The 54,082-nt window shown below is 33.7% G+C and overlaps 1 protein-coding gene across 1 annotated transcript; it reads left to right on the top strand.

Moving 5' to 3' along the window:
- The first annotated feature begins 12,864 nt into the window (after nucleotides 1–12,864).
- Nucleotides 12,865–48,094, top strand: LOC132737045 (uncharacterized). The gene is made up of 14 exons (XM_060724278.1): nucleotides 12,865–14,287; nucleotides 14,646–14,710; nucleotides 18,973–19,032; nucleotides 24,996–25,124; nucleotides 30,075–30,259; nucleotides 36,102–36,172; nucleotides 36,589–36,692; nucleotides 36,895–36,983; nucleotides 38,999–39,197; nucleotides 41,962–42,074; nucleotides 42,807–42,958; nucleotides 43,294–43,342; nucleotides 43,595–43,632; nucleotides 44,413–48,094. The coding sequence occupies exons 1-14, from the start codon at nucleotides 12,881–12,883 to the stop codon at nucleotides 46,930–46,932; spliced, it is 5,181 nt and encodes a 1,726-aa protein (XP_060580261.1). The 5' UTR covers nucleotides 12,865–12,880; the 3' UTR covers nucleotides 46,933–48,094.
- Nucleotides 48,095–54,082: the final 5,988 nt, after the last annotated feature.

The raw sequence follows: 54,082 nt of genomic DNA, 5'->3' as shown, positions 1-54,082 counted from the left end.
AAATGTTTTAATTTTTTCCAAAAATTTTTTAATTTTTTATCATATTTTATTTTAAATTTCCCATTTATTCTTAAGGGTTTCCCTTTAATCCCGCAAAAAATCTGGTTTCAAATTTTTCAAGTTAGCCCCTGTTTTATTCTTAAATTAACCTATGTTATGATTTTGAAGGGCCAAAATTTTAAGGGATTTTTAGGATTTTCGGGATTCGTTGAAGTCCGTCCCCCTTTCCAAAAAAGTTTTGTTAACATTCAAAGTGGAAAAACTTTTTTTGCCTCAAACCCATTCAATCAACCCTTTGCCCGTATGTTTTTCCCTTAGGTAAATTACTGGAATAAACCCCAAAACATTTGTCACCCTCGAATGAAAAAACTAAAAAAAATTTCTAAGGGGTTTCATAATTTTCCCCCACTCAGGTCCCCTCGAAGGTTTTTTAAAATGTCAAAATGATTTCGAATATTAATATTGGGAATAAAAAAAAAACCTTTTTGTAAAAAGCAAAAAATAGAGAAAAATTTTGTTTATTTTTCCAAAGTGGCCTTATGTTTTAAAATCCATTGAATTGAAACGGGAAAAATTAAATTTCAAGGTTTCTCTTCTATAAAAAAGGAAACTCTAAATAAAAAAGGTCTTTAAATCCGGGAAAACAGCTAAACCCCCAAAAATTTAAAGAATGGCCCCCGGAAAACCAAAAAACCCCGAGAAATTGTACAAAAGAAATAGTTTAAAACCCAAAACCCAAAAACAAAAAATTTTTCAGGGTAACAGCCGCAAAATACATTTTCGGAAAAAACCCCGTATCGCGACCCAAGAACCCCCTGGCCAGCAAAAACCTTGGATAATCCACATTTGGTAAATTAAAAAACCCCAATTTTTGGGCCCCCCTTTTGGGAATTTTAATTTCCTTTCCTTTTTTTGGCCAAAAAAAAAAATTCCCTGAAAACCAAAAACAGAAAAGTAAAAAGCCCCATATAAACCCCACCCATCAAAAAAAACCCTTTCTCTGACAAAAGGAAAAAGATAAAGTACATACAATTTCCCCTTTTTAAAGATAAAATACATTTAAAAAAAGGGAAATTTTATTTTTAAACATTTAAAGCTGCACGCTTCCAGATGAACAAAAACCAAATTTCAAGAAAAAAAATTTGAAAAAAAAGAAACTAAATTTTTAAAAAATTTTAAAAAAGTTTTAAAAGAAAAAAAGGTTTTTATTAGGGCAACATATTACATGTATATGATTATACCCCTGACCTTTTGGTTTTTTCCAATTTTGTAAATTTTTCAAATTTTTAAAACCATAAAAAAATTTTTTCCCTTAGAACGTTTTTAAAACTGTTTTTGGAAAAACTAAATGCTTTAATTTAGATAGAAATTCTTGGGAATTTAATTTTTATTTTTTGAAGTTGCTAGTTTATAAAAACTGTATTTAAATGGAACTTTTCTAAAAACCCTTTTATTTTAAAAATATAAAAAGGAGACTTTTTTCCCAATTACTTTTATCTTTAAGTAAATAAAGTTACCTTTTTATCATCTTTGATTTTTTAAGATCAAAATTTTTGGAGTTTTATTACAATTTGGGAAATTAAGTGATTTATTAAAGTTGGAATTTTTTAATTATTCTTGGGGTTTTTTATTGTGGAATTTATTCAAAATTTGTTTTTTGGTTTTTATTTGGGATTTTAAATGTGCTTTTAAAAAAAAGGATCTTTCCAGGATCAGATAAAAATTTGTATTTTTTTTTGGGATTTAGTTTTTTAAAAGATAATTTTTAATTTTCTTTTTTTTTTTAATAATTTTTCTTAAAAAATTTTGTTAGGGAAAGTTTGTTGTTTGGCCCCCCCTTTTTTCCTCTTACGCCCTGGCTCGTAACAAAAATTAAAAAACCCAAAAATGTTGAACATTAGGCCCCCTAATTTTCCCCATTTTCCCTTTCATATTTTTTTAATTTTGGGTTCAAACCTCCAGTAAAGGTTTATTTTTTTTTTTTTAATTTTTCCCCCTCCTTTTGGTAAAATTTACAAAATTTGTTTTTCCTGTTTTGGCAAGGGTGAAAATCCCCCTTTCTTTTTACTTCAAAAATATAATTTCCCTTTTTTAAAACATTTTAATTGTTAAAAAAAATTTAAACAGATTTTTGGACTGTTTCTTTAAAAAAATATCAAAAATTCCCAATTAATTTTTAATCCCCAACATATAGTTTTTAGTTTAAAAAACCCAACTTTTGGTAAGACAAATATAAAAGTATAACTTTCTAAAGAAACTTTTTTTTTGTTGCGTTTTTTGTTTCCCCAAAATATTTTAAAGGGAAAAAAAAAAAAACTGGGTTTAAAATTTTTGATAGGTTTCCAAATGCTTGAAAAAAATTTAAACCCCAAAAAACAATACAAATTTGAATAAAGAACCCCCCTGACCCCTTAGACGGAAGATTATTATTCCTTATGGTTAACAACAAAACCAAATTTAGTTTAAAGTTTCCCCACCTTTTTCCCACCCATTGGCAAAAAAAAAAATTCCCTTAAATTAACCCCCCCTTTGGGAACCCTTAAACAACAGTTAAAATAAAATTTTCTTTTGAGCATAACATTTTAAAAAAATATTAACCATAAAAGAAAATTTAAAAAGTTTACGGTTTTTAAAATTTGTGGAAAGGGTAAAACCGGGAAAGAGGGTGTTTCCCCATTAAGTTTAGGTTTATTTTAAAATTGTTCCTCAAATGCGAAATTAATATATCCCCCCTTCCCCCTTTTATACCCTTTTTAATACCAACCCCAATTTTTATATTTTGGACGCTAAATGTTGTACAAATTGGTTGGCCCCCGGCCCCCAATTATCCTAACCCATGGAAAACGTTTAAAACTTTTTAAAAAGAAATTTGGGACAAATTTTAAGAAAAAAACACGTTCGTCTTTAATTTTGGTATTTTAAAAACCTTGGTTTTAAATTTTAAATTAAGAAAATTTGTATGTTTTTATTTTTATTATTTTACAGATTTTTTTAAAATTTTATTTCCTGAATTTGAACTTTTTCTGAAATAAGGGTCCGTTTAAAATAAAAATGGTATACAATTAGGGTTTGTGTGGATAAAACCCTTTTTTTGATTATTTTTGAACATGATAGTATCTTGATAAAAAAATTTTATCAAAATAAAAAAATAATAATAAAAAAATTACTGAGTCACATTTATTAAAAAAAAACAAAAAAAAAAAAAAAAAACCACAGGGAAATTTTTTAATTCTTTTCAAAAAGCTTTGGGTTTCCCCATTTAAAAATTGAATAGATGGAGTAAACCCAAAAACCATTGAAGAAAAAAATCCAATTATAAAGAAAACCCAAATTAGATATAAAACAATTTTGTACAAAAAAGGGGTTTTTTAAAATTTTGAGTATCAATTTTTTGACAGAATATAAAAATTTCATTTTTTTTTTACTAACCCCCCTTCCTTATTTTTTAAAAGATTTTTTTTCAAAAATTTTAGCTAGATACGCCAAATTTTAATAAATAAAATTTAAATGTTGAGGGAAATGAATATTTTTCAAACCCTTACACATAAAAACCCCCCTTGTAATAAATAAATTTTTCGTTAAAAAAACCCAATATTTTTATTTTCTTTTGGGAAAATGAAAATGGGTTTTTAAAACCCAAAATGTTTTTTTCTTTCCTCTAAAATCCATGGTTCAAAACATATACAATTTATTTAAAACTACGTGCAACCCTTTTGCCCTTTCCCGCCTGTCGGGACTTTTGGGTGTTGGCTTTTTTTGTGTGAAATTATCTTTATTTTTTGTGATGAAAAATTTAAAAAATAAAAATTACTAAATAGTCGCGTTTTAAAAAATTTTTCCCTTTAAACATTTTTAAAACATGTAAAACAGAACTATTTGCTACGGACAGGCCCAACGTTTTTTTATATAATCATTGAAAAATTCCCTTTGTTTAAATAGTTTTGTCATTTTGTTTTCAAAAAAAATTTCCCAGATAAACCTTTATTTATAAAAGGGCCTTTTCCCTTAAGATTAAACCCCCCAGTTTTTTTTAACCCTTTAAAAAACAATCACCATAAACTTAATTCAATTTTTTCCCGGTAAAAAAATTTATATATACATATTAGTATAAAATGGATAACCGAAATTTTAAACCTTTATAAACCTTAATTTCCTTTTTAAACCATTTGGAAATTTTTTTAACCCGGATTTTTTTCCCAATATTTTTTGGGATTCAGTTAAAACACATATTTTCAAAAAACATACGTTTAAAATTTGGGCCCCTACATAAAAAAAATGCTTAAAAAAATAATTCTGTTTTTTTAAAACCTTTTTTACACATATGGGGGCCCGATAGCGGACCATTCAAAACCCGTGAAAATTTTTTTTACTGAAATTTTAAAATAAAATGTGGGGGGCAACTTTTAAATCCCCCGGAGATTTTTAATGTCGAAAATTGAAAAATATCGGGGCCCTTTAAAAAACTCTCGAGTCAATTTCCTCCCCAAAAAAAAGGGTAAAATTTTAAAAAGGGAAAACCCCGGGGGAAAATTTTTTTCCACACAGGAGACAAATGGGAAAAAATAAGAACCCTAAAGAAACCCCCAAACACGGCAAAATTAAAAAAGGGTTCGGGCCCTCGAATTTTTTGGGCCTGTACATGGACGGTACTGTAAAGTGAAAAATTTACCGCCCACGCCCCTGACAAGTTTAAGCAGAATTAAAATTTTAAAACATGAACGGGTTAAGTTTTTAAATTTTGGAAACACCCGAAAGATGGTTCATTAGGGCGGTTATCAGGGGAACCCTTAAAATGGTTCACGTAAGTCCCTTTCCCAAGAAAACCCGGCATAATTTCCCCAAAAAAAAAGCGTGTCCCAAAAACGAGAAAACAAGGGGCAAAATTTTAAAATTTAAAAGGGAAATTTTTTCAAAAGGGGGATTTTGAGGTTATGAAGCCTGCATATAAAGATAAGACTTCAATAGAAAAGTTTTAAAAAAAAGCGCCACATTCCAAAAGGGTTATTCAACAATATTCAAGTGAGGAATTTTGGGAACCCATCCAACAAGAAAAAAGCCGAATAAAAAGAACAAATTCCCAAACAAGAAACAAAAATAATCTCCCTAAACGATTTTTAAAGGGAAATGGGAAAAATAAAAACCCATTTTTGTTTAAAAATGTACAGGCGTTTTTTAACAGCCAAAAACCGGCACAAACAACGCGGGTTTAAAAAGAGAAAAATACAGAAAATAAAAACCCCTAAAAGAAACCCCCCAACAGGGCAAAATTGAAAATGTTGCAGGTCCGTTTGATTTGGCCTGTTCAGGACGGGTACTGTCAAGTGCAAACTAACGCCCACTGCCCTCTTAAGCGCCGGCTTAAGCAGATTCAAACATTTAATATGAAATGGACTAAGCCACACAAACATACGCTTACTTTAGGTAGCCGATTGCAGCAATTATAATTCGCGATACTTTGTTTTGATGCATACCACATAAGACATCGACTTTGAGCACACAGCTGGGGAATGTGCCTGGAAATGTCCCTGCGCAAAAGAGTCGCGGATTTCATACAAAAAGTCGCGGGAAAAAAATCTTCGACTTTTTCGAGTTTTTATGTGCGAAAAAATAAGGGTCCCCCCCCCCCGGGTTTTGTGAAGGAACAAATAACGCCGGCATATAATTTTCCGGTGGACTTTTTTTGTAGAATTACTATAAAACTTGTCGCGGATTTCTTTCTGTTCCTCGACTTTTATAGACAAACGAGGAATAAAATGTAAAGACGCTACCGGCCACCGAAGTCAAAATGTTCCCTGCTGTTTCAAACTGTTATCAAATATCCAGGTTTATACGTTCCCTGCGACTTTTTGTACGATTTCGGCAGAAACTCTCGCGGATTTGTTAGACGTTCGCAACATTTAAAGAAAAAAAAAAGATAAAATTTCTCGCGGGTTTGAAATGGCCACAACCGGTCACCATATACACCTTCTCTTCCTTTTGTAACAGGTCTATATTCTTGAAAAATAGAAAATCCACTCTAAAAATTGCACATTCAACTTATGTAGTTATTCTTTAAAAAGGGGAAGCAGTGTTTCGAGGGGTTTCCTTATTGGTTATGTTTTATCGAAAGCAAATCACATTTTTACTTTAATTCTTTTGATTTGAGAATTATATGACAAGAGCATAGTTACTTGACATGTATTATAATTATAAATCTATGTTCACTTACTATTCTCCCCTTTACTACAAATAACATGAAACACTCACATATATTTCGCCTGAAAGCGAAGAATGTAATTAGGTAATTATTATGATAAATTATGTAATCATTAAAATATATGCAATCATTTCTTACTGGAAAAATTGACTTAGACTTATAGTAATTGAATTTCTAATAACCTCCCTTTATTTACATGAAATGTTGAATTCGGTAATATCTTTATAAACAATGCTTTTGGAACTTACACTATTGATAAATCTTAATTTAAGCATCATATTTATGATATAAAAGCATAAAAAATGTGTTATAGGATCTTTAAATTCCAAAGAAGACAAGTCTGTTGCTAGGCATCTTTTTCATAAAGATGATTGTAAGTTGTTTTTTTCTGCACCACGGTGTAATTATTGAGTAGTTTCATCGAACTTTTTTTTCTTCGGCAGAAAATGAGGGTTACCTTACCTGAGCACAACGTGCTCAATGTGAGCTTTTGTGATCACAATATTCCCGGCGTGCATTGTCTGTCAGTGCGCCCGCAGTCAACTTTTTATACAAACGTCCTCTTCTCAGTTCTAAACCACTGGACCAAATTTTATGAAATTCCCTAAGATATTTCCAGCATGAAGATTTACTAAAATTGTTCAAATGCTTTTGCTCCATTGAACATCTGGGTCAGAAGGGCTAAAGATAGATTTGTATAATGAAATCTTTAAAAATCTTCTTCCCTTAAGGTACAAGACCCAGAGCTTATATATTTTGTTTGTAGCATCATCTAATGAATCTCTACAATTTTTGCCCAAGTGTCAAAATTTACTCCGACCAAGAGGGTCATTGATTTTCCTTATATGTATAAAGTAAAAACTTGAAAAATTATCTTCTCTGGATTGACTAAGGTAAGAGGTTAAATTTTTGGCATACAACATTGTGTAGTGGACCTCTAACAAGATTTTTCAAATTATAGCCAATGGGTCAATATTATCCCCACAACGGGGGTCATTGATTTTAATTATGTAAATACAGTAAACATTAAAAAATCTGCCCCTCTGAAAGTGTAAGATTTATAGCTTAGATATTTTGTGTGTCGCATCATCTGCGGATGTTTAAAAATTTTACCAGTTTATGTTTAATGTTGGATTCTGCTTAAGCCGGTGCTAGGATACGTGGACGGTTACTGGCATTTTACAGTACCGTCCATAAACAGGTTGGATCAAACAGAGCCTACAACATTTACAGTTTTGTCGTTTTAGGCGTTCTTTAGGGATTCAGTTTTTCTTTATTTTCTTCTCTGTTTTGACAAAGGCATGAGGTTAGATATTTGGCATGAAACATTGTTTAGTGGACCTCGACCAAAAGTGTTCAAATTATAGCCCTTTAGTTAAAATTCGCCTCGCCCCAAAGGGTCATTGACTTTTCTCATTTTCTTATTTAAAATCATTATATCTGTTTTGACAAAGGCTAGAGGTTCAAGCTTGTTCACAATATAGCCCTGGTGTCAAAATTGTCCCAGGGGTCATTTATTTCCGTTATGTACATAAAGTAAATCTTAAAAATAATCTTCTCTGTTTTGACAAAGGCAAGAGGTTAGATATTTGGCATGAGTCATTTTGTAGTAGACCTCTACAAGGATTGTTCAAATTATAGCCCTGGGAACAAAATTGATTTTCATATACATATAGTAAAATACTTCTTTTCTGAAAGTGCACGGCCAAGAGCTTAGATATTTTGTTTGTAGCATCATCTAATGAAACTCTATAAAAATGTTCATATTATAGCCCTTTGGTCAAAATTGGTCCCGCCCGCCCGGGGTCATTGATTTACTTAATGTACATATAGTAACAATTTAACATAGCTTCTTCTCTGAAAGTGCAAGCCTAAAGCTTAGATATTTTTGTGTGTAGCACCATCTAATTAAAATAGAGAAAAATAAGAATCCCTAAAGAAAGCCAAACACGGCAAAATTGAAAATGTTGCAGGCTCGGTTTGATTAACCCTGTTCATGGACGGTACTGTCAAGTACAAACTACCGTCCACGCCCCCTAGCACCGACTTAAGCAGAATTCAACATTTAACATGAACTGGTAAAATTTAGATTTTACAACATCCGCAAATGTGTTCAAATAGCGGTTATCATGGAACCTTCAATGTGACACGTTAGTGCCATTCCATGAAAAGCGGCATATGGTCCCCAAGTAAAAAAAATGCATGTGTCCTAAACGAGAAAACAATTGGTGGAACTAAATAAAATGGAATTTCGAAAGGGGATCTGAGGTTATGAAGCCTGAATATCACATAAACTTTACAATAATTGTCAAAATAATAGCACTGGGGTCAAAATATGCCCCGCCCCGTTGTTCATCGATTTTCTTTATGTCAAAATAAGTCAAAAATGTTGTTTAGATACATGAAGTTTCTAGGTCATGTTTAAATATGGGTAATCTTGCATAAAAAATACTTGGCCACACGACCCTAATTATGGAAAAATATTTTTTTTATTCTAGAGGCAATATTTTCATCCAAAATATCTTGAAAGGCAGGGTCCAATGGCCCTATATTAAACAAAGGAAAATAACAATAGAAATTGCCCTTTACCCCAATTCGATCGCACGTCCGTCCGTCCGGCAATCCGTCCGATAATATTGTCAGAACTTCTTCTCCAAAACCGCTGGGGGGAATTTCAGAGACACCTTACAGGATTTATGTCACCATGCATAGTTGTGCATACTATCTTGACTTTTTGCTTGCATTTTTTTGCACAGTTTTGTGACCTTGATTGTCATTTTGTTTAGTAAAAATAAGCTCGTCATTGCTTCATCTCCAAAACCGCAACGACGAGAGGGGGAGGGGGTGGGGGGGGGGGGTGGGTGAGAAATTAAGTGAAACTTTTCAGGATTGTTTGTTTACCATGCCTTTTTGTGCATAGTATTTTTCTCCGCTTTGTATTTATTGGCACAGTTATGACCCTTCATGTTTGAATTTAGTAAAATAAGCTTGTTCGCGCTTCATCTTTAAAACCGCTGGGGGATTTCTGTGAAATTTAACAGGATTGTTCGTCAACATGCCTAGTTGTGCACAGCATCTTGATTTCCGCTTAATTATTTTGGCACAGTTATGGCCCTTAATGATCATTGTTTGAGTAAAATAAGCTTGTCCGCACTTCATCTCTGAATCTGCTTAGGAAATTTTAGTGAAACTTCACACGATTAGTATCTTTATTTACCACTTGAATTGTTTCACAGTTATGTCCACTTAATGGTCAATTTTTGAGATAGTTTTGTCACCATGCCTCATTGTGCATAGTATCTTAATTTCCACTTGAATCTTTTTTGACACAGTAATGTACCCTTAATTGTCAATTTATGAGTTTGTCCGCGCTACATCTCCAATACCACTGGAGGGATTTCATGAAAATTCACAGGATTGTTTGTAACTATGTCTTACTGTGCATAGTATCTTGATTCTCCGATTTAATTTTTATTGGCATGATTTCTTTTGTAAAATTTGTTAAGACTTTTTCTCCTACAATTTTAAGGGAATGTCAGTTAAATTTTAGGAATGATATTGATCAAAGGCTCCCGGGGTATATTATTTTGGCATATATTTTGGATTTCATGTCAAAGCTTCCTTTCGGGGGCATAAGTTACTTTTCAGTGACAGTTCTTGTTTAACATGGTAAAGTTACCTTTGGGACATAGTGCAGGATGTTATGAGAGTAACGGAGAATAGATAAGATAGATCAGTTATTGTCTATGCAATGGGTATTTGACCCAGTGGCGCGTTTAAGGTGATATTTTCAACTGTTCATTGGAACAAAAACAATCTTCAGGATCATTTTGTAAATATTTTTGGGGAAGTGCTAATTCTTTATCTAGAATGTGAAAAGAAAAAACCAGAATTTAAAATTAAAATTGTGTTTTAAAACAAAGCAAAAAGCTTTGTATAATTAGCCCCCTTTCGAAGAATTTTGAGAAAATCGCCTTGCTTTAAAATGGGCCGGTCGGTTTCGGCCCCGTGGTCTTTTTTGAATACTTAATCGTTTGGGATAAAAAATTTAAGAATGTTGCATGGGTGTAGAGATTGCCCATCCCCAGTAGATGCCCTATATTTTGAGGTATAATAAAAGGAAAGATATTTGCCCTTTTTTAAAAAACGGTTTTCGAACAAAGACGGCTATGCTGCCTAGAAGGTTAACAGTCGCAAGAAGGTTTGGTTTATAATGTCTGTCATTCAGGTTGTTCTTTCGACATATGAGTCGTTATTGATCTACATGTAGATTGTTCATGCTAATATGGTGTTTGATGATTTTTACTACAGGAAATATTCGAAAAATTATAAAAAAAATCATTCAGGTCGAGTTGTTGACAAGACAATATAAGGCGTTGATCTCGACTTTGCAAAAAATATCATCTAATTTAAAATGAAAGTATTCATTCTCATACAAGTAAATCTTCAACAACAACACTATTCAACTTAAAATAAAATAAACTCTGTTTCATTAAAATACCTAGAATTTGAAATCTAATGGTATAAAATAAAAATTAAAACTAGCAAATAAGGGTTGTCCGTGTTATTTGTGCCGTGTGGCGGCTGTAAAAAGTCTCCCCGTACATTTAATCAATGATGTTATATTTTCGATCCTTGAAGATCGTTCAGCACGACATTATTGTTGTGCTTGTGGTATTTTTAGTTTCAAGTTTTCGGCATTTTCTAGTTGGATGGTTCCAATATTCCTACTTGAATAATGTTGAATCACCCCTTGGATTTTTGGCCCGTTTTTAAAAATTTTTCTTTTGACGTTTATCTGTGATCGCAGGGTTATAACCTCCAATCCCCCCTTTCAAAAAATTTCCATTTTTTATTTAGTTCCGCCCTTTTTTTCGTTAGGGCCACGCTTTTATTACTTGGGGAAACGCCGCTTTTTTATGGTGGGAACGGAAGGTCACATTGAAGGGGTTTTCCCTGATAAACCCCCCGTATGAAACACTCGGTGTTTCTAAATTCAAAATTTTACCATTTTTATGTTTTTAAATGTTGATTTTGCTTAAGCGGTGCTAGGGGGGTGGGGGGTAATTGCCTTTCCAGAGTATGAACAGGCTCAATCAAAAAGGCCCGCAACATTTTCAATTTTGCCGTGTTGGGGTTTTTTTTAGGGGTTTTATTCATCATTTACTAATTCAAAGGAAAAAAAAAAGTTTTAATGAGGGCTTTGTGATTAATGTTAAAAGGCTTGTGAGAAAAAGACAGGTGTACATAGGAAAAAAATCATCTTAAAAAAAAACCTAAGAGCTAGAGCTTATATATTTAGTGTGTGTCTACCAATTTTATTCAAAAAGAAGCCCAGGGGTCAAATTGTCCCCACCCGGGGGGGGGATTGATTTTCCTCATATGTACATGTATAGGTGGTGCGATAGCTCAGTTGGTTAGACCACTGACTTTCACTCCTTAGGTTCCGGGTTCGATCCTGGGTAACACCCTTTGGATTTTTCAGAGAGACTTTCAGTGTTTCCCACCTACTTAGAGGTTTACTGGTATGAAATCCAGGTAATCCTCGCATGTATCAGTACTTTTAACTTGGCAGGTAAAAGAACCAAGGGATCTATTCAATAAGAGCTATGGACTTGTTCCCGGACTCCCTTGTATCTCAAAGCTGTCTCTAGAGTCTGTTGAGGTAAGGACCCTACTTGAAATAAGTGCTTGCACTTTCGTAGGTTATCATTGACCGCCAGGTCCAAAGAAAAGTAATCAATCAATCAATCAATCAATCAATCAATCAATCAATCAATCAATCAATGAAGTAAAAACTGAAAAAAACTTCTTTTAAGAAAACCCAAAAAGCTAGAGCTTAGATACTAAGCATGAAACATCTTCTTGTGAGTGTCTACCAAGTTGTTCTCTTAAAAGTCCTGGGGTCATTGCTTTTCATTTAACATGTATGTATATAGTAAATACTAAAAGTCATCTTTTAAAAAACTCAAAGAGCTATCTAAAGCTTAGATATTTTGCATGAAACATCTTCTTGTGAGTGTCTACCAAGTTTTTTTTTTCGAATTAAAGACCTGGGATCAAAATTTGCCCAGCCTAAGGGTGACATTAATTTTTCTCATATATATGTAGTAAAAACTTTTAAGAAAACCCCAAAAGCTAGAGCTTAGATGTTTAGCATGAAACATCTTCTAGTGTATGTGTACCAAGTGTGTTCAAATGAAACCCGCCCGGGCTGTCATTGATTTTCCTTACATGTACGTATATAATAAAAACTTAAAAATCTTCTTTTAAAAAACCCATATAGGTAGAGCTGAAACATCTTTTTGTGAGTGTCTATCAAGTTTGTCCAAATAAAAACCTTGGGGTCAAAATTGGCCCTGCCCCCAGGGTCATTGATTTTCCTTATCTGTACACTTCTTTTGGAACTTACTAATAGCAACCAGTAATGTTTTTACACATGCACTTACATATGCACTATTCAGATACAAATATGAACTTTGTGATATCAGTTTAAGATTTAGAATTTATATCTGTTTTTTATAGTTCACAATATTTCTTGTTAACCGCACGAAAAGCTTTTATTTACAGCTGAGCGATTTCATGGCCAGCATGTACCTCTGGTTCTTTTTTAATACAAATGAAAAAAAATAATACCATCAATGATCTATGATTTGTTTGCAGAATATTTTCAAATCAAAAATCATGTCGAAAAGTGTACACAGATCCAAACCAGTAATTCCACCAAAGCCTAAAGAAATATTAAACAAGGCTACAAAGTTTATACAAGAAAACTCTTTAATGAAACAAAATGTCGACAGTAATATACTGAAAACACGTCCAAAAGTACCTCCAAAACCAGTATTGAAATGTACATTGAATAAAACGACTGCCGTCACTGACTCCAAATGTTTACACTCACCAGCAAAAGATGAAAGTGTTAAAAAACGCCCATCAGTACCACCAAAACCAACACTTAAGCCTAAAACTGATAGTAAAGATGATGAAGCAAACTTCGTCAATTTACAGGAAAATGCTAAGGAAAACGAAAGTGTACCAGGACCTTCAAAACCGGTGCTTGGATCAATTGTGTCAGAAAAGAATGATATCAAAGATTTCATTCCTTTACAACACGATTTGATTGATGATTATAATAGTCATGATGCACAAGTGCAAACTGCTCATCAGATAAGCACCTCAAACAATGAATATAAGCAAAATGCGTTTTTATCAAATAACGAAAAGGAAAAAACGTTATTTTATAACGTAACTGGAAACTTTATGGAAGGAGATGGCAACGCAAATAAGACACACGAAACGCAAATTTTCACTTCAGCCAGTGATTTTAGTATTCAAAGTTTTTCAAAGCTAAACACAAACAATGATAAAAACGATAAAGGTGACAAAACTGAGGAAAGTCAAGAAGCTATAAGCGATAAAGTAGACATTCTTTTAAATGTAAATCCCTTGTGCTCAAAAGAACTAAGTGCCGATTCAAATCAAGAGAAAACGTGTATTCGTGGGTATGTAGATTCACTTATTTTGCCTCCCTCTCCTTTAATTTTGAAGGGAAGTGAATCTTTTGAAGACGCACGTATAACAAATATCGATGAAAGTAGCAGTAAACATAAGGAAGAATTAAATAACAAAATGATAACCAAAGACTGCGTAAATATCATCCAAACAAACGATCATGCACGATCTGAGATCGAGATTATGGATATCACTGATGAAGAAATGTTAAAACAAGCCATTAAAACTGAACATGATTCAAAAACTGATCACGATGATTTTAGCATTTCAAGTCAATCAGAATATGAAAATGTTAACAAGACATTTTTGCCTGAAGACACATTGAGTAAAGAACATTCCGAAACATATGCAACTCGTAAAAGAAGTGATAAAGAGTATTTTGTCCCGTTTTCACTACGACCAAATATTACAAAAGATGAAGGAAAGATACTAAATATCAAAGATTTACAACAAACAGATATGAAACGCACTGCTGATGAGCTGACGTTGATACCCCCACGACCGAAACTTGAAAAAGTTTACTATGTGTCAGAAAGTAATACCATAAGTTCGTTCAGTCCATATCTAGAATTGCGTCATGTAAGTTTAATTATGTTTGAGACAAACAATTTGTATTTGTATGCTTTTGGCTTAAACAATGTGTGCTATCTGCACAAATCGTTGATTTTAAATGGATTCAAACAGTATGTATATGTATAGCTAACAGGTACAATATCAAGCATGAAAACTGTTAATACAGACGGGATTGTAATTTCAAGTCTTGTTAATATACTGATATTTCCTATTGCTCATATTACTAGAACGCGAGTAACATTTCTATAATTTGATAATTGTTCCACCATGATTAAGTTAAAAATTGCTGCTTGTAATGGATCTAGGAAGATTTGTATTTCATGAAATTCATAGAAATGTAAATATCTAAAGTATATATTCACAGGGTGAAATTTGTGAAATTTTAGACGACAGCAACAAGGAATTTTGGATTGCGAGAAAAGGTGATGGGTAGGCATTTATTCACATTCTAACTTAGTTTTTCAAAATCAAGATCAATGTGTCCTTCAATTTGTATGAAAAATGGCGTAAATTGTTATGCACATGGAAGTCTGTTCGTCTGTATCTAATGTACCGATTAAAAGAATATAAATCTACTTAACAGAAATTTTAATCATAATCTGACGTTGTAAAGGGGGCAGGTTCTACCTTTTTTCAGGTAAATGTCTCATTTATTTAGTAATTATGTATGAAATCAAAGTTTTGTGTTCGCTCTATCATGGAATGTTATTGTTGTAAAGATTAAATAATACACGATGGTTGTGACATACAACTCAATGACGCTTCTATTGTGCTCCTGTTTTAGTATAGTGCCTGTATCATATTTTCATTGAGATTGAGGTGATTGACAGTACAGTGTAGTACGTGTATTAGATCGTATGATAATGTCAAGTCACGTTTTGACAACAGGGGAAGCTTTATTTAGGAGTCGTATTTTTCCGTAATTTGAATAATTTATTGTCAAAAGAATAGCGAGTAAAAGAACCGCAACTTTGTGGCCCTTTCTGTTAATCTGTTACCGTGAACCATTATTGGATCAAATGAAATTATGGTATAAGCATCATGGCTAACCGAGTCTGCAGTCTTTTTTCTCTATTTTTTATATAATTTCGCTGATTTTAATGCATACGAGGGATCACTTTTCTCCTGACATTTAAACGTCACAACATCAGGTGTCAAATGCCGTGTGTCAGTCGTAAAAATCACTTCGGGGTTTTTTTAAATTTTTTTGGTTTTTCTTGTTTCTTGAGTCGAAATTGAGTACCCTCAAATCGGGCTAGGAAAACCTGAGGAGTTGATTTTTCAGTCCTCATTTTATATGTCATAAGCCGGAGTCTTGAATTTTTATGTAATTTGCTGATTTTATTGCTGCTTTTATGCTTCCATGGGATCACTTTTTACAGATGTTTAAACAGCATGTAAACTACATGTGTCAAATTCTATCAAGTATACAAGTGCAGCGAAGAATGATTATACCAATAAGTACGATAGGAGTATCATTTAGTAAATGTAATAGCCATTAGGTATTGTGTACTTTTTACCTAAAAAAAAAGTCTAAACTCTGCATCTTTTGGACCGATTAAAGGATTGTTTTTGAAGAATGTTACTTATAATAAGACAATGTAAAAACAAATGGCGCTTATGTGTCACATTGAAGGTTCTATGATAACCGCCATATGAACACATCTGCGGATGTTTCAAAATTAATGAGTTCATGTTAAATGTTGAATTCTGCTTAAGCCGGTGCAAGGGTTCATGGACGGTAGCTCGTAATTACCATACCGTCCATGAACAGACTCAGTCAAACAGAGCCTGCAACAGGGTTTCTTTTTCTCTCCATTTTATGCTGAGACCAATGTTATGTATTCCGTGTTGCGGCTGTAACAAGTCTCTCCGTACATCTAAAGCTATAATTTTTATCCTTGGAGATCGTTCAGCTCGACGTTATTGTTATGAATGCGTGAAATTTGTACTTTTATTTTATCAAATTTATTGTTTTTCTTGTTGGGTGGTTCCAAGAATTTCTAACCTAAATATTGTTTTATTAATCCCCCTTAACGTTATGTGGCCTACTTTTTAATTTTGTCTTTTGACAGCTTTATCTATGATATGCAGGCTTCATGACATCTGATACCATTTCTAAATTCAATTTTATTTAGATTCGCCCACTGTTTTCTTGCTCAGGGTACACGCATTTTAAACCATATGCCGCTTTTCATGGAATGACACTAATGTCTCTCATTGAATGCTCCATGATAACCATAATATCACATTTGCAGATGTTTCAAAATTAAAAACTTTACCGGTTCATTCTGTCTAAATTGGTGCTAGGGGTCGTGGACGGTAGCTTGCAATTACCAATACCGTCCATGAACAAGCTCAATCAAACCAAGCCAGCAACATTTACAATTTTGCCGTGCTGGGCTCTACTTTTGGATTATTCAGATTGAATGTGGCTTAGTTCGAGGATTACTTGACATATATTGTCTTAAAATAGGAAAGGACACACTTAATAAACTTTCGCTATATGTATATGCAGTATTTCGGTAGAACGGAAGTCAGTGCGTGAGCATGCGCTTTGCCATGTCTCGTTCCGTTATCGTTCACGTTTTCAACGTGGTTGCTACGAAGCGGCATGTGTCCGGCTGCTGCTACACTAAGTGTACATGGCTTTTACAACTAATATATCAGTCAAACAAATTAAAATAACACACATAAACTGCACATAAATGTTTTCCATATTAATATTTTGCATTTTCAACTGATAGTCAAACAAATATCTCTAAACAAAGTATTCTTTTCCATTTAATATATTGTTTATATGTGATGTCAACTAGTTAGCAGGCGAACGCTGTGTTTGATTACTTTCGGTCCAGAAAATTCCCTTGTTTACCATCCAAACTTATATGTTTACCATAGCAACCATATATAGATAGAAATAGATTATATAAGGTTATTGAAAAAAATCTCAGTTTCTTGACAAAAAATCGAATTAATAAATACAAAGTCTTTAGAAAAGGTCCCTTCTTTGAGTTCATTTAAAAGGAGAATAACTTGGCGGATTTTTAGACAAGGAAGCATGAGTTATCATTCGTGGCTAAGAAATATGGCCGACTGAAATCATGCAAGCAAGTTTGTAAGTGGGACATAGAGCTTAGATATTTGGAATGTAGCATATTGCTCTGAAGTCCCTAACAAAACTGATATTAATTTTACACCTTGGTTTATTATTGACAGGTCTGTTAAGTGCTATAGACTTAATAAGACAACAGAACCCCGAAAAAACGTCCGAAACGGAAAATTTTATGATTATTTCATGCTCGTTTTGTTAAAATCAGTTCATGAACGGTACTTTAAATTGCAAGCTACCGTCCACGCACACCCCCCCCCCCCCAATATTGACTTAAGCAGAATTAAATATTTAAAAATGACAATGGCATACGTAAGGATTTTGGAATCTTTGCAGATGTGTTCACATTCATGTCTCATTTTGTGAAACTGCTATGCCAAGAGCAGTGAAATTTGCATGTAGCATTGCTTAGTTTACCTGTCCGAACGTGTCATAATTCCTGACCCTACATTAAAAATTAGCCCCATTCAGTTTATCTAGTTTAATATATTAAGCGTGTCTTGAGTTTTTAATTCTAAACTATGAATACCAAGATCTTAGATATTTGGCATGTACCATCAATTTTTTTTCTCAAAAGGTATTATAACCTTGATCTTGTCACAGGGAGAGAAACAATGTGCAGTCTGAACGGGATTTGGCTCTATCGACTAAGCTATCCGGCCGCTTACACGTCATCTCTCCTAAATGGTGAACTGTTCTGAACCGTAACATTCTCCCCTGCTGCTAATTTCTCAAGGTTACAGAGCATTTCATATCCAGTCACGGCCGCACGTTGGGCGCCAAATGTCACAGGAAGAGAAAAATGTGCAGCCTGGCCGTGACACGAACCTTTGACCCTCGGAATATTGTTCCGTGACTGTACCAACTGAGCTTCTGGGCCCTTTACATATTTCCTATATTACATAGTGAACAGTTTTGGACGTGACATAACTCTAACAAAATTTCAGAGAATCGTATGACCTCTATCAAGAGAATTGATCTGAGCACATAATAAGGACATTATGATTCACACCATGTATATTATAATAATTTTAAAACCTAAATGTTTTGTATGTTTTCAGAAATAGGTAATGCTTAATTGAAAAGATAATATTTAAAAAAAATACAATTTACTTTTTTCAAAGTTTAATACAGCTATGCAATACAGTAAATACCAAATCTTTATGAAAAAGAATACTTTTATTTTAAATCAATTATTTTACCATTGCCTTTGAATGTGAACATTAACACATCTGCACATTGTCTTTCATTTGAAATGCTGAAATATGACCTAAGCCCCAAATTCACTTGACACTTGCATTATTGCAAAGTTCAAAAGTCAGTTGTATAGAAACAAAAAATATACTTCTGTTTCTAATATAAGATCTAAGTGTTGTTTTAATGCGGTGGCACAAATGCAACTTTGTTTTTGTTGAGTCTCGTACAGGGAATATTTTCCCTTACCGAAAGATAAGATTAGTTTTGATTACTCAGACAAAATTCCGTACGGGCGACTATTGCCCTGCCTGATGGTGCTCTTGTTTTAAATGATTAATAACATTATTGTCGTGATTGGTAATTAGCCTTTTATTTTTTATTGAAGAAAAATAGGTCGAATTGCTTCGAGGTTTGTCTGTAGTAAACCGGAGCTTGACATGAACCCGTGAGTATAATAGAACCATTTTTTTTATCTTTTACAAATCCGAATTACTCTGCACTGCAAAATTCTTAAATTTGTACTTTGAAGAAAAAAAGCCATTTATATAGCCTACACCTTTTTACTATATTTGAAACTATTTGCACTGTCAATAATGTAAAATGTATTAGGTAGAATATGTTGCTGCTGGTTATCGCCAATATTGGAGAGGGGACCCGTTAACATATAAAAACTCATACCGTTTATGTGTAGACCGAATCAGAAATTGACAATGTTAATAATATTATATTTATGAGTCGTCATTTCTAATGATCAGTTTGCATGAATTTATATTTAGTTCTCTATAAGTATTTAAAGGAAGGATTTAAAGCAGTTCAAACGACAATGCGCCTGATCCTTATCCATGCCGTAGATTTACATTATACTTTCCCGCGCTACGTTGTACGTAAATGGTGCTTTGTGATACGTTGACGTATGTGACGTCATTATTGTTTATCATTGTTGTTATTCTTTGACGTAGATACTTGTAGTAAACGGAAAAAAGAAGATACAACGTTGTAGTATTTTATCAACTAATATACAATAATGGTGCCGTGACACAAAAAGATGAATCTACAGAAGTTAATTTTAGAACGTAGCGGTAACAGAAGCGTTATTTCGAAGCTTTTGGGCAAAATCGAAGAAGCGAAGGAGAAATCAGACAAAATAGAATTCAACGCTATTCTGGAGGTCCTCGAATCGAAAACTAATACATTACATGCACTCGATGAGATGATTCTATCTCAAACTGGAGTCGAGGATATCGAAGAAGAACTCATTACCACTGAAGAATATAAGCTCAAATTCGAGATTCAGTTACGGAAACTTAGAGCGTATCGTCAAATGAACTCACAGACAGACGGTCGTACGAGTGAAATTACCGAGAATCATGAGGTAAACAGTCATATAAGAGCAGACGAAATGCGGGAGAACTTTATTGATGGAGCAGAAGTGGAGAGACCGGAAGTCATGTCAACGTTCAACTTCCGGCAGGAAATATTCAGTTTGCTGGCTCAAAGATCAGCCTAGGTAACAATCATTATTTTATGTCGGCAAGTTCACAGTATCATAGGTTACCTAAACTTTCATTATCGAAATTTAATGGCGACATTTTAAGCTGGCAGACATTTTGGGACTCGTTTGAGTCAACTGTTCATCTCAATTGTAACTTGACGGATGTGCAAAAAATTTCATATTTGAGGAGTCAGCTTGAAGGTGAAGCGGATCGGACTTTTGATGATTTTGCACTTACAAATACAAAATATGCACGTGCGACAGAACTTTTGAAAGAGAGATATGGCCAAAAACATAAAATAATATATGCAAGCAATGCAAGCATTGCTTCAACTCCCAGCTTCCAAAAATACTTTACATTATATTTGTGAATTCTATGATAAAATGGAGACATACATTTGTGCACTGGAGAGTTTGGGCCAGCAACAAGAATCTTACGGCGATTTACTCGTGCCTATTGAGCTCGACAAACTTCCGGGAGAAATGAGAAAAAATCTCGCGAGAGGTCACGGTGACAGGAATTGGTTGTTATGTGACTTACCTAGAGCTATTTACAATGAAATTAATATTATGGAAGCCGGATCATACAACTCGATTCAACCGGAAATGGAAACTTACTGATCTACTGCATCATTATTCACTGGGGCAAGAAGTACCATGTGTTCGAACATTGCGCATGTGACAATAACTGGAATTAAGTGTTCCTTTTGCGAAGAATCCCATAGAGCCAGAGATTGCCGGAAGTATCCTGATGTAGCGTCAAAGTTAAATGGTATTTAGGAGAAAAAAAATGTGTTTTAATTGTTTAGGTAAACACTAAGTATTCACGTGTAAATCCACTAAGAGATGCCAGAATTGTTACAGAATGCATAACACAACTATCTGTAAGTCTGATAGCGGTCGTAATTCCAGTGCAGTTCTACACAGCACACATCCGAAGCTACAGTGTTGTATTTTTCCGCCGGGGTATTGCTAAAGACAACAATGACTGACGTTTGTTACAAAGATATATGTAGCCCAGCAACCATATTTTTTGACGAAGTAGCACAAAGAAGTTTTATCACCGAAACTCTAGCAGACGAGCTTCAATTAGAGAGGGAAAAATCCGAAACAATACGAATATCTGCATTTGGGGGAAAAAGTAATCAGATGCAACACTTTGACCAAGCTACAGTGTATCTTGTTACAGACAGAAAACAGAAATACCACTGATAGTTCTGATTGTCCCGACTATAGCGACACCTATAGATAATACACATAGCTCAGACATTTGAAGTTTGCCTTACCTTAAAGGATTAAAATTGGCTTATACAGTAACGCATGATAAAGAGTTCTCTATTTCCTTGCTAATCGGAGCCGACATTTACTGGGATATTGTTGAGGGCGTGATTATACGTGGCACAGGGCCTACTGCCGTAAAGTCGAAAATCGGATACCTTCTGTCTGGACCGATCAATTCAAGTAAAAGTAGCAGAAGTGTTGAACAGATTTTAAACGTAATGGTGTCTCACATACCATAAGACACATCGATAGAACGTTTCTGGAGTCTAGAAAATCTCGGAATAACACCAGATGACAGACCGGAAGTTACAAGACGAAAGACAACAGTATCAGCTGACGTCAATTGAATTCAATGATGGAAAGTATACTGCACGGTTACCATGGAAATCTGACCACCCAGAACTTCCTACATATTATGATATTGGCCTAAAACGCACTGAAAGTACAGTCCAAAGATTGAGCACAGAACCCGATATGCTAAGAATATATGGAGATATCATTGCAGAACAAGAAATACGATGGTTCATTGAAAGAGTTCAAGAGAAAGAGATCTAGACGAAAAAGCCAACCCATTACATTCTTCATCACCCTATTAAGAAAAATTCATCAACTACGCCTATAAGAATTGTATACGACTGTAGCTGCCGTAAAACACCACACCATGCCAGCCTGAATGATTGCCTACAGTCAACACCCCCAGTCTTAAATGAACTCACCTCAATTCTGTTGAGATTTCGCCTGCATGCCTATGTTGAAAAGGCATTTTAGTAGGTGGGATTACATACAGATGACCGAGATATGACAAGATTTCTATGGCTTAAAGATCCGAATGGCCCCAACAGTGACTTTTCAACTTATCGTTTTAAAGTTGTGCTTTTTGGCGCAACTTGTTCACCATTCATACTCAACGCAACGATACTAAAACATTTCGACAATAATCCACATACGACGGTTTCAGAATTTTACGTCGAGATTTATACGTCGATAACGTCATATCCAGTTTCAAAGAAGAATGCCTTAATTACTTAAAAGTAGCACGCACCTTGATGTCCAAAGTCGGAATGAATTTGAGATCTTGGAACTCCAACAGCAAAAAGTTACAACAAGAAGCCGGCAGAGTAAATATATACTTGCAGCTGAAAAATTTATGAAGAACGATCCTTGGATGAAGAGACCGATATGGTTATATGACAAGACAAAATGGCCGATATGGGAGGTCTCAAACAGGTTACACGTGCAGACGATAATTGAAGAGCAAGTCACCGGAAGTCAGCAAGAAGAGGTACACGAGCAAACAAAACCTGCAGTTACACATCACGTACCCAGTAATAACATACATAATATTATTTAAATTAAGAAATATAGCAATCTAAGTCGGTTACTTCGCGTAACAGCTTATATTCGCCGATTTATTCAAAACTGCAAGGTTGACCAGTCCAGACGAAACTTCGACCATCTTTCTACTAGTAAACTTCAGCAAGCAGAACAGCGGTGGATACACTATTGTCAAGCAGATGTCTGCAGTAAAGAGAACAGGAATTAGTGAGAAACCAGGTCAAATCACCATTAATAAAGCAGCTTTGATTATTTCTTGACCAGGCCGAATGTATCTGTTGCAGCGAAAGACTTAACAACGCAGCCGTGGATGACGTCACAAAGTACCCGTACCTCCAACCAAAGAAGTCTAGACTTACTAAATTGATAGTCTGCAATGCGCATGAGTTACTTGGCCATAGTGGTTTAAATGCTACAGTTACCAGCATAAGGCAGTCATTTTGGATACCAGCGATACGACAATGCGTGAATACCGTAATCCGAAACTGTGTCACATGTCGTTAAGTGCACGGACTTCCATACAAGTCACCTAAAGTTTCCCCATTGCCCAAATTTAGAGAAGAAGCCCCGCCCTTCACCATTACCGGCGTAGATTTTACTGGTTAATTATATATTAAAGAACCCTCTGGAGCAAAGAAAAAAACATACATATGTCTATTTACGTGTGCTGTTACCAGGGCGTTTATCTTGAAGTAGTTACAAGTTTATCAGCAGATTGTTTCTTACAAGCTGTACGACGATTCTTAAACCGGAAGTCGCATCCCGAGCTCATAGTTTCAGACAACGCTTAAACGTTCTAGACGGCGTCTACTTACTTGAAAGCCATGTTCGAATCCCAGGTCGTCAGGGTGTCCCTAGCAAATACTGGCATTGATTGGAAATTTATACATGATAGAGCCCCATGGTACGGAGGTTGGTGGGAGCGACTGATAGGTCTTACAAAACAAACTCTCAAGAAGATCCTTGGCCATGCAATGGTAGACTTGGAGACTCTACAAACCATTGTTACCGAAATTCAATCCCTGCTGAACGATCGACCACTGACGTTCATTTCATCCAGCCTAGAAGACCCCAGCGCACCTGTTATATGGTCGCAAAATTAGTTCCTTACCTTAAGTTGGAGCCCAGAATTCCATCAACTGTAGAACGCAACATTATCTGTAAACGGGCTAGGAACCAGTTCCGGATTATTGGACACGTTGGAGAACGGAGTATCTCCCAGCACTCAGTCGACGTAACAAACCAGGAAATAACTCACAAACTATCTATACCGGGGAAGTGGTACAGGTCCATGAAGATTCGCCACGAACCCGTTGGGGGCTGGCAGTAATCGATAGCCTTATCACCGGGAGGGATGGCTTGGTTCCAGCAGCTAGAATTCGTTTAAGCAATGGACTGTACGCTACCAGACCGATTGTGAAACTTTATCCACTTGAAGTAATAGACAATAGAGACTGTGATTAACAAAATGTTTCGAGAAGAAAGACTTCATAAATTGTGAAAATTATTCGAGATTTTATAGAGACTTTCGAAAAGCTCACTGAAAAAAAGTTCAAAACTACACTTATTCATTTAAATAATTTACGAAATGAATGCACTTCGTTAACAGAGACTTTCAGATTTAAATGATGAACATTTTCGTTATAAGTAATACATTTCTTTTAAATCAGATTTATACATTGATAACATACGTGCAATTTCATGTGCTATTTATTACTTTTCGCGGCCCCCAGGATGTCGTAGATTTACATTATACTTTGTACGTAAATACCGCTTTGTGATACGTTGACGTCTGTGCGGTCATTATTGTTTATCATTGTTGTTGTTATTGTTTGACGTAGATACTTGTAGTAAACTGAGAAAGGAAGACAAAACGTTGTGTGTTTATCAACTAATATATAGTATTGATACTGTAGCTCATTTGGTTACTGTAAATGATGATGCTATCACTGTTTCCATTATTGTTACACTTCTTGTTTAGTTCTACGTAATATAAGGCTGCATTTGTATCATTATAAAATTCACCCATAGTCTATTTTCACCATAATTTTATGTCTGAATAATTTCTTTATTTTACGTAATTTTCAAATCACAATTCAGAAAATCATACCTGTTTTATTTTTATTCATATTATAGCAGCAAAATATTCTTCCTCCGATTGTAATATTGATGTATTTAAAGGTAAATCTCATCACATTTATATTTCTACTTATATATAAGGTTCTTAAAAGAATTTAGTAAAATATATTTATTCTGTCAGTAATTCAAGGAATATATAACGATAAGTATTTTATTTACAGTTGGTTTTATAAGGATGTTACATCACAACATTGTGAATACATTCTCAGCGAGGTGGGAATAGATGGATGCTTTATTGTACATGAAGCAGATTATTCACCTTACGTTTTATTGTTATTCAGCGAAGATCGGTATATATTTCGTGATTTATCCTCTTTTTAGCTCACCGAATATTCAGGATGAGCTATTAGTATCAAAGGGGGGTGCTCCGGCGTCAGTCCTCATTAGTCAACAATTGTGCACCGCTGGTCGCCGATTTGTTTTTGTACTGCTATGAAAGAGACTTTATATTGAGTCTCTCTAAACAACAAGATGTTATAGTTGCATTTAATAATACTTCAGATACCTTGATGATATTTTTAATTAAGATAATTCTTATTTTGATCGAATGGTGTCTGACATTTATCTTCATGAACTACAACTTAATAAAACGAACTTTTCAAATTTTAGTACATCATGTTTGGATCTTCATATTACTATCAACAACAATTCTATTCACACGAAAATCTATGATAAAAGAGATGACTTTGACCTTTGTATAGTTGATTATCAACATTCAAATGGAGGCTTACCTCATGCAACATCTTACGGGGTAAATGTTTCTCAGTGTTTTAGATTCGCTAGAGCTTGTAGCAACGTAAAGGAATTCAGCGTGCGGAATATTACGAAAATATTTTTCAAAATTATACAACCGTAATTTTGATTTTATTTTAAAATTCAATAGAGATTTAAACCTCTTCTACGACAAGTGATTACCTAGCCTGGTTTTTATGATGATGTGACTAACATACTTCGTGAGATTTTGGGTCATGGTAATTTTTCTGCTGTTTTTACTAAAATCATTAAACGTTTTATTAAAAGAGGTTATGACCCTACTATTTTAAGACATACTGCATGCTAAGTTTTCAACCCTTTTACGGTTGGAAACTACACAATCCTCTTTTGATTACATCTGAGGGACCAAGTGGAAGACTCTATGGTAGACTGTTCTGAAAGCCCTTTTGGACTGAATTGTCTTAATAATCGTCTCTGCCTTGCTTTGTCGGCCTTTGTAGGTGATTTTCTTGTTGCTCTGTCTCCTTTTAGGACATTGAGTACTTTTGATATGTTGATATAGTCAGTGGGTTTTAAATTTATATGTTTTTACATGATTTTGGTGTTTTACATATTTAACCTTTTGTAACCATAACTGTACAGCTCTTAGAATTTTATTTGGCAGGGATTCAATTTATTTTAACTGTCTCGTTTATAGGAACATAGTGGGGCTAAGAGTGAGGTTTGGTGCACCATTAACCGGATAAATTCCCCAGCAGTACTTGGGCTGCTGACCGTTCCATGGCGTCGCCCCTCTCTGTTCCTCAGATGTATTTCTATGTTGTTTCATACTGTTTTGGTGACACTTTTGCTTGTGTTCCTTGTTGTTTTGACGTCTACGGTAAGTATCTTCCCATTTGCCCCTAGTGTTATTTCTTTTATTTACACCTCCTTCCCCGGGTCTCCTGTCCCCTTCCCCTGTGCCATTTGACTTTATGGCCCTCTTATTCAATCATTTATTTGTTTTCTTTGAATTTCTTATCAGTTACAAATTATTTCCTATCTTCAATCATTTATTTGTTTTCTTTGAATTTATTATCAGTTCCAAATTATTATCATTTTAGTTATTAGCCTGTTATCGTCGTTTATCATTTTTAATGTCATGACCTGCTTTTCAGAGATCTTGAAGAAATGATTTGAAGCTATGTGTTTTGTAATATGTTTTGTATCGGAGCAGCAAACATTGTTTCATTAGACATGCTAGAATAATACCTCACTAGACATAGTGCACTATGTCAAAGTTCAATTGTATAGGCAAAATCTATTTTTGGTACTATTTAGTGTTCACAAATGCAATCTTGTTAAGCTAGGTAACAATAAATTATACTCATCTTCTGTTTGTGCAAATAATTGTTAGCTCTAGAATTGGATACTCATTGCACCATATTATTAATCTTTCTGCAGGGTCAGTAGAGTATTTTCCCGTGGAAATGAAATTAACACTAAAGAAAGAATACATTTGTTTCATGTACCTCACTAACAAAGATGGGATTGTATGCTCAAATTTTATTAAAGATTGTTTTATATTTTCAATTTTTGTTGAATGGAGAAAACACATTTAATAAATTTTGGGAGACAGTTGAACCGATGTTTCATATGCATAATTGAATTTGGTATCGGTTAGGCTGTACTTGATATTTGTGAAACCATTTCACCTACTTTCTTCTATTTTGATGTACAAACTTAAAAGAAATAATTTCTGATGCGAATTGAATTAAGATATCAACTGACTACTTTGATATTCATGATACCACTTGACCAACTTTCATGATTTTTGACGTTCAGACGTGAAATTTGGACCATGGGTGTAATTTCTGATGCCATATTGAATTTTGAAATCAGCTCACCAACTTTTGAAATCATTGATATCAGTTGACCTTCTTTCTTGCCTTTTGACATTCAGACATGGAATGCGGACCAATGGTGTTATTTCTAATGTAGAATCAAATTTTGATACGACTTGAATTATGGACTAAGGGTAAAACATTTTATGTTGAATTGAATTTTAATACCAGCTGACCTACTTTCGATATTATTGACACAATTTGACCCTTGTTATTTTTGACATACAGACATCAGCTAACCTACTCCGATAATTTTGATATCACGGGACTACTTTTTGTTTTCAGACATACAAACTTTAAATTTGAACTAGCGGTGTAATTTCTGATCCTGAATGGAATTTCAATAGCAGCTGACCTACTTATGATAATTTTGATATCATTTGACGGCTACTTCTTGCTTTTTGACATACACTCATGAAATTCAAACCAAGGGTGCGTACTTTTGATGTATTTTTCGTTGTTTGACCTATTGTCATTTGTTTTTGAGGTATAGTTATGTTACCATGTAGAATGTTTAAACAATTTGTTGTTCCAAACTGTAAACTTCAAACATCTGCACCTTACATATTTTGCACATTTTGTGTATTTATTCACAAAAGTTATAAAAAAATTCTCCCCTCAAAATTAACCCTTCTTTAGTGGTCTTTTATTCTGAATTTATTCTATATAGAATCATTGGAACACACTTGCAGCATAGATATGTTTAACAAAGCCTTTCAAAAATATTAGGACACAATATTTCAAAATTTCAATTTATATAGTGAACAATAAAATGATTGGTTAGATGAGAGTTGTGAAAATGTAAACCTAGATGAGCATGTTAAAGTTGAGCTGGACTTGCCTTTTTGCAATTTGATTTGAAAACTGATTTCTAACACTGAAAAACAGTTGTTTCTGGTAAGCGACTCAGGGCCATCATGGCTCTCTTGTTTTAAAATATCGCATTTTAAAGCAGAATACCTCAGAGGTTACGTCCAGAAAATAAACAATAGTACAAATATTTGAAAATCTTTCTCCATATACATAAAAAAAAATCAAAAAATGTTTCTCCATATACATAAAAAAATGAAAGAAATCAAAATGGCGCTTTAAAATTTCATTTGTTTTCCTCATGTTTGCTTTGAAATAAGGATTTTCCACCATATGGATTCAACTTTATTTTTAAAACTAATTAATTCGTTCATCAAATAACACGTGATGATAGAAGACAAAATCGAGATCCGTAATCCAGAAGGCAAAGGATCCGTGATTTTATCAGAAATATAATATTTGATTTTTATCGTATTTTGTGGCGCTTCAAGTTATATTCAAGTAGTAACATCATTTAGCCTGAAATATGATTAAAGCTCTCCTTAACTAACACTCGAAGACGATCCCGGATCTAGTCTTGTTACTATCCCAACCATCGTTGGTAAACGTGATCATGTTGAATAAATTATCTTTTTATGCTTCCCGAAGGGAAGTCATAATGTGGTCTTGTCCGTCAGCCCTTCTCTCCGTCTGTTCGTCCTTCTGTTATCTTGTCGGTAGCAGAACCTGAAATCTCTTTGAGATAAATTGTTAAGATTTCACATATTTGAACAGGGCATTGAGGTACGGTTCAGTGTGAAAGAAACATAATTCATTTTCCCCCGTTTATGAATTATCTCCCCTTTAAGAAAAATCTTGTCTGGCACATATCACTTAAACTTAAAATGATATAAACATGAAACTCTGTAGGTAGATAAATGTCAATGAGTAGATGTGCAGTGCAAAAGAACCGTTACACTGCCTTGCCTAATTTTGGAGTTATTGTCCTTCGTTCATATTTACATTTTGAACTTTGTCCAGGATATAACTCGGAAACCATAAGAGCTATCAACGAGATATATCTTATTGATAAGAAGTCTAGGGCAAGGATGAGTAACTTTGCCATGCATTTTTTATAGCACCTTGAACTTAGTCCAGGGACATAAATCTAAAACTACAAGAGGTGTACTTTCCTGTGTCTGTCCAAAACGTCCTCTGACAGCATCACCCGGTTAAAACGGGCTTTTGTCTTTCTATATTAGCTACAGCTCTACTAGTTTATACTCAGAAAATCCACATTTTTTCTGACGATTTTGTCAATTTTCTTTCTTATTTTTCAAACCTCATTTGACTTCTATTTATCGTTACCTAAAATTTTATTCCATTTTTTTTTCATTTTACCATCAAGAAAGGTATTGGTTCCTTTTGTTTCGTACCTGTTTATATATGTTGCAAGCAGGTTTCATAAATAAAATATATGCATTGATTAAACTTTTTGTAAATGTTCAAGTAAAATTGAGTTTGCCAGAAATATATACAAAAACATCTTTAAGTTAAAACATTTCATTAATGATCTTTTATAGTAGTATCAATTGATCTTCAATGTTTTCTTCTATATCATTTGGTATGTTAATCTTAGACGACAAAAGTACAAATATACATTTAAGTTTATGACTACACTTCAGTTAAAAAACCCTTAAAATTAAGGTTGCTGTAGATATGACAGAAATTTATTTGACATATTGCAACTATGGTTACTATCAATTTTGTCAAACACTCACTACGATCAGTTTAAACTTAAAATGGAATTCTAAACAACCCTGAAACATGTTTTTTATTCTATTTATTCTTCAGCACTGGTGGCCAAGTGTATCGGTACCCTATCAACCTGAAAAATAAATACTTTTTTTTGAATCCACAAACACTGTTTGTGTCAATGCCTGATCTCATACGCTACCATTATAAACGATCCGGCTGTTTACGTACATTTTTGAAGTGTTCACCACCTTTGAGGTATAAGGAAACCCAGGACTTTCCTTGTAAGTACATGTTTAATCTTTCATATTTTTTGCACTTGTACTTTGTGATACAGGTACAAGGACATTTTTTTGCCATGCAACATCATACTTTTTATAACTTTCCATCATTGTTATACTTGATATAATTAAAGATAATTTTCTTGTTACGAAAACAAGGAACAAATTAAACCATGATTTCATCTGTTAACGAGTGTCATGTGACCGATTGTAAGTGTGAGGGCGAAGCCACATAAAATAGTAGTATTAATAAACCTTTGCCGCTTTTGAGGCTCGATATGTATTTTTAAGTTCTTTGTCAACTTATCAAAATGGCTGTCTTGTGTAATGTGTCGATCGTACAATTTGACGTAAAAGGAAGCAACCGTCCCGCAAAAAGTTGTTTAAAAATTGAAAAATATCGATTTTGAGGTACAACTAGAATCTAAACGTTTATCGCTCACACCGCAGTCGGAACATTTGAAGGCGACAGTTAATCAACCACGATTTATCTCCAGAACTAATGTAGACATTTACGCATTTATTCTTTGGAAAAGTATTCTAAATATATGGTCAAACTCACTGTTTGATATAAAAAATAAAACAATTTCTTCAGCATTTGAAATTAACGAAAGTCTGGAAATTCAAGATATTTTAAATGAGACAAAACGTGTTCCATGGCAAACTACAAAGCACACTTTGACGCTTGTGAAACTTTGAATGGTTGGAATAAAAATAAAACTTTTTATACACGGGCGGGAAATTTGTGTTTTTTTGAGAGAAAACTTTTTGTTTTGTTAGTTAAATTAACCGAAAGTTTTGAGTTGTGTATATTTATCCATAAATTATAAAAAAAACGACCCCGGCAAAAAATTCGGTTTTTAAAGTAGTTGTGCTCTATTTTAAAACTTCCCCAAAATTGAAACCGTCGCCCCTGATAAGGCAGTGATACGACATTCAATTGACATCTTTGCTCATCGTTCTATACTCTTTATTACTAAGTTTTCGACTTAATAAATAATCGACAAAATTTGGGTCTATACGCATAAGAAGGTTATTTAATTTTTGAAAATTGGAGCAATTTCAGAGGTTGGCGAATAATGTTGTCCACTGAATAACACTTTGCCCGCTAAGATAAGTTTATGTGCGAAACGTAAAATACGACGTCTCATACAATGCCCCTAAAAGTTGAAATGGAAAAAATCATTTCTGACCCTACTCTGCTGTATAAACCTCTTAGTTATATGAGTCACAGCAGTGTTTACTGGATGTTTCACATCAGCTTGCGATTGGCGGTTGCGAGCGAAATAACCACAAAGGCCGTAGGCATGGGCATGGTTTATAGTTCGCATCAAAGCAATACGTGTGTTAGATAGAATAAAAAACAGCGCAGACCGATATCATTTCAATTACTTCAAGACAAAACTAGAAAGTATACTAACGCTATCACAAAACTACTGCGGAATTCCGTATTTTGATGTTTTATTACCCAACCTACCGGATATATCGCTAACTTTAATGAAATAAAGAAAAGAAAAGGTTTACATGACGTTGACGCTTGAAAATAAACAATACATTTACTCTGTCGATTTATGCATTTGATCTTAACAAAATAAAATGCTTGCAGGAATTGACCATTCTGCGGAGACTTTGGTTGCGTATATAAGGAAAAGTTTCGAATGATTGAATGAATGAATGAATGAGAGTTTTAAAAATGAGAGTCTTATTGAATACCGCCTTTCCTTGTTTAGCTTCTTTATCATATTTTATATGTAAATTTATATTTTGAATTAAAGAAAAAGATTATAATTAGGTAAAAGTGACAATATTGAAAACGGAAATGCAAAATAAAACGAAATAAGCAAAATAAATCAAAACAAAAAATTTAATTCTTAATTTTATTAACAAAGCAAAAGTATATTTATTTATATTGTGTTATACATATTATTCATATTGTGTTATACATATTTTACACGATACTGCCACAATGGTTTATGATTATTATGACTGATACTTGTTTATCAAACTCAATTTTGAATCTTATCACTCGTGTCTGTGTGCAAAATCACGATATGACCCTTTTAAATATGTAATTGGTCTGCAGCGTTAACTGTCAAAGGATATTTTTGCAATTTTTATTCTAAATAATAATTGTTCATTTTTAGAATATTAGGAAATGCCAGTCAATCTTACACTTTTTACGGATTGGAACCTTTGTACTCGAATCTTACTGAATTCGTTTAACCGCCGACTTTGCAATTTCAGTTGCCTGTGTAACGGGACTAACTACATGTATATTAACCATAGGACGTTGTGCGCATCGAAGTTTTTTTTCCGTTTTATATTTGGCTTTTCCTCCGCTTCTTTGGGTTTCGCTTTTAGCTCGACTATTCGATAAGAATAAGTAGAGTTATTGTAGTCACCCTTAAGTCTGCGTCGGCGTCTTCGTCGGCGTCGGCGTAACCACTTTTGTTAAAGTTTTTGTAATACCTCAAATATTTTCAAAGACCATTGACATATAGCTTTGAAACTTTGCACACTTTATCACCAACATGACCCAAACCTGTAGACAAGAGGAGGTAACTGTATCAAGCATTTTGACATAATTATGCCCCTGTTCGACTTAGAATTTATGTTTAAGTTTTTGTGATATCTCAATTATTTTCAAAGTCCATTGACATATGGCTTTGAAACTTTGCATTTAATCACCATCATGACCTCAACATGTAGACAGGAGGAGGTAACTGTATCAAGCATTTTGACAGAATTATGCCCCTTTTTCGACTAAGAATTTATGTTAAAATTTTTGTAATACCTCAAATATTTTCAAAGTCCATTGACAAATGGCTTTGAAACTTTGCACACTAGTTCAGCCTCATTACCCCAACCTGTGGATAGGAGGAGGTAACTGTATCAAGCATTTTGACAGATTTTATGCCTCTTTTTCGACTTAAAATTTACAATTAAGTTTGCATACTACCTCAGATATTTTCAAAGTCCATTGACATATGGATTTCAAACTGTGCACACTTGTTCAACATCATAACCCCAACCTGTAGACAGGACGATGTAACTGTATCAAGCATTTTTACAGAATTATGCCCCTTTTTCCACTTAGAATTTATGTAAAAGTTTTTGTAATACTTATAATATTTTCAAAGTCCATTGACATATGGCTTTGAAACTTTGCACACTAGTTCAGCCTCATTACCCCAACCTGTTGATAGGAGGAGGTAACTGTATCAAGCATTTTCACAGAATTATGCCTCTTTTTCGACTTAGAATTTACATATAAGTTTGCATACCACCTCAGATATTTTCATATTCTATGACATATGGCTTTGAAACAAGTTGAAATTTTATACTTTTCTTTGAAAGCATAATAGGACTCTCTTCAAGGCTATAACTGTAACATGGGTTTAAAGAAAAATGTGGCTCTTTTGTTAATTTAGAAAATTTTACATTATCAAGGCTTTTTTACTATCAAACACTAAGAATAGTCGAGTGTTGCTGTCTTACGGACAGCTCTTGTTAATGTCGTTTACGCGAATGACCGCTTCCGACAAGTGAATAACCTTTTTGATCGTTTTTTACGTAACCGTCTCTTATGCCTCTATAATGTTGATGCTTTTTCTCTGGGTCAAGTATATAAGGCACCCAATTTAGCTGCTTAAAATCGTAAACTTCTATTGATCACATTTTGTGCTTTTAATAGATATATTTCATCGTCTTTCATAGGTTGTTTTATTCCTGATCAGATTTCTGATGTTCACTTAATTCATTATTTGTGTGATCATCATTATTCACATCCATTTTATGATTCGACCATCCCTCGGAAGCATTAATCACAACAAAATTACAAGAGAATTGCAGACTCGGTTTGATTGAGTCTGTACATGAGGGATAATGAATACGTGCATCATCCCTCACGCCCCATATCACCGGCAAAGAAAAGCGGTACTCAATTCTAAAAACTTAATAGTGCTGGTATCAATGATTCCTAAGGACCAGAAAAACATAACAACATTGAAGTGAAGTCGGGGCAGTTTTTTACAGATGCCACACAGCACTTCACACCTGCTGTTGTAAAGTATATAAATCTGGAAATAAAGTGATCTCCCGGAAGCATTTATCACAACAAAATTACAAGAGAATTGCAGACTCGGTTTGATTGAGTCTGTACATGAGGGATAATGAATACGTGCAACATCCCTTACGCCCTCTAGCACCGGCAAAGAAAAGCGGTATTTAATTCTCAACACTAGTCTTAATATTGCATTAAATCTTAATTTACGTCTTTTATTAGTTTCATCGTTTGTTGAATGGGCCCTGTCATACGCATGTCCTGTTGATTTCTATATTCTTTTGTTGGCTGGACAAGTCCTGTTCACCATTAGTATGATGTTCATCATCAACATCATCATCAGCGTCATTATCATCAACATCAGACTAATCAGCACCAGTATCGGACGAGTAACCTTTACTGCGTTATTGGTTCTCCAGAATTTCATCGATATTCTTAGTTGTCTTAGCATAATTTCTTGACTGTTAACCTAAAAATGTCACATCGTAACGATCTTTTTCCATAATGCTCGATTTCTGGTCTACCACCAATAACCGTATGATCAATGTGTCGCTTGATGAGGTGTAGCATTGGATTTGGGTGGATTTGCGACCGTAAATAATGTCTCCCTTTGTCAGTTTTATATAATGCGAGTCCGATAGAAATAATCTGACAAGCACTTCACCTATGTCCAGCTTTTTCATTATTTTCTATCACCATCTGTTATAATGCGCATGTTACATGATCAATTTTTAAGTATATAATACACACTACTTGATTACGTATTCACTTAAATACCATAAAACCAAACCGACAATAGATTACGTAAAGACATTATTTATCCAAAATGACCGGCGTGCATGCGCATTAAGTGCCACTAAATATTCCATATACTACTGTTACCGTTTACATTTAGCACGCTTTAACCGTGTCCACTTTTATCATATTATTTTTATAGTGATTAATGCTTTTTAGGGATATCTATTTATCCAGTTTTTACACTTAATTTTTATAGCGAAAAAAAACGTTATATTAAAAATATGCACGGCCGAGCAATACAAGATTTTACAATGTGATTATGGCGCATACCATAAAAACTATGTCTACTACTATTTTAAAAAAGTTAAAATATTCAAAATAGAAACAATCTACTTAATTTAATTTATTCTAAAACACCGATGTTAACGTCATAACAGTTATCAGAAATCCTCTTACAGACCAGTGTCATATTTTAAAAGGTAAGAATGGGGATCAATATGTTCATAGGCACTGATTTTTCGCTTATATATATGTTAAATGTGATAGACATGAAGATGTAAATGATTTTTATAGCAGAGTGGCAGGCTCATTGTGGAGAGTCAACGTGCGTTTTTACTCCGAACAGTGTTGAAAAATGACCAAAAAAAGGGAGAAACTAGAAATATAATTATGATTAGGTTAAACAATTAAAATTTGTTAACGATGCTTTTTAAATGAATCCATTAACAGATTGATTTTTATTTACACAGTCTCAAAACTATTCGGATAACCTTTTCGTCGGCACCCGTTATGTTTATTAATTAAGCTAGTTATAAAATTAAACGCATCGTAAAGAGAAATGGTAACATATAAACGGTTCTGAGGACAGTTTGTGAGAAATAGTCATTTTCAAACTTAATTGTTCTCATCTGATGTAAAGGTAGGACAAAAGGTAATGACCGTTTTAACTTTGTTCTTTTTCTTCCTCGCGTATAGTCATGTACGTTTACGATTCTGTCTTAAGATAATGGGAAGTAACAATAACGATACAGTTGATAACAATAGTTTCAGATAAACTGGAGATCGAGAAAAACGACTTAGAGATTTTTGGGAAAATTGGATCAGGAAATTTTGGAGTAAGTTGGATAAACATTTTATTTAATATTTCCATTTGTAGGCATTAAAAAATAACATTTTTCTTGTATGATATAAATTTTATTTTGAATTAAAAAAGGTTATTTACTTTTCTTTAGTGTAACTTTGAATTTTTTTAAGCAACGAATAAACATTACATTCCACAATCGGCAATGTAACAGAAAATGCATCGAAAGAAGAGGATATCTGATTTGTAATAAGGGAGCGTAGCCCCGAGTATAAATTGCAAAATCTTTTGTATTATAGGATAAAATTAAAAATCCTTTCATTGATCTTTGACACATTTTCAATAGAAAGGTCTCTAAACTATTAAACAATATTGTGATTTTACATTCATTTGAAATTCATGTTCAAAAATGGAATACTATACGTTTAAATGTTATTTTTCAATTCTCAGGTTATACATAGAGGTAAATTTGGAAGGACAGAAATAGCAGTTGAAATCGTTAAAAACATTCATAGTTTTCATGAAGATATGTTGATGGAGGCCAGAATTATGTCGTATGTTACTTTATTGAATTATTTTTTCACACATTCCATTCCTTTTTATCTAAAATTATTTTTTTATATTGTCAAGTACTAGAATGCATGGCATCCAGGTGTGTCTTTTCAAAAATTTCTTTAAAGATTTAAAAAGTCATGATAATAAATAGTCAGTGGGATGTGGGCTATTCTTGTTTTACATTTTCCTTGATTTTTTCAGTCATTTAAATCATCCAAATTTGGTGCAGTTATATGGCATAGTTTCCAAATCTTTACCGTTGATGAAAATAACAGAGTTCATGCAGAACGGTTTGTGCTTAAGTTTTGTTTTATCGTATTTAGATAGAATTTGTTGTAATCAACTAAATTACATTTTTCCTCTGACTAGATTAACATATATGTGTCTTTGCATTACGAATGTCGGCGTTAAGAAAGAAAATAGTGGATACAATATTGTGTACTATATATCTTTATCACATATATTTGCAACATTTAGCTCATCAAAGCACAAAGTGCTCAATATGAACTATTTAAATCACCTTGTGTCCGACATCTGTCATTTTCATGTTTACTTCCCGCTTGGACGATGCGGCAACAGCGAAAACCAGGAAAAACTATAAATGTGTCCTTAGGACATGGGTGCCCCCAAACTACACTATTCGTAAATTTATGACTCTTGGTCAAATATGTTTTGGGCTACACGTGTCATAAGTTGAAAACTTAACATCTTTCACTAAGTAAAGGGCAAGAACTTTACAAATACTGAATAAATCCACAATCAAACCCAAAGGTGCACAACTTCACATGCTGATCAATATTCCTGTACAGTTTCATGACCCTAAGTCAAATACCTTTTGAGCTATGTGCGACACAACTTGATAATTGCAAATTTTACTAGGTCTAGGGCAATAGCTCTGACAAAACAGAAAAAAATCCACACGCAAAACCCTAGATGCACAACTCTACATGCTGACCAACAATCTTGTATTTTTTCATGCCTACAGATCAGATCAAATACTTTTTGAGCTATGCATGAACAAGTTGAAAATTGCAAATTGATACAAGGTCAAGGGTAATTACAACTTAAAACTTTTTAAAAATCCACATGCAAAACCCTAGCTGCATAGCTTTGCAATGATGTTGATCATTATTCCTGTAAAGTTGGTTGGTTCTAACTCAAACAGTCAAGGAATAAATAATACAACATAATGGAACAGCTTTTTACCAAGTCAAAGGAAATAACTCTAGAAATACTGGAAACATCCACAAGGCAAACCCTAGGTGCACAACTACACATACTGAACAACATTCCTGTTAAAAGTCATGACTCTAAGTTAAATATTTTTGAGCTACATGCGACACAAGTTGATAATTTCAAATTTTTACTAAGTCAAAAGCAATAACTCTGATACAACAGAATTAATCCACAAGCTAAACCCCAGGTGCACAACTTCACATGCTGAGCAATATTCCTGTGAAGATTCATGACCCTAGGTCAAATACTTTTTGAGCTACGTGCGGCATAAATGAGAACGGAAGGACGGATGGATGGTTATACAAGATGGCCAACAAATAGAAGAAATTAGTTTTAAGGATACACACCCTAACGGGCACATAAACTCTCTGAATTTAAGATAATATATATAATATATAATACAAAAACTATTTTATGTTAAGTTGCGCAGTCCCAAAATTATCTATGGTTTTGTATTCGTTTTGTTCTTTAACAATTTACGAAGCGACTTAAAGTAAAAAGTAGTCATTGATTTTAAAAATTGTTTTTCATCTTAAATAAATGCATGCACATAGAATTTTTTTTTTCTAGTTCAGCAAATTGTCCAGCAACTTAAAAAAGCGACTATGTGTAGGAAATCTTAAATATTGATAAATATTATCAAGCTGTAAAAATATAAAACACTTTTAACATAAATAACAATTTGTGATTAATATTTGCTTGTATGCACCGGGATATGAACCCCTTACTCATCTATTTTAAAAGTTTGGTGTGCACGCACTTTTGCGAAATAGTTGTGCATCGTACATGAATAAACGCAAATAAAAAAAAATCATTTCATTTGTTGTGTGTGGTTCATTTCTAATTCTTTTGTTATTTTCTTGTTCAAAATAACCAATTTGACAAGACTTTTCTGTAGGAGTCTTTATAATCCCAAGTAAGCTCTGATATATGCGTTTTTGATGACTGTATTTCCCGATCGATATGTTGTTTGTATTTTATTTCAAATAATAAATCATTTTAATTTCATTTATTCTTTACATGTTATTGTTATTATTTGAAATAATTCGTCCAAATTTTATTACTTCAGGAAACTTATACCGTTTTCTTAAAGCAAATAGACTAGGTCTTTTACTTTGTTGTGAAGTCTTAACAGATATGTGTCGTCAGGTTTGTCGAGGGATGGAATATTTACATAATCAAGGATATATTCTTCGTAATTTATCAGCGAAAAATTGTTCGGTAGGCAAGAATGGTATCGTAAAAGTTTCAAATTTTGCTACGGCTAGGTTAGTAGTTTTACTTTTTTTTCCAGCTCACCTGAGCATGCTCAGGGTGAGCTTTTAGGATCGATGATTGTCCGTCGGCCGTCGTCCGTCGTCCGTTTACATTTTATTGTAAACACTCTAGCAGTCGCATTTTTGCCTCAATCATCATCAAACTTGGTCTGGATGCTTTTCTCGGTGATAGCTCGGAAGAGTCCGAACATGGATCATCTCGGACGAAAAACTAGGTCACAAAAGCTAAAAATAGAAAAACATTGTTAACATTCTAGAGGTCACATTTTTGCCTCAATCATCATCAAACTTGGTCAGGATGTTTGTCTAGGTGATAGCTTGAATGAGTTCGAACATGGGTCATCTCGGATGAAAAAGTAGGTCACCGGAGCTAAAAAAAGAAAAAAACTTGTAAACACTCTAGCGGTCACATTTTTGCATCAATCATCATCAAACTTGGTCAGGATGCTTGTCTATGTTATAGCTCGGATGAGTTCGAACATGTGTCATCTCGGATGAAAAACTAGGTCACAAGAGCTAAAATAGTAAAACCTTATTAACACTAGAGGTCACAATTTTGCCTCAATCATCATCAAACTTGGTCAGGATGTTTGTCTAGGTAATAGCTTGAATGAGTTCGAACATGGGTCATCTCGGATGAGAAAGTAGGTCACCTGAGCTAAAAATAGAAAAACCTTGTTAACACTCTAGCGGTCACATATTTGCCTCAATCATCATCAAACTTGGTCAGGATGCTTGTCTAGGTGATAGCTCAGATGAGTTCGAACATGGGTCATCTCGGATGAAAAAGCAGGTCACCGGAGCTAAAAATAGAAAAAATTTGTTAACACTCTAGCGGTCACATGTTGCCTCAATCATCATCAAACTTGGTTAGGATGCTTGTCTAGGTGATAGCTTGCATGAGTTCGAATATGGGTCACCTCAGATGAAAAACTAGGTCACCGGAGATAAAAATAGAAAACCTTGTTAACACTCTAGCGGGAACATTTTTGCCTCAATCATCATCAAACTTGGTCAGGATACTTATCTAGTTGATAGCTCTGATGAGTTCGAACATGGGTCATCTCGGATGAAAAACTAGGTCACAAGAGCTAAAAATAGAATAACCTTGTTAACACTCTAGAGGTCACAATTTTGCCTCAATCGTCATCAATCTTGGTCAGGATGCTTGTCTAGGTGATAGCTCAAATGAGTCTGAACATGGGTCATCTCGGATGAAAAACTAGGTCACAAAAGCTAAAAATAGAAAAACGTTGTTAACATTCAAGAGGTCACATGTTTGCTTCAATCATCATCAAACTTAGTCAGGATGTTTGTCTAGGTAATAGCTTGAATGAGTTCGAACATGGGTCATCTCGGATGAAAAAGTAGGTCACCGGAGCTAAAAATAGAAAAACCTTGTTAACACTCTAGATGTCACAATCTTGCCTCAATCATCATCAAACTTGGTCAGGATGTTTGTCAAGGTGATAGCTTGAATGAGTTCGAACATGGGTCATCTCGGATGAAAAGTAGGTCACCGGAGCTAAAAATAGAAAAACCTTGGTAACACTCTAGCGGTCACATTTTTGCATCAATCATCATCAAACTTTGTCAGGATGCTTGTCTATGTTATAACTCGGATGAGTTCGAACATGGGTCTTCTCGGATGAAAAACTAGGTCACAAGAGCTAAAATAGAAAAACCTTGTTAACACTAGAGGTCACAATTTTGCCTCAATCATCATCAAACTTGGTCAGGATGTTTGTCTAGGTGATAGCTCGGATGAGTTCGAACATGGGTCATCTCGGATGAGAAAGCAGGTCACCGGAGCTAAAAATAGAAAAAACTTTGTTAACACTCTAGCGGTCACATTTTGCCTCAATCATCATCAAATTTGGTTAGGATGTTTGTCTAGATTACAGCTTGGATGACTTCGAACATTGGTCATCTCGGATGAAGAACTAGGTCACAGGAGCTAAAAATAGAAAAATCGTGTTAACACTCTAGTGGCTACTGTTTTGATCCAAATATCCTGTAAATTTGTCTGAAAGTTTGTTTTGATGATTTCTTAGTCAAGTTCGAACATGGGTCATCTTGGATGAAAAACTAGGTCACACCGCCCCAAATATGGAAAAACCTTGTTAACATTCTAGTGGTCACATTTTCGACTCAATTATCATTAAACTTTGTCAGGATGCTTGTCTAGGTAATTGCTCGGATGAGTTCGAAATCGCATGTGAAACTAGGTCACCGGAGCTAAAAATAGAAAAATCTTGTTAACACTCTAGTTGCTACTGTTTTGATCCAAGTATCCTGGAAATTGGTGTGAAAGTTTGTTTTGATGATTTCTAGGTCAAGTTTGAATATGGGTCACCTGGGTAAAAAACTAGGTAACACTGCTCAAATATGGATAATCCTTGTTAACACTGTAGTGGTCACATTTTTGACTCACCTGCCATGAGACTTGGTCAGAATGCTTGTCTAGGTAATTGTTTGGATGAGTTTGATGGGTCAGGTGAGTGATCTAGGGCCATCATGGCCTTCTTGTATTATTTGTTTCTTATAACGAAGCTTGAAGGGGCATATGACTTGTTTAAATACATGGATAGGCACGATATTTACCATTTTCTTGCAGGTCATTGCAATGTCATATTTACCTCATCTATAAAATGAAATGATATGAGAACACTGTCACATTTTAAGTAGACAATGTGCAGTAACTAAAGAGAAATATGTAGTACCTTTTACATTTGGTTTGTATTTGTCTTACCAGGTTTGTAAGAAAAGGAGAAACTGTAACCTTTAATGCCATACAGGTTCCATGGGCACCACCCGAAGTTTATCACTCTGGTAAAGGAGATATCAAGTCAGATATCTGGTCTTTTGGTAATTAGCCTATGATGTAATAACATTTATTTAGAAAGTAGTGATAAAGTATACATTTGCAGTCAGTAAATTATTGTCCGTCTGAATATATCGTAAATAACCTCATCATATTCGACAAAAGAGTATTATTTGTTTCAGCACATTAAAGACTAAGTTTTTGTCAGGAATGTGTTTTTATATTTTATTCTTACTTGTTTAATTCATAACTAATAACTCGTAACGTTTTCCTCACAAATGCTAAACTTAATTAAAATAAAGTAGAATAAATATGTTTTTGTTGTGGATTGAAAATGCTCATTTGAATACAAATTGACAAAAGCAACAACTATTCAAAATAGAAAAGCAAATTAATGCATATTTCTTTACGCAAAGTGGCATTTTACTTAAACATAAACACATATTTTTTGATACATTTCAATAAAAAACTTGCAGGCACATTATTTCTCAGAAAAGAATATATTCCTTCTTCAGAAAGAGCATTTATAAGGAACAAAGGAGTATTTTGACTTCCGTACAAAATACTTAAAAACTATTACTGCCCAAGTTATTTGGACATTATTAAAGGACACAAAAATTGGAAAGTTGTTGTGAAATAAAAAATAAATCAATCTTCGGGACTATGAGCCTTACAGATGAAATAAACGTAACTTAACTGTACTGGCCATGTGATTGGTATTTTTTTACATAAGATAATTAAATATTGACACTCTTGTCTTTTAAATCATTTTTTAGGTGTTTTAATGTGGGAAATATTTACGTGTGGTGACGTGCCTTTCATATATGAACGTAACAGAAAGGGCAAAAGAATACAGATTTACCGACCTCCAAAACCGACTTCATGTCCTCAAGACATAGACATGTTAATGTTGCGGTGCTGGAAGTTGGTATGTTTAATAATATTGACTATCGTACGTGTTAATTAACATTGAGTGGGATAAATATCGGGAAAAATTACCTGTATTATTCGAGATTGTTACTTAATTTGCAAATCAATAACAAAATAAGTTATGTTTTGAAATTAGCTTCATCTGATTACAATCAGCTCCTAAATAATGCTATGCGTGTAAACATAAGTAGATCAAACTTTAGTCAAACTGGCTTAATGCAATAATATGTCGTTCAGCATTCTTTTCGAGTTGTATTTAATAATTTATTTATAATTTATCTTGCTAGTTAAATTTATTTTTGCTATCCAAACTTTTGTTGTCATTTTTCTTAGGAACCTTCTAATAGACCTACATTCAAGGATTTGAAGACTCGTCTTGAAGGTTTGCGCATATATTCATGAAATAGAGATCTTTTCCTTAATAAAAACAGAAAACTTACTTATAATTTGTCATTGCCATGCAAAAAGAAAAAGAAATCATAGTTCCTAATCAACTTCCGTATAATTACATATCGTATATTATATTAAATTTGTAATGTTTTGGTTGACTTATTATACGGTGTTTATTTTTTATTCTTTTTTTTTCTTTCTTTTTTGTATGCCGCAATTCTATATTAATTCATATATTTTACAGAATGTTACTTAAAGATACAGGATGATGAAGATAATTCAGTAAGTAAAAGTCTGTATTCAAAATGATCGAACCAGCAAAAATTTGTTTCCTTAATCACATGATCATTTTGTGCCATCTGAATATGAAACGTTTGAAATACTAACCAGAATAGAATATCCGCCTTAATGAGAACGTAAACAAAATAAATGAAACTGATTTCATTAAAGCTTTTGTGGTACATCAATATAAAACACAAATGCAATATCCATATTTGCTTTAGATATACTCTGAACATTTTGCTAATACACAGTAAATTAGTTTGAAATTTTTAATGAATCTATAAATGTAACCATTGACCAGGTACGACAAACGCTATAGTTTTTAGCCTGCCTTCGGCAACAAAATCTATCCATGCGAACAATGAAGACTAAAATTAGTTGGTACATCTGTGTCGTCTGATAATAGACTGCACTGTTTGCTTCTACGTCAATATCTTTCCCATTGAAATGATGAAAGCTTTTGTCCAGATAATAAGATCGAGAAGTCCATTAAAGATATTTTGCGAGGTAAAAGTAGCCAAAAGGTAAATGTCGTTTGACTTCAAACAACTTTCCCTCGTCACTGCTTTTTTCGAATCCCAACAGGGACTTCCTTCATGTGATGAAACTATCTAGCTTGCTTATTGAACGCCTGTGGAAAGGCATATGGGGCCTTCCTCCGCCTATAAAGCTAGAAAGAGGTCATATGACATATAATTAGCTGTGTTGGTGTGATATAAAACAATAAAAAGGGTTAATGCGATAAATAAAAAAGAACGTTACCTTACTTTTTTATAACAGGACTCCCAATCACTTGCTGAATTAGGATTTGATCACGTAGACAAACAACTTTTTATGCATGCATTGAAAGAAGGAAACGAATCAGATAGCTTCATCAGAGTTATGGTTGTTGGGAATTTTAACCAGGGTAAAACAAGTCTAACAAGAAGGCTTTTACAGCTTCCGATGGAAAACATTGAGAGTACAGACGGTATAGATATTCATGCAGCAAATTGTGAAGACAATGTTACATGGAAAACAACTGTCTCCCATGCTGCTGAGATAAAAGGTGCACGTCGACTAGCAAACATTTTTATACAAAGCATAAAAACAACAATTACTGAAACACTGGAGGATGGCAATGAACAGGAAGACAGTATGATGCTACAAGGAGAATGCAATGATACTGATGATAAAGATGCTGAATCATTTGAAAATGATGATACATGTAATTCTCTTGACGAAATAGTAAATCAAGGCGATTGTCTAGAAGCAGTCTCAGACGAAGACTTTTCTGAAACATCATTTTCAGAGACATCCTCGGAGGACAACAGTGAAAAAGAAGAATGTTTCACATCCGGTTCAGACGTATCTGAAGACAAAGCAATCACAAACGATCCAGACCTACACATAAAAGCAGTAGATTTGCTTTCAGAATTTACAGAAAAACTGAAAGATGAAAACAATTATACATTAGATAAAAATGAAAATAGTATAAACATCAATATTTGGGACTTTGGAGGACAGTTCATATATTATGCCACTCACCAGATTTTTCATTCAAGAGACGCAATATATCTTTTAGTTTTTGACCTAACGAAGGACCTTGATAGCATGGTACACGATGAAGACTTTCCAGACAGAAAGTTTGATATGAGGACATGCTTGAAATTTTGGATCATGTCAGTGCATGCTTTTGTCGGAACAAAGGACGGTAAGGAACCAAAAATAATACTTGTAGGGACACACAAGGCCGATTGCATCAGTAAGAGTAATATTGAAAAGAAGTTTGACGACGTATATGATCTCTTTATAAAATCGAAAGCCAGAAATCACATTTACAAGATGCCTTTTGCTATCGAAAACACAGATCCAAACGACCCCGGTATTACTGAATTAAAGAGAGCACTATTTGAAATAGGTTTAGAAAAAGCTAAAGCCAGCAAGGTTCCTGCAAAATGGATTCAATTAGAAGAGGCATTAAAAGGAAACAAAGAAAATAGAAAGATTTTGAAATATGAGGATGTTCAAACCATAGACAAGTCTACAGATTTGCCTATCAATGATGAGGATCAGTTAAAGCTTTTCCTAAAATATCACCATGCAAAAGGAACAATTGTGTACTTTGATGAGGAAAAACTCCGGGAATTTGTCGTTATTGATCCGCAATTTTTGGTGGATGCTTTTAAATGTATCATTACATCTAAACGATTTTGTAAGTGGAGATCAGACATACACGAGTTATGGGAAAAATTGATAGAAACAGCAGTTCTAGACAAATATCTGTTGAACAGCATTTGGGAGCATGATGACAAAAACCGTTTTATGGAACATAGAGATATTCTGTTGGCTTTTTTGCAAAGACATCGAATATTGGCTGAGATGCAGGTAATTGATGAGATTACTAGTGATGCAAGGGGCACGGGGAAATACATTGTACCAAGTCTTTTAAAAAGTGAGGGCGATCAATCAATTTTAAAAAAATGTGTAGAAGGAAAGAATTATTCGTTAGTCATACTTGGTCTTTCATTGGAAGATACAACGATTATCAAAACTGTCTTTGAAAGAACTATTGCAGCAGCTCTCGAGAGATGGCCGCCAATAGAGATAGATGGCATATCGTTGGTATTTCAGAGTACTTCGTTCTACCTTCTCGACCTTCAACATGCAGGTATTATTGCATATTCTTCTGAAAGGGGAATTGAGTTAGCAGTAGTCAATCAATGCCCTCCAGCAAATGTTGAAAGTGTGGTTTGTGACCGTTTCCGTAGATTCGTAGAAACTGTCGTTTTAAACGAGTTCAGGCGTCACAATTGCAGCAGAAACGATAATCCTTTTACTTATTACCTAAAGTGCAACCATGCCGTTCATAAATGTCAAGGAAGTAAAAATGTTCATTATGGATTAGAGAACATTAAAAAGAAATATCGTGTATGCTGCCCAGATAATTCAAACCATGCAATAATTACGAAGAGTGCATTAGCAGAATGGTTTCAAGATGGAACTATTATTAATAACGAAAAAGGTCTGCAAAAGAAAGTCACGGAAAAGTACTTGACGAAAGTTGCCCAAACTATCGGTCAGAATTGGGAGCTATTAGGACCCATGTTAGGTGTCAGCAAAGTAGATGTTGAACGAATAAAAATGGACCATAAGCATTGTACAGAGACAGCTATTTTTTACATGTTGCACAAATGGAATATGCAATGCCCTGATCAAAATACCATGGGCGATTTGATAAATACAATGAAAGAATGTGAGGCACTCTCAGTGGATTGGGATAAAGTCAACAACATATTGGACGGGTTCTTCATGCAATAAAGGTGAAGCAGTAAAAAAGCGTCTTCAACAACAACCCAGCTCTATAAATAATAAAGTGCCCCGGATTAAAGTAAAAACAAATTATCATTTATTGACCATTGAACATGTGAAACTGAACAAAGAGTAATACTGAACCTCTACAACTACACACAAAGTTTTTTTGTTGGTTACTTGTGCGATTTATACTTTACACATAATACGCATTTGTGTGTCTTAAATGTCAAGCGAATAGACTTCTTAATGTATTTTAAATGATATGTTATTCGGAACGGTTCTTTGTGTTATAAACTTACCCGTGCTTATACGGCAATTCTACGGACGAATTTTGAACATGTGAAACTGAACAAAGAGTAATAATGAACCTCTACCACTACAAACAAAGTTTTTTGTTGGTTACGTGTGTAATTTATACTTTACACATAATACGCTGTGTGTCTAAAATGTCAAGCGAATATACTTCTTGGTGTATTTTAAATGATATGTTATTCGGAAAGGTTCTTTGTGTTATAAACTTACACGTGCTTATACGGATATTCTACGGATGTTGACTCTGATTAGTTAAGGTTAATAACAATATACAATTATGTGCTATGACACAAATACTGTAGATTTTAATTTTGGTACAGATACAAGAACGCTATTCAATGAAATGATTCAAGTACATTTATTTACGTAAATTGTTTATGAATTATTGTTTTGTTCTTTTTGTGATTTTTATTATCTAAATCTCGATTTCATTGTTTGATATACTAGTACATGTACATGTTTGGAATGATCCAAATGTTTTTGTAATGATTCAACTTATCATAACTTGTCTTATTTGATTGATATTATAAACAATTATTATTTTATTTATATTAAGTTACAATATTAGTTATTCAACTATTGAAAGACTTCATGGCTACTTTTTTGTAAACCCTATGTAAGTCGTGTTTTACGTGATTAATAATTTTATAAAATTAAGGTGTTTAAAATACGTGCATTCCTTGCTTTACTTTTTATATCCTAGTATATTATCATGACAGAACGGTCATTAGAAAAAATCCCAGAGTAAGCCTAAGAAACAGACCGTTTTAATTATAGAATAGATCGTTGAAACACAACGCTAAATTTTTTGTTTGTTCATCGACCAATATGTATCAATGTACATGTATGTATAACGTTAGACTACAAAATATGATGAATATATGGTCTAAATCTGGGTGAGTTAGAGCTCATATTTCCAAGAATTTTACCTGTGACTAATACATTATTATAAAGGGTATTGAAACAGAGGAATGCTTGTCATTCATTACCAAATTTATAACTACAATGTTGTTTATACATATAACCATTTTTTTACACCTGTTGAGTAACTTGTAAATAGATTGAAACTATACATCAATACATTTTCACCTAGCGGTCGATTATCTTTGACTATCAGTGTTGTTTATACATATTATCATTGTGTCACAAGTCGAAAAGCTTTTTAAACGACAGTCAATTTTGTTTATACATAAAAACATTGTGACACCTATCAAGTAGCTTTTTAAACGACCATCAATATTGTTTACACATATAATCATGGTGTTGCCTATCTTTTTAAATGACTGTCAATGTTGTTTATACATATAATCATTGTGTCACATGTAGCTTTTAAAGGATGGAAATCACATATCGTCGAATAGATTTTTAAAAGATAGCTATTGTGACATCTTACTGTTTGAATTATTGTTAGTAAATACTACCTTTTTCACGTTTTTTAAAAAAGCTTTAACTTGACAGCGGTGATTTTGTTAATAGTTGTATTTGTTTCGGAAATATTATTGTAAACTTGCAAATATAATCATATCACAGACTTTTAGACCCTTTAGTATACAATGTATTATAATATATAAACTAAGAAAAATATATTTATTCATTAACAAATATTTTGCTTTTATCATTCAAAAGAAATATAATAAATTAATATAAATAAACATAATATTAAATAAATACTTTATGTAGAAATCACTCTCTATATAATGCTTTATATTTCAATACAAGTGTCAATTCAAATATTGATTAAAAGGTCCTATAATTTTCTTAGACTTTTCGTTTTCCATTACACCAAGAAGCAAGTTTTTGCAGACAACTCAGTAAATATATGGCGTCACATTTTGATTTTTAATGTATTTTTAATTTCAGTTTTTCCCATGAACGTTGAAAAAAGAAGTCTTACAAAATGTTTCTCAGTCTTTTCGCTCCTTTTTGAGTTTTCATTGAGAAGTAATTTCGGACAATGAAAATATTGAGCTTGAACTTGAATTACTAAAACTAACTTTTTTATTCTGTCTAGTGCTATGTAAGCTAGGATGAGCCGCCTAAATAACTGAAAACATGTATACCATATCTTAATGTAAATACAGTTTGTTTTAGTTAATTCGTTCTGAAAATCGTGTTTAGTTGAATTTTTGTGTACATGTACATTTAAAATGTTTTTGTTGTTTTAGTTTGCCTTTGAAAATGTTTTTTTTTTGTATTCATTACCTCCTTGTATTAGTTCCGCAATCAAACGATTTGTCTTACTAAAAATATATGAGTGAATTAAAAATGTTATTTCGTAATTGCAGTGGCCTACAAGGTATTAAGAAAAGGCTGCATATATTTCAATACATAAATGACACAAAATGAGATATTTACTGTCTTCAAGACACACGTTTTCTACACAGTCAATTTAACACCATTCGTACTCAGTGAAATGCGGAATGTTTTTTTTTAAAGTTGTTCATCTTCAAATTATAGGAGTTGCAATATGTTTCTCAAAGTCACTAGATTACAAAATACATAAAGATGAAGTTGATTATTTTGGAAATCATGTCATACTGGACTTATCTGTTTGAGAAATAATATTAACTTTAGTATCGTTATATGGACCGAACTCCGACAATCCGTCCTTTTATGAGAACATTTTCAATGTCGTTGAGAATACATGAAATGACTCATTGCATTTGTGGAGATTTTAATTTGGTGCAAAATCCTGATTTAGAGTATTATAACTACAAAAATATAAATAATAAAAAATACAAGAACAACTTTTTTGAAACACATTAATTAAAAAAGTTAACTGATCCTTTAAGGGAGCTCCAACCTGATGAAAAGCGATATACTTGGCAAAAGGCAAACCCACTGCAATAAGCCAGACTCGATTTCTTTCTTTTAACTTCTTTAATGTTACAAAACTGTAAAAATATTTTTATAAAACGCAGTTTTCAGTGTGACCATTCAATCATTATATTGCAATTAAAATTTAGTGATTTTGAGCAAGGTAAAGGGTCTGGAAACAAAACCAATCTCTACTTTGAGATATTCAATATGTTAATGAAATAAATAAAAACAATTGAAGACGTTTAAAAACAATATGTCATACCTGTTTATAATTTCGAAACACTTGAAAGTTTTCCGAACGAGGATATACAATTTGTAATAAACGATCAGTTATTTTTAGAAACTTTATTTATGATAATAAAGAGGTAATTTTCGTATCCTATGGTTCTTTTAAGATAAAGCAAGTAATGAAAAGAAAACACTTTGAACTTTGTCCGGCGCATAACTCTAAAACTATAAGAGATATCAACATGAAACTTTGTAGGTAGATAGATCTCATTGAGAAAAAGTGCAGTGCAAAAGAACCGTAACTCTGCCTTGCTTGATTTCGGAGTTTTTGCCCTTTGTTCATTTTACACTTTGAACTTTGTTCGGAGCATAACTCTTAAACAATAAGAGATATCAACATGAAACACTGTAGGTAGATAGATCTCATTGAGAAAAAATGCAATGCAAATGAACCATAACCCTGCCTTGCCATAATTTTGGAGTTATTGCCCTTTGTTCACAGTAACACTTTGAACTCTATCCGGGACAAATATATGAAATCATAAGAGGTATCAACATGAATCTTTGTAGGTAGATTGATCTCATTTATAGAAGTGCAGTACAAAAGAACCTTATCTTTGCCTTGCTTGATTTTGGAGTTATTACCCTTTGATTATTTTTACACTTTGAACATTGTCCAGAACATAGTTTTTAAAGTATAAGAGAAATGAACAAGACACTTTGTAGGTAGATAGATATCATTTGGTAGATATGAATTGCAAAAGAACCATAACTCTGTCTAGCCTTATTTTGGAGTTATTGTCCTTCGTTCATTTGTACACTTTAAACTTTGTCTGTGACATAACTCTGACACTTAAAGAGGTCAACATTCCTGTGTCCAAAAACCTTTTCGGGGAGCATCACCCGGTTCAACTGGCTCTTGTTTGTTCTTGCTATCACTACCGTAGCCCAATTCCTTCATTGATCTGTCTTAAAAGACCCTGATGACAAACCTAACCTGACATTCATCTTATTAACAAATATATATGGACATACGAGGTATAAACAAAAAGTTCTCGACCCGATATACTACTAGCCACTACACTGACATTTACACACTATACGTCGATACCGATATCTTATTGAAGATTACTGACTGAGTAACTCGAAGTTTTACACATATTACATAACATAAAACACACTTTGATCAGTAGAGGTGTGTGTCATTTAAACCAAATGGAGAAAGTTGAAATCAGAGCCGTCATTAAGTAAGAAAGGGATGTCCTCCAAGGAAATTCATGAGGATTTCCTGGATACACTTGAGAAGGAGTCCCCTTCCTATAACACTGTTAAAAAATGGGCTGCTGAATTTAAGATGGGCAGGGAGAGCATTGAAGATGATGAGCGGCCTGGGCAGCCAAAAGAGGCCATCAACGATGAAACTGCCGAAGTTGTGCACGATCTGGTCATGTGCGATAGAAGGCGAGACCTGCGAAGCATTGCTTTGGAAGTGAGTATAAGCTTTGATTCAGTTCAGGCAATTCTGACTGATGTTATTGGCATGTCAAAGGTTTCCGCTAGATGGGTCCCCATCAATCTTTTGAAATAGTTAGCGGATAACCATGATTGACTATCTTGAGCAAGGTCGTACCATAAACGGTACGTACTATGCAGGCGAATTCAGACGAAAATTGCGCGTAAAAGGAAGGGCAAACTGACTCAAGGCCTAATGCTACTGCACGACAATGCACCAGCTCACACACACACAAAAATATGATAAACAAGATCAACAAGGAAAGGCGGCGTTCAATGAACGCAAGTTGCGATGGCTGCTGCAATTTGCTGCTGCTTTGAAATTTTTCCCCATCTCCCATATTTACCGGACTTAGCTCTCACTGACTTCTACCTTTTTCCGAAAGTGAAATATGATAAACAAGATCAACAAGGAAAGGCAGCGTTCAATGAACACAACCCCCACATGATCCAGCATCAAGAGCAATTGGCAAGGAGCCGAGGAGGACCCCAAACAAAAACATAAAAAAAAATAAGTAACTGATAAGGAACTCAAAGAAAACAAATAAATGATTGAATTATAGGCCCATAATAAAGGACACAAGCGACGGGGACAGGAGACCCGAGGAAGGGGGTGTTAAATAAAGGAAATAAAAACTAGGGGCAAAGGGGAAGATACTTACCGAAGACGAGAACACAACAAGGGACAAAAAAGTGTCACCAAAACAGTATGAAACAACAAAGACATATATCTGAGGAACACAGAGGGGCGTCGCCTTGGAACGGTCAGCAGCATAAATACTGCCGGGGAGAACCTTCTATTGAAAACCTAGCTTCGTGGTAGACGTTTGTGAAGCATTGATGGTTTCATGGAGGCGGTCAATGAGTTCTTTGAGGACCAAAATATAGTTTTATTTTGAATGGTTAAACAAGTTATGGCACAGGTGGGCAAAGTTAATTGATGTAGAGGGAAATTATATTGAAAAGTTAGACCATTAGTTGGGTTCTCTGAAATACATCGGGTCGAGAACTTTTTGATCAATCCTCGTAAATTACTATCTTTATCGACCAGATTAATAGTACGTCAGCATCGGATGCCAGACGTGCATATTATATGCAGAATTGTAATTCACTTAAACTGATACTTGATACACAAACATTAAAACAACAACAGATACAACAACAGAACTCGGATCAATAAAGTGACATTATGCCCATTCAAGGGTATATAGTGAGTTAACAGATGAAAGTCAAAATAAGTTTACATTTTGCCATAATTCCTTTCAATTTTATAATTATCTTATTATATATATTATTTTATAACTAACTCTCGTGGCCCAAGGAAATTTTCTGAAGACACCCATCGAAAATTACCTATGGGATTCGAGTAATAAAAAAGAGTGGAGCAGTCTTTTTACATTTTAGGCAGATTTATATTATATTCTAAACGTTTTCCAATAACAAACGTTGGTCAATTGCCATTAAAACATTCAATTTTTTTAACTTATTATCAATTCAGCTTAATATGACAATGAAAAAAGCTTTATTCCACTTTAAGCTAATACTTTGTCTACTTGAAAAGGAAAATTAAACAGAAAAAAATGAGATGCTATTAATCGGATCAATAAGTAATTCTACTTTATTAATACAAATCTGCATTTAAACTTAATTTGATACAGTTTTATTTACAAAGAGACTAACAACTAACAAAGCCTTCTGCTCTACTATACAACTTTACTATTAAATCTTCATGTTCATGATAGTTTTTTTAACCAGCACTGAACTCAGAGACATCTATGATATCATCTTGCTTTACGCCTTTGTTTTTTAAAGTGTATAAAGCTATATATCTGCAGCAAAAATCATTGTTTGAATTTAAAAAAAAATACTTCCAAAATGCTTGTATAAAATAACATAGTAGTTGATTACCTTAAAAACGAATGGCGCATACACAAATCATTGCTAAACGGATAAAACCCTACTAAAATAACATAATGATGTTTTATTTCGCAACATTTTATTCTGTTTATGTACAGTATCCATGTGTAATGAATAACTGAGACATTCTAAGTTAAAACTTTTTCGGGAATCAACCATATAATAATGGAACCAACATAATTTTACTGTTGATACATTTTACGGAAATATTTCATACGGTATAGATGTATACCCTTTAAACAAAATTGTCCAAAATAAGGAACTGGGATAGTTGCGATACTATCAATATGTCTTTCTCTGTACATTCTAGCACTTGAAACAAAATATATATAGATGGTAAAGCCATATCTGACCAAGATTATTCCCT

Source organism: Ruditapes philippinarum, unplaced genomic scaffold (assembly GCF_026571515.1).
Source record: "Ruditapes philippinarum isolate M1 unplaced genomic scaffold, ASM2657151v2 ctg6738_1_1_1_1, whole genome shotgun sequence".
Taxonomy (NCBI): Eukaryota; Metazoa; Mollusca; class Bivalvia; order Venerida; family Veneridae; genus Ruditapes; species Ruditapes philippinarum.
The sequence above is the reverse complement of the archived record's forward strand: the minus strand, read 5'-3'. Positions and strand labels throughout refer to the sequence as shown.

Bases quoted from the DNA above. Each gene is read 5' to 3' on its own strand.
- LOC132737045 (XM_060724278.1), top strand. From the start codon at position 12,881: ATGTCGAAAAGTGTACACAGATCCAAACCAGTAATTCCACCAAAGCCT. The intron at 39,198-41,961 runs GTTAGTAGTTTT...TTGTCTTACCAG, and splicing joins TCAAATTTTGCTACGGCTAG to GTTTGTAAGAAAAGGAGAAA. The intron at 42,075-42,806 runs GTAATTAGCCTA...ATCATTTTTTAG, and splicing joins GTCAGATATCTGGTCTTTTG to GTGTTTTAATGTGGGAAATA.